The sequence below is a fragment of the Chiloscyllium plagiosum genome, unplaced genomic scaffold (genome assembly GCF_037043375.1).
Source record: "Chiloscyllium plagiosum isolate Xiang-an unplaced genomic scaffold, Cpla_swu_hap1 HiC_scaffold_10, whole genome shotgun sequence".
Classification (NCBI taxonomy): domain Eukaryota; kingdom Metazoa; phylum Chordata; class Chondrichthyes; order Orectolobiformes; family Hemiscylliidae; genus Chiloscyllium; species Chiloscyllium plagiosum.
Window position 1 is genome coordinate 54,595,230 of NW_028270148.1, and position 72,089 is coordinate 54,667,318.

General features: G+C 41.4%; 1 protein-coding gene across 1 annotated transcript; it reads right to left on the minus strand.

The window, feature by feature from the left end:
* Positions 1-4,921: 4,921 nt before the first annotated feature.
* On the minus strand, positions 4,922-40,893 carry dusp10 (dual specificity phosphatase 10). The gene is made up of 4 exons (XM_043695903.2): positions 40,737-40,893; positions 39,446-40,405; positions 9,085-9,453; positions 4,922-5,892 (listed from the first exon to the last, which is right to left on the minus strand). Exons 2-4 carry the CDS (start codon positions 40,356-40,358, stop codon positions 5,627-5,629), a joined length of 1,548 nt encoding a protein of 515 aa, XP_043551838.2. The 5' UTR covers positions 40,359-40,405; positions 40,737-40,893; the 3' UTR covers positions 4,922-5,626.
* Between the last annotated feature and the right edge of the window lie 31,196 nt (positions 40,894-72,089).

Below are 72,089 nucleotides of genomic sequence, written 5' to 3' on the forward strand. Positions count from 1 at the left end.
AATTTTATACAGCTACCATTTTGAAGCTAATTCAATAAAAATATCGCTGGGATCATGACTAAAGGTGAATATGTTGTAAGGGATATATGAGGCTGGAAGCTGTATACCTTCAAGTCAGTTCGAGTGACTGTATAGTAAGAACCATATTATCATTTGACAGAAACAAGGCTTACAAATAGCAAAGCTGTGGAGGTGCCGATGTTGTGACTAGGGTGGACAAAGTCAGAAGTCACACAATACCAGGATACAGTCCAATAGGTTTATTTGAAACCACAAGCTTTCGGAGCACTGATGAAGGAGCAGCGCTCCGAAAGCTTGTGATTTCAAATAAACCTGTTGGATTATAATCTGGTGTCATGTGACTTCTGAGTTTTAACAAATAGCAATGCTCTGCCCCTCATTAGAGTCCGCCCACATGGTTATATTTTGGACAAAATGTTCAACTAGAAAGAGCACAGGCAGTGCAACCCTTATTACCAAATTATAGTTCCTCGCCCAAGCCCTCTGTTACATTTTCATTCTTTAAATATCTGAAGTTGCTCCTCGCCACTACTTCTCAAAATCCTTGTTAAATCCACTCTGATTTACAAAGATATCTTCCTTCCTTTCATGCTTCATGTTCTGTTTTGCAATGTTCATTCCAGATCCCCTTGTCCTCCTTCCTTGAATTCACTGAACTCCTGCTTTTTCTAAAGGTCCCCCGTAGCGAATACTCCCAACCATATTAGTGGATGTACCCCCAACTGCCCTATCTTCAGATCAGGCTGACCTTGACAGTGAACTAAATTTATAACAAGAATCTGAAAAAGAGTATTAAACAATATAAAGTGGTTATAATGCAGCAGGTGCAAGAATAAATGCCTTTCGTAATCACAATTGTGAAGACATCTTAAATCAATTCACATTCAATTAATAATCCTTTCACTATTGCAAAGTAGGTGAAGCAAACCATATACAGCATCAGACTCTTAGATATTATTGCTATAAGATTACCTTGGCTCATAACTGGTACAATGGGATAATGTCAACTAGGAGAAAGTGAGGACTGCAGATGCTGGAGATAAGAGTGGAGTGTGGTGCTGGAAAAGTACAGCAGTTCAGACAACATCTGAGGAGCAGGAGAATCAACATTTCAGGCATAAGCCCTTCATCAGGATTCCAGCACCATACTCTCGACCAAGTGATAATGGCTGTACTCAGTGGACACAAATGATCTCAGCACCAGGTTATCACTGTAAGAGATCCACAGAGCAATATCCAATAATTTATTATCTGCAGTTGCTTCAGTATTAACCTTTCTTTTAAGATAAGGTCCAAAGCTGAGCTGTTCACTAGTGATTGCGGTGTTCAGTTGCATTCCCAACTCCCACATACAGCACGACATACACACCATCCAGACTTGGGCTGACAGGTGGTAACAGTCAATCCACACCAGTGTCAGGCAATGACCATTTTCATCAAGACAGCCTAGTTATATTATGCAAGATATGGATTACTTTTATTGGATCATTATTGACCTGAAATTCAAAAGGAGTAGCCAAATAAGTACTGCAACTGCTACAGGAGGTCAAATGCTGTGTATTTTGCTTTATTTTTGACATCCCAAAGCTACCTGACCATGGAAATTAAAGCCAGATAGGTTGCAAAACAGGCTTCCAATTTGCTTGTGCTGAATTTCCACCACCACCCAAGACAAATTTCATCTCTCAAGAGATTGGTCAATGTTCCAATTTAAGGTAGAGCAAAGCAGATCACTGACTGATGGATCAGAAATCAATGAAGAAAGATGATCACAAACATATTAAATAGAATCACAGCACAACAACATTAGACAGATTAGGGGCGGCACGGTGGCACAGTGGTTAGCACTGCTGCCTCACAGCGCCAGAGACCCGGGTTCAATTCCCGCCTCAGGCGACTGACTGTGTGGAGTTTGCACATTCTCCCCATGTCTGCGTGGGTTTCCTCCGGGTGCTCCGGTTTCCTCCCACAGTCACAAAGATGTGCCGGTCAGGTGAATTGGCCAAGCTAAATTGTCCGTAGTGTTAGGTTAAAGGGGTAAATGTAGGGGTATGGGTGGGTTGCGCTTCGGCGGGTCGGTGTGGACTTGTTGGGCCGAAGGGCCTGTTTCCACACTGTAAGTAATCTAATCTAATCAATTAAAAGAAAACCTTCAACCTCTTAAAGCTCACAAACCCATTTTACAGAATGAGGTGGATATCTTTCAACCACATTGTTTTATGAGTTTCATTCTGTGCACAACTTACAGGTTGGATTCATGAGGATGTCATCAAAACTGTAAAGCCAGAATTGTGAAACAACTTGAAATGTTAGTGCTTTTTTTTTTCCTGAAAACAGGGTGAAAGCTTATTTGGTAAATTGCTTGAGACCTTAAAAGATTCTAAATGGCCATGTGAGGATAAACACTAAGATCATTTCTCTTGATAGTTGATAATGAGGGGCTGTAAGGAAAGAAGGCAAAAGATGGTGTTTAAAGTAATTCAAAAAATATTTAAAGTTTCTTTTTCCTTCAAAATGGATTTGAGAATGAATTATCTGTAGTGTATGCTCAAATAAAAAGTGAATTCACAACTGGGAAGATGAAAAAGACAAAACAAACAGTCAGTTTGTAGTCAATTAGATTTGACAGATGCTTAAAGATAGATCTGTTTTTTAGATTACATTACAGTGTGGAAACAGGCCCTTCGGCCCAACAACACCGACCCGCAACGCACCCATACCCCTACATTTACCCCTTACCTAACACTACGGGCAATTTAGCATGGCCAATTCACCTGACCTGCACATCTTTGGACTATGGGAGGAAACCGGAGCATCCGGAGGAAACCCACACAGTGCAAACTCCACACAGTCTGAGGTCGCCTGAGGTGGGAATTGAACCCGGGTCTCTGGCGCTGTGAGGCAGCAGTGCTAACCACTGTGCCACCGTGCTGCCCATGCAGAAAAGGTGATCTCTAATCATCTAAATCACCCACAACCAAAGATGATCTGAAGGGAAAACGAAGTGACCTCTCCCTAGAAAAGGGACATTAGAGAACCTGCTGCCTCTGATTCTGCTAGCTGTTTACATAGCCATTCCATAGGTCAGTAATGTTGATAATAAAAGAAAATCAAACAGGCCTTCATTTCACACAACAAAGTAATGAATGGAAGGTCAATTCCTCTCCCTGCAGAAGTTGCTGGAATGAAAAACCCAGTTCAGGAGGAGGATGAAGTCAGGCCAGCACTTTATACCTCATAGCTTCAGACATCAGTCAAAGCTACAGCAACTGCAGCTGTTGGACATGATTAGTTTAATATACACATGGAAGCGTTGGTAAATTTGAGTACTCTCTAGCTATAGGAAAAAAGCCACTGGAAGCAAATGTTTGTCAGTTCCACATTTGACTATCCAGGGCTCTTTTGGCAACTCTCCATGCTTTGTGAACTTCAGTTCATCCATAATTTTGTTGCCTCTCTGATTCTATTCCCTTTCCACCAAAATTCTTCCTGAAGATTCAGAGGGCCCATTGCTATTGCCAGAAATGGCCAAGAAGAGATTATCTCCCAGCAGCTGACCAGGAACAAATGCTACTGACGCTCTGAAAGATATTCACCCTGTCCTGGCAAGAAAGGACAAAGAACAAAACAACACAGGAACAGGCCCTTCAGCCCTTCAAGCCTTCACCAGCACATTTTGTCCCTCCCTATTAAAACTGTCTTCACTTACAAAGCTTCTACAACTATGGCTGCAGGACACACCTTGAATGGGCTTTCCTCTGCTAAAGTGGTCTGACAGTTATGGCCATTGATATTCCCCAATTGTTTTGAGAGGCCATTGCATCCTATTGATATCAGGAGCTGGCCAACCTTCCTTAATTGGACAGTTAGTGCATTCTTTGGTAATCCAAAAAAAAAGTGAATTGAACAGATAATGCCTACACCATACAGCCACCCTGAAAATGATCCTGATGTCTGTGGCTCTCCTACATCACTAAAGAGTTGCCCCTTCACCATTTTAAAAGTCATTTTGGATGGATAAAATTCCTTTATTGGGCAAAATGCAGATTCAAATCACAGAGATTGTTAACAATAAAATTAATTGCTGTACATTTGGATATTGCAATTTAAGCAGTGTCTCTTTGATTGACTAGTATGTATTAATATTAAGCTGGTGATCACAAAGTGCAAAGTGAATCCAGTCTTTATTTTGTAAACTTGCATCTCTGTACTCATTAAAATTATTTTTTTCTGATCAGAATTCTGATTGAATTTAGCATTTAATTTTAAATGCTCCCCAAACAAATCCATTCCTCACCAGTATAGCTTGCACTTCTACCTACAAGTTTAACCATCAATAAAACAACACTACAGCTGAATACAACCATCTGTAAGCTTTGTTCAAGTCAAATAAATTAATCCAAACACTTGCTATATTGGACCAGTTTAGAAAGAGTTCATCTATCACCTCAGCCATTTGAACAACTGCAGCCGGTGGCAGGGGAAGAGTCTAAAAGCAGAGACAAATATTTAAACTTCACAAAGTGCATCTGGAAAACCAAGTACTCACTCACCTTGCTATCCAGTCTAGTTATGCTATTTGGAAGAACTTAAAACTGGCAAATCTGATCTGATAAAGATAAATCGATTTTACATGAATTATAAGTATAAAATTGGATTTTGCAGGGGCTAAGGCGTGTTCATAAGTGTTGCATAATCCTGTTACTAAACATTTACTCTCAGAGGGTGGCTCATGTATGATTAACTGCTTTCACACTATTTGACAGGAATTAGCTTGATAGTGTGCAATTCAGATGGGTGTCCTTGTTGCTATGACAAATGTTGTTTTATATTAGTTTTACCAATCATACAATAGTCCACAGTTTTTCTTTTATAAAAAAATACACAGCCAATAATCAGATTGTGAAAAATATTAAATAACATTTTACTTTAACATTCTGATCCAACATATTTCAAAGAAGTTGCATCAGTACATATGGTACTCTGACCAGAATCTGAACAAAAATTGCTTTTCATTGTTTTAATTCTCCCCCTAAGTTCGGAGTAGGTGCATGTTACTGTCTATTTACATGAAGGAATAGGCACCCAGTTCCATCCATTTGGTATTTCACACGCAAATCAATTATTGCACAATAAGCCTCAAAAGGGCATGTAATTAATGAGACCATTTTTAATTTAACTCCCAATATTCGCTTTAACCCTCATAGAAAAATATAACCGTCAACAGAACCTGAACATACAAAATCAGGTTTCACATTACATCTTTCTTCATTAGCTTAAATTGAGATTAGGAGCAGCCACGTGTGTTGGGTTTTGTCACTGCAACCAATCTGCTTTGGCAACCTTTGGATAGTTAAAAGGAGATTCCTTGAGTAGTCTCCAGACCATATCATCATCATCAACACTTTCTTCCCTTCACTTCACTTCACTTCCAGTTGTTTGCTGCTGTCTATGAACCTGCACAGACCATCAACTGTATAACTCCACAAGTAATGACTGTGCAGTCAGTCAGTCTTAGGTTCTCAGTTCCAGCATTCTATAAGACACTGCAAAGCAGCGAGGGGATCATTTTAAAAATAAACTACAAAAAGGCAGCCAGGTCATGTTAGACAACAGTTTCCACCCCGACCAGCTTTGGTGTGAGAATACGAGGAGTGACACCATTGTTCAGGTCTTCTTCAAACTCCAGCAATTGTCCCATGAAATTGAGGTTCGGGGAAATAATTGGTCTTTTTCCTTTCACAAATTTGTAGGCATCGGTCATGGTCATCCGTGTGTGCTTCATCAGGTAGGCGATAACTACAGTAGCAGAACGAGAAACACCAGCTTGACAGTGAATGAGAAGCCCCTTGCCGCACTGGTGTGCTTCCTCTGAAAGCAAAGGAAAACAAAACATGTTAAATGCTATGTCAGAATATAAAGTTAACCACTTCCAATATGTTTTGATGATACAGAAAATAATTAACATTGAATGCGCATCTGAAGACAGATTCATAAAAAAGTTTAACTGATGAAAATAAGAATGAGAAAGGATGGTGCAACATATGAACTCCATAATTGTTACCTTGTTTGTTAATTATTTGAAACTGCATATCTTTACCTTTCAGTCTTTGCCTTTCTATTTCCATTTATCTAATTGTATGTGTACAGGATTTTGAAAATGGCTGAAATTACTGCAACTTTATTTTTAGGTCATCAGCAAATCGGTGTTATCTTGGCCATTTATCAATATTAAACAAGATAATATTTGAACACTGGTCCTTTTGGGACTCTACACAGGACATTGTAGAGTGGCATTATCCATACCAACTGCCCATTTCCAAATTCTAATCAGTTTCTACTATGAATTGACGGGTTAATAGACAATATCTTTTCCCTGAAGTGGGGGAGTCCAAAACTAGAGAGCATAGGTTTAGGGTGAAAGGGGAAACAAATTTAAAAAAAAAGGGACCTAAGAGACAACTTTCATGCAGAGGTTAATGTGCAATGGAATGAGCAAGTGGTGGAGGCTGGTACAATTACAACATTTAAATTACAACATTATCTGGATGGGTATATGAATAGGAAGTGTTTAGAGGGATATGGGCCAAGTGCTGGCAAATGGGACTAGATTAGGTTAGATATCTGGTCAGCATGGACGAGTCGGACTGAAGAGTCTGTTTCCATTCTGTACATCCATGACAAAATTCATATACCTTTTTGTTTAAGTAAAAGTTTATCATGTAGAAATTTGTCCAAGCTTTCTGAAAAAATGAAAGTTGAGCAGCAATATGGGCAAAATAGATTTTTGAGCCAACAAAAAGTAAAGAATATCTGCAGTAAATGACTGGCTTCATATAAAATGCCTCAAACTACAAAAAAAAAGAAACTTTCATTTGAATTTAGCAACACATTCACCTGAAACATAATGGTTGGCATTTGACAAGGTCTTCAAAAATACAATTTGTTCTTAATTTTTCAGAATTCAAAACATGGGCCTTGCTCTCCGTACCATTTATAACTAACCACCACGCAATTAGAAATGCCAACTTTACATATGGACTTAGAACAAATTTGAAAAGGAATTTCTGGTCTCGGAGATACAATACAGAGAGGTCTGGAACCAGTAGGGAAGCATTTATTTCCTGATCAAAGAAACATCTTTGCACTTGTCAAAATAACAACTAAACCCACTCAACTCTAAAGCTCAACAACATTCCAGGTTTTCTGATCACTTCTGCCAAGCAAAATCTTAATGCACAATACTATCACTGATTATCAAGAGGTTCATAAGGGCAGTGCAGAATAAGTCTAACACATTTGGTAGGCTCAGTGAATGACATATCAAACAAACAGTCTACTCGAGCATAATAAATACAATCAATCCTGAATTTTAGATGCTGTAGCAATTGAGCAGCTGCAATAATCGTACGTGCTCACAGATAAAAGCAACAAAAACACAAACACTATGAAGAAGAAATCTCCAGCACCAGTGACTTAGGGTACATAAAGCAGCTTTACAGAATATGAACTTAGAAATTTTGATTGACCTTGCAATTATTTGGTGCACTTACCACTGCAATTTATGGCAGGCTTTAATGTATATTGCTTCCTCTTAAAATAATAAAATGAACAATAAGACCTGCAGATGATGTTCCCTAGTCGATCAACAGTTTTAAAAACCTTTCATTTCAATGCTACTGTTTAAATACATGCAGCAGCCTAATTGATAGCATTTTCCAATACACCGAATGGCAAGCCCTGCAAAGCAGCACTAGCAAACCACAAAGAGGAACTGATCTGAAATCTTCAGCCACATAGAAAATGCCGGACGGTGCAATGACATCTTGCTTGAGCCAAGCAAAACGACTTGCTAGCACGGAGAAGCATTCCGTATATAACCAGATAATCTAAAAAATGCCACACCAGCAATTTTCATCAGCAAGGGTCAAGTGGACAAAGTTGGGAGCTGCTGTCTCAACATTGCTGGCACCATTGCAGAGCCGCAATTTCATCTAGTCTGGAAGGAGTCATGAGGGACATTAGCACACACTCATGGTTTGTAGGTGGGAACGATGACAATTGGCAAGTGGTCAAAGGGAAGAACAGCTTTGAGAAAGTATAAAGTGCTTAGATATATCTAAAGTGTTATTCTTCATTGTAGAATTGCAGTTTCTGACCTGATGTGTGTAAGACTGAAATATCATCATGGCTTTGATATGTTCTTCCCCTTTGATGCTCAGCTCAGTCAGTTGTTCAGCTGTTTTAAAACCATAGCAGATAGCAGAGTTTTTAGCTGCATTCAAATAATTTAACAGATTCTGCTGAAAGAAGTTTGTTGACAGCTGTTCAGTGGAATCTATTAAGAATGCGTGGCTGACTTCCCACCCATTAATGGATTCTGCTCATCAGGGGTTGTTGAAACAGCGGACAAGGGGAAGGGAAATGTGTACATTTTGATTGATTTAGGAGCTAAGAGAATAAATGTTGTGTAAGTAGATACTACAGAATGCTGGTTTACTTTGAAAGAAAGTTATGAGCTTCTCAAAGACTTCCCAATATTATAGGGCTTGTGAATTCGGTTTATAGTGAATGTCAACTGAGAGATATTAGAGAGGTTAAAGATGGTATGGAATGGGGATGAAAGGCTGAGATTAGAGGTTCTCTGGGCTATCTTACTGAACAAATGCAGACCTTTCAATCTGGCCACTTTTGAACTAGCCCACTTTCAGTAGCAGACCTGAATCCAAACTGACCCAGCTTCAAATTGATAAAATAGCACCGATGGGCACTCCCGATTGGGAGGTGGGATCGCAACACTGGGAAATCTCCCTGACTACACATCCCATCTGAAAGAAGAAAATCCAGCTCAGGGTACCAATTTCAACATTTGCAACTACTGCCTTCAAGCACAACTTGTTTTCGGAGCAAAGTGCACTGAAGTGTAATTTTAAAGCATTGCAAACTTTCCTAATCCCGCCTTTTGAACTGCACATTGTATTAAGGGGTTTTTGTCAACAGACACTTTGAATGTACCTTTGTTTCAAGAATATGAGAAAGAGTACACAGTAAAAAGAAAATTACCAATGAATTCAAAGGCCTCTTCGAAGTATTGCCTGAGATTCTGCTTGTTGCTATCAGTGGCAGGTAGCCGTTTGTAACGGAAGATACCTTTCTCGTAATGGTAAAGAGGCAGATGGGTAGTTACATTGATAATGTAGCCAACATTCATCCGCTGCATTTTTTCAATATCCTGAGCATCCTGCTCATTTCCAAGAAACAGGAAGGGTAGGATGGGGGTCAGCTCTGCATTTTCAATGTCAGGGGTAGTGGGGATGGACTGAGGTAGTTGAGTTGGAATTGCTGAGGCTGCCCCTGCATCTGGGCACTCCTGAAGTTGCAGAGAATGATCACAGAGATTCTCGTGGTGTTGCTTGAAACTGCTATGTCCACCTTTGGAAAGAAAGAAAATAGAAGTTAGCCACTTGTAGAATTCCACGGCATTCCTCGTCCAGCAACTGTACTGTGCAATACTGCACAACTATCACTGCTCTCAAATAGGACATTTTGGCATTTTAGAAAAAAAATGTAAAAAACCCTACTAGTTCTTCTATTGCAGCACCACACCCTGGCCATAAAAAGTACGTAACATAGAAGGAGACGATTCAATACAATATTTCAGTCTGCTACAGCAATCCAGAATTTATCCCACTTTCATCCTGCTTTCTTCCCACAACCTTCATCTCCATCCACTTCAGTTATTTATCAAACCTCAACCACGTGTTTCATTACCGCCATGCTTTGCAAATGGACTTTTGTGCTCTTTTATACAAATACTGCAAATAAATTGGTCTGTGTGCCTTTTATCAAGTAACCCCCAATAACAAAATTAGCTACAGTGCCTTTTTTAAATACAGTGACAGATTAGTGTTAACAAGGATATGTAGGTCCAAACAGTGATCGATCAGATTACTCACTACCCTGTTTATACCGGAACATTCTGGCCACTGCTGTCGGAGGGTCTTTAGATCGGCAACTGGAGACCCTTCCTTGCTTCAGTTTGCCGACCATTTTTGACGTGTAACTGAGTTCTATGGCATATTATGCCCCTTTTACCTTTGAGATACAACTGAGCATGAAGTAAGTTCTGTCCAATTATGCAGCATTAACTGGCCTAATTTTAAAGTGGGCCACAGGGGTTTTGATTTTTTTAAAAAAAAAGGAGCAAAAGCCCAATTCAATCTTTTGTTTTCACTCCTGATTCCACACAAACATTCTGATGTCCAGAGATTTTTGCGGGACCGTGACCTTGGGTTCACTTCCCGACTCCAATTGCCAGTGTACTCCATATAGGACCCAGCTGGTCCTTTAGTGGAATGTATTACTATGGCAGTCACAATGGATAAAGAGAAACAACTCCTAGTGGGTCACATACCATTCTGAACACTGCAACATGGGAAAGTTCCTGCTGGAATAATGTACAATGAAATAGTCTGTCTTGTAAATCTATAAATGATATGTTGCTACAGTATATCAGGCAGGGAATAAAAGCCAAGACCTTGAGTCTTCTGGTAATGGGCCTCACTTTCAGACCTTGTGGCTATCAATGTTCAGATCCACAATTATGCCATTACAGTATGACACAGGTTTCCTAGGTTTGAATTCCGCACAAGATCCTCAAATATTAAACCAGCTGATCAGGGTCCCACAGGAACACAGACTTTAGCAGCAGAGTGTAGCGTTTCACAAGATGAAATCCTGCACAATGATACCACCATTGAGATTCTCTATCAACATTCCACCTGGAATAATAAGTTTAACTCCCAAACATACTGTACAACACATAGGTTAGACTGTAGCTGTTAAAAATCACTGTACTAGTGCAAGACTGCATTTGAAAATGGTCTATATGGAAGAATACCCATGAGAAGAAAACAGATTCTTGATATTACTCCAATATCTTGTACAACACGGGCAGTGCTTTGGACACAGGACTGCTTTCAGAACAGAAACTCAGTCGGTCCTGTGGCTTTAGGTTTCTTGGATATTTTCAATGAAAGCCTTTAACAACCTGAATTTTAATGTGTGACTGTTTTCTGTGGAATGCATTTGCAAAACGAAGATCATTCCTGTGGCTGTCAATTTATACTTAATTTCAGATAAATTGCTGCCTGTGTTTTTCGAACACGTTTCTAGCCCAGTTTTCACACACTGCTGAACATTTTTACAGAATATCTAATATAGAATGAATGGATATGAAAACAAGTGAAGAACTCTAGTTCTTACCATATTGGCTAGTAGTTGTCAATCAAATGAAAAGGAATTGTGGCCCTTGTATATTTATAATAATGGGCCATAATTTGTTGACAAAATAACAATGAGACGCATTAACACCAAAGAGTGCAGCATTTTTAGGGGTGGGGCACATGCCTGATTAAACTGAAGTGTCCAAGAAGGACTTCCAACATTAGCTTCACATAAAACATCTTGCCAACTACCTCACAGTTAACATGCATTGTATAATAAGACCTTACTTTATCTGTGCAAAGATCTGATAGCTTTGATATGCCCACATCAGTCCAACAGTCCCTTTAACAATGCAATCACTAATCAACCTCACTCACACAGAACATTAATTAGTACAAGTATCGAATCGCATCTCTCATGTTTAAGAGGCATCAACAATAACCAAATTTCAAATCCTTTCTTTAAGGCCATAAGAAATAGGATCAGGAGTAGACCATTGTGCTCGTCAAGCTTGCTCCGTCATTCATTAGACTTATGGTTGACCCAACATTCCTCATGGGCACTTTCCTGTGTTTCCCCATAACCCTCAACTCCCCTACTGATCAAGAATCTATCCCAGTCTTAAAATATACACAAGAACTCTGGAACTCTTGCCACAGAGTTATGGGGAGCAAAGATTGTCAAGCTTCAGAGGAGAAATTCCTCACCTCCGTCTTAAACTGGCACCCCTTCATTCCTGAGATGATGCCCTCTGGTCATGGAGATTCTTTCCACTGAAAATTTCCAATGTGCAGTTCCACTATGCCTGAAATCCTCCAAAAGACTTATTTCATCTGAATTATTTGATTTTTAAATGAAATGAAATTGTCACTCAGAAAAAAAAGTTACGATTACATATGTAATCTAAATTCTGAACAGCTATTAAAAGATAGACTCCATACTTGTTTCACACTCCGAGCACTGGGACCTGAAGGCCGGTCTCCAAACCCAACCCATATCCACTACCCTTCTCCATCCCCTTGAGATGCAATTGACACTGTCCTCTTCCCACACCCTGCAGACCAGACAGCAGCTGTAAAAGTGGCTGACGGCACTTCAATTTCAGAATATGGCAGCTGACCACTGTAGGCTTTTTAAAAAATGGAGTGTGGTCTGCTTTCTTCTGACAGGTTTACACTACGAACATTTGAGGGATCCAGAGTGAAATCTCCTCAGAAATGTGGAGATCACTTCTTCTGTAAAAAGACTGGAGTGGTAATGTGTGAGAAGCTACCACTCTGTGGAAAATGCACCCACAAAGTTCTTTCAAGTTTACAAGTTCTGTAACCATGTTTGGTTGATAATCACCTACACAAATGAATCCTCATGTCTATTTGAACTAATCTGGCTTAATTTCCAATGGCAAGAACCACAGCTACAGTTATCGCAGCGATTACCAGTCTGAAAATACAAAGCATATAGTTTCTTCACATATTCTATTTCTGAAGACAGATAAAATGCCTGAAACTACAAAATGAAGCAGGTTAACCACAAGTCATAAAGAGATGAGCATGCCATTTTACTCTTTACCGAGTTGTTGAAGTCCATTATGATTCTCCTTGACAAGATTTTGGACATTACAAGCTACACAAATGAGGTTTGTGTCAAATTCCTGTTTCCAGAAGGCAGTTTAAAAATATAGCTGATTTTACATTTACGGAAATGCTACTGTGTGATGACAATGTTATTCTGAATGAACAGAAAAAATTCTTCAAAGCGAAGTTCCAAGCAGGCCAGAAAAGTAAGAGAAAAACAAATGCATAACAAAACAAAGCAGCCATGCCCCCAGGCTCAAGACATCTGAAGTGTCAGTAAAATGGTGGGGGAGGGGGAGGGGAGAGGACTAGAGAGAAGAGAGGGGAGAGGCGAAGAGGAGAGGAGGGGAGAGAAAATCAGGCTCCAGTGCCTACCCTGTAGGTTTCTCTACCTCATACTTATTCAGTTTTCCACTAAAAGCTGTAATGATCTCAGCCTCGCACTTCTGCCAAAAAACATTCAACATGCTTCAACAGCGCATGTAAAATAAAATCGTAAAATCAAATCTCCAACTGCAAGATGTTTGAACATAACTACCGCTCCCACAAATTCCTCAAATCATGATTTTCCTTATCCTCCAAAGAGCATTAGCCAAAGTAAAGAATGACACTTGCTGGCTGTAATAACTGTACACTATTCATTTTTAAAAATCTTTTTGTTTTTAAACAGTCATTAAGCCACACCGTTGTCCTCCACATTATACAGCTTCTGTGTTGCTGGAAAAGCGCAGCAGGTCAGGCAGCATCCAGGGAACAGGAGAATCAACGTTTCGGGCATAAGCCCTTCTTCAGCCCTGAAGAAGGGCTTATGCCCGAAACGTCGATTCTCCTGTTCCCTGGATGCTGCCTGACCTGCTGCGCTTTTCCAGCAACACATTTTCAGCTCTGATCTCCAGCATCTGCAGACCTCACTTTCTCCTCAAAGATTATACAGCTTCATTTGACTTGGTCCACAACATCTCAAGCTCAGGGTCTCACGTCTCTCGTCATGACTCCAATATTTCATGTTGGCATTATGCTGATAAATTTACACCAGGTGTCCTCCCAATGGCTTTAACATTAACTCTTCATTCTGGGGCACTGGGCTGTGCACCAATGATTTGCACAATGTTGTTAGCACTTCTTTATTAGGATTTCTAAAATATCATTGAATTTTTCCATGGTTTTATGTATTTTCACTCTCAGGAAATTATGTATCCAAAAACAGTGATCAGTCTTTTCTTCATTTATAGTTCCAAGAGTATTAAACCAATAATGAAACACATTTTAAGAGACATCTAATAAAATAACAATTCAAGTATCAAAGTATTCTGTATAGTGCCATAAGTAGAGATCAGTTGATGTTATTATCCATAAGCAGTCAAGGCTGCTCTAACCATGTGTCTGGATTCAACAATAACCTTCCAGAAATTTCTTCAAAATCAATGTCAGCCAGACCATCAACACCCAAATACATCCTAATGGGTGTGGGATGATATAATCAGCTACAAGAAAAAACTCACATCAGAATTGCAAATCCCATAAGATGATGATGTGTTAAATGATTTTCTACATAGCCAACATGATCGATTCCAGAGCTCATTTGAAATTTATCTCGATGGCAACTGCTTTATCTTCTAAAGGAGACCTGGTCATGTGACTCAGTATTTAACCCAACTGCCTGAAGTAGTACGCAATTTTTAAAAAAGTATCAGAGTTTAGCGGTCAGTTCTGCTTCATATTATATGTACTGACCAAAAGATCCTTAATTCCAGGCAACAAAAAGCAAAGCTCAGGGCCTGTTAAAAGCAACCATGAATCTGTTTTTTGTGCATTCTGCAAGTAAGTAAAGTAGAAGTCACATTGACAAAAAAAAAAGGTTCTCTCAAAAGATCTGAAGAAATTTACAAAGAAACTCTACAATTCAAATGCTGGCTAGCCAATTCACGAAGCCCCAAATGAGATTTCAGACCAACTACAACAACTTTGGACTTTTTGACTTCATTGCAAAAGCAAAGACATCAATAAACTGTTTGCATTTAAGCTGACACTAATTACATACTCCCCTTTGATTTTGTACATTTGCAGATGTTCATGTGTTGAAAGACACTGGCTGGGGAGGAGAGGAGTTCAAGTGTATGAAATAAATCCCAGTTCTGGTTTAACTCTACCAGAGTGGTTTTATGGTCCTTACAAAAGTCTTAGGCCATAAGTAGATGAAGTTAGTAGGGTGCAGAAGAAAGAAGCATGAGAAGACAAAAATAAAATACAGTTGTTAAGAAAAAATAAAATTACCTGCTTACAAACAGGTGGAGAGAATAGGGAGGGAGATTTGCTTTGACACATTTCTACTCTGGACAAATATCATGACCCTAATTACAAACTGCTTTTAAAAAATGAGTTTGAAGTCCAGTTAACATCCAACTAGATAACTGTTTAATACATTCTATCTTTCAGTCTCACATGTACTTGCAATAACCTCTCATTGAAACATTTCCTGGTTTACTTTCTGAATTTGCCGGTGATGAGCTATTTGTTTTACCTTTTTTGTTTCATTGTGATTTTCATTTTTAATTAATAGAATATCAGAAAGCTAACAAGAGGAACTGATAGCTCAAATAATTATAACAGGAATATGGTGGAATTAATGCATGTTAATCATACAAAAGAGAAGTGAGTCATTACACTCCTCAACATGAACCTAAATCTCTTTGGACTTTTGTTTTTAGATTTTCACCATTCAACAGAACTGGGATCTACAAATTTAAAGCAAAACGAATGCCCCACGGTTAACTAGTGAAATGAATCCATTACAGTTTCATTTATGCACTTCATTCTTCTTGCAATTTTCTGTTCCAACTATGTTACACACTACAAATAAAACAGTCAAGATTAGAGTGTGCTGGAAAAGCACAGCAGGTTAGGCAGCCTCCGAGGAGCAGGAAAAAAAAAACAAAAAACAAACAAAAAAATAATTAGGCGTTTCGGGCAAAATGATTTTCCTGCTCCTTGGATGCTGCCTGACCTGCTGTGCTTTTCCAGCACCACTTTAATCTTGACTCTAATCTCCAGCATCTGCAGTTCTCACTTTTGCCACAAAATAAAAACAGTGTCATTGGCAAACTTAGATATACCATGACGTTCTCTGGGTCATTATTAAATATGGTGACTAGTTGACACCCTTGTACAGATTCTAATTATTTCCTTCCAAGTAGGACTTACTTACGAAAGGTTCTGCAAAATGTCAGGGAAAAAAAAAGTGTTAAAAAAGGTAGGGAAACCAACAATCTGCTGAAATGCATCAAGTAGTGTTTTCCTGTAGCATGTCTTGCAATAACACAAATTGATCTATTTTCTCCTGTAATGACACCAATTCTTCCATACTAACTAGCTTCAAGGCAATAATTTACTGTTTCTAACATTGCACAATAAAAGTAAACAAAGGGTACTATCTACTGAACTTAACGTGAAAAATAGTGTTACTGTAGCATTTTCAAACCACCAGTGCACCTAACTAATGGACAATGTGACTATACCAAGAATAAACCACTGGTCACTTGAACATGCTTCATTCTGTGGTGAGCCATTACATCTCCTGTAAATAGTAATTCTGGTTCCTTTAACATTTATCTTCTATTCCCCCATTTAAACATTCCAATTGAACTTGCATCTAGTGAGTTCCATCTCCAGATTCAAATATTAACCTTTACCTTTCTTACAGTGCTCCCTCGGCACAACTAAATGAACTTCAGATTAAAAAAAAATAACTCTGGTTCTATAACATGCAGTAAAATATCAACAGGGTTACAAATCAGTCTTGGCCCATTTGCATCTAGGACTTCATACACTCAAAGTAAGAGACTGGAGGACTTGATATTTTCTAATCAACTTGTTCAGGGATGTTGTTACACCCCTCCAGAACAGGTGAAACTTGAACTCAGGGATGCTACCATGGTACCAAGAGCCCCATCCAGACTGGATGACCAATGGAAACTGGTTAATAGGTTTCAGGTCATTAGGCCCTTGACTTCATATTCACAAAAGGGTCTAATGGAAATTTGAAACCTTGGCCTTTGAAATAGCAAATTAAAACTAATTTGAGAATACAGTGTGAAAGATGGCTCCATTTTGGGAGCTGCACCCACATAATTTTCCACCCCAAGCCATTGATTTCTCTCAGTGTGTTGCACAAAGATGCCTGTTACAAAGTCACCTCAGTACTTCTTCCTGAATGTCCACATGAATCATCACTCATGTCTTTAAAAAAAGGTAGGCAAAAGGCAAACAACCACCTTTTTGGAGTCAAATCCAGATTGGACTTCACTTTAAAATGGAATAAATGAAAAAACAAAACAAGTCAGGTATAAAAGGCAAGTCAAATTTGCCAAATTGAGAGAGAGTCATAAACCAGTGACACAGAAGTGCACAGGGAAAAAACAATTGGAATGGAGGAAGACTATTTATGAGGTTTAATTGTTACGATGTTCATATGGACATTATTTGATTGGGGACCTTTGGGATAGGTTCCTTTTTGTCTCCTTTCCTTTGATTTTCAGTCACAAGCTACCATCTGTAGGAATGCATTCTCCCTTCCCCTAACCTATGACTATGAAAAGGACGAGGAACTCACCACATGTTGTTCTCCCATTCAGTTATTTTCTTCACCCAACGATAGGGTAATGCAACACCCCTTTTCCTTAATATGGCTCAGCTTTGGAGCACACCTCCATTTTAAAATGTTAACACATCACCATAATTTCTTCCATATCAATCTGACCGGAACTTAACCTTTAGTTGTTCTGTTTGCTTAAGTATTTCACTATCAAAGAAAACACTATTTTGGTCCTAACCACTCACCCTGCTATTTGAGAAAAATTACTATAAATAAACATATTTTCCTAAGCTCATGAGAAAGTGAAGGATATATTTTAGCAAATGTGGAGTGAAATAATTTAAGAATGGTTCTTTCAGTTAATAAAATAAGCTATTCAGTAACAATGTAAATACTATCGACCAAAACCATTAAGTTTTGACCCTGTCAAAATAACCTGTGTGACAGCTTTTCTCTTGGAGGTCTTTCAAATGCTCAGGGGTTATAAACAACTGGGTTAGCTTGTGTTAATATTGAAAATTTTAAATGAAGTCCTGATACAGTGGCTGTAAATTTAAAATTTAACCAAAGATTGTTACCCCAGGTTCACATAGCTAGGACCTTGTATCATATACACACTAGCATTTAGACGTCAAAATGCAGACCTGCCTTTTGCAGAATTAAAAAAAACATATTTTGGTCTACTAAAAGATCCATTAAGTAGATCATTTCAGACATAATCATACTGACACGAAATTCCTAGCCTAAACCAATAACAACAATGCATGATACTCCTCCATGATAATAACCTCTTCCTTACCCCCAAATGAGCTTTTAACATTTGATAGAATTAAAAAGGTAACAATAACTGCCTATAATGGGACACCTACAAAGTCCAGTTCCACCTGATGTTGAATGATGGAAGTCAGAAGTGTATATTTCCTAACACAAAAAAGTTCTCACTTTCAAGGGAGTTTGCTATTTTAACACACAGTCTGTAAGACAGTATGTTGGAAGAAGTTAAACTGCAGTGGTCTGACTTCTGCCTGTCATAGTTTTAGCTATAGTTTCTTTTTTGACAGTATTTGTGCTGACAAACTCTAACCATTTCGGTTTGGTTTTGGGAATTTTTTTTTTTAAAAAAGAACTTACTTCCCTCTCATTCATAAATGCTTCTTCCTTATCTAGGGATAGATCTGGTTGAGAGTCCTCCTATATCTAGTTGGCAGTGGATACAAACAATGACCTGAAACAGTTGGTTCTTCACCTCAAAAAAATGCTTTAAGATAAGGCCTCCCAGACCCATAACTGGAAGAAAAATGGTACAAGAATTGGAACCTCGTCCAGGCCATTGGAGTTTAGTCTGACAGCAGCTACTGGCACCATGATCTTCGCCCCACCTGAACAGCAATATTAATAAAATACTATCCCATTACACATCACCTGGTCCTACATCACTGAATACATGCCATCATTGGAGTTCCAATATTTTGAGCCAACGTGCGACTACTTTGTGGGATCATTCTTAATGACATGGACTGTAATGTCTCAAAAAGGCAGCCCAACACCACTTCCTCAGAACAGCTCGGGAATGGAAACAAATATCAGTTTTACCTTCTACAGTCCCAGAATAAAATCTTCCCTTAATTAATGTGGGGAAATATCTTGCTCCTCCTGATTAACTGCATAAGTGCTCAACTGAAATTAAGAACTCATTAACTAGGGAACCAGACTGCTAATGAAATGTAGCAATACACTTGGAGCTTGCAATACTATAAAGACAATGGATACAGAAACAGGTCATTGAGCATATAAAGCTTAACATGCCATTCATATGGCTGAGCTGATAACCTTCAGCTCTACCTTCCTGCTTTTCTCTCCATTATGCTCGATTCTCTTATTGATTAAAAACCTGGTCTCTCACAGCCTTGAATATTCTTAATTCGGCACTCTTGACTGCGCTGTAGAGAATTTCACAGATTCACTCTAAAGAAATGCCTCATCTGTTTTAAAATGGGCGATCCCTTATTCCAAGATTACATCTTCTGAACCTAGACACTCCCACAGAAGGGTAAAACAACCTTTCCATGCCTACTCTGTAAAGTCTCTTAAGAACTCTGTATATTTCAACAAGGGCACCTTTCATTCTAAATTCCAATGACTATAGGCCCAAACTACTTAACCTCTCTTCAATAATAGTCCCTCCATACCCTGAATCAACATGGTGAAGCTTCTCCGGACTGCCTTCGAAATCAGTATATCTGGAAAGTGGGATTAGAATAGTTGGGTGGTTGTTTTTATCCAATACAGAATCAATAGGCTGATGGAACTTTTTCCTATGCTGTAGAGCTTTAGGACTCTTTCCTTAGATAAATGGCCCGAAGTTGTTCACTGTATTTCATTTGTGGTCTGGCTTGTGCCTTGCAGTTTTAGTAAGACTTCCCCATTTTTATTGTCCATTCCCTTTGAAAAAGGCCAATATTCCATTTGACTTGCCAGTACCTGCTGAACCTGTATGCTAGCTTTTTGAAACGTATGTGTAAGAACTTGCAAATCCCCATGCTGTAATTTTCTGCAGTTTTTCTCCATTTAAATAATAACCAGCTCCTCTATTCTTCCTGCCAATGTACATACATCATATTTTATTCCAATTATCAAGTTTTTGCTCTTTCACTTAACCTATTCATTCATCAGAGATATTTCACTACTATTAATGGAATAAGCATTACATCTATTCTGCTTCCTGTACTTCTTGCTCTTTTCATTAACATTAAAAGTCGGCCTCAAAATTGGACAGGGCCTGAAAACAATTATGAGCATCTGTGTAATTAAGCTGCACCAGTGGTTTCCCATACAGGTAACGTACAAACTTCACGCTATCTACTTAATTACAGCCACCTTTAAATATGTTGGTTAATGGCTGCAAATCTCTTGCCCGCCCCTCCAAGCTTATAGACCGCTAACATCACTTGAATCAAGCTCACTATTTAAAACCACTTTCTGACTGGAGCAATTGCTGGAACTGGTTGCCGAAGACAGCACAATCAAGCAGAAAGCTGGACAACAGAGGAGGGAAGAGAGAACATGCTCCAAGCTTGTCTAATATAGAATGGGGGAGAACACCACAAGGATTGAAGAAGTGGTTCTCCAGCCGTAGGGATCCAGATAGACTGTGGGCATAAGCAAAAGGAAACAGACAGTTGTGGCAGTGAATGACAGATACTGCTCCAAGCAACTGGATGCAGCGTCACAAGAAATTCAAATCGGAATGGTTAAGATTAGTGAACCTCCATTTGAGTTCACATCAACTGCTGTGTCTCACTGCTGTATTACCCACCTACCAATGGTACATCAGTCACGAGCCCCCACCTCTCATTCATTGCTTCATCACACCCTCTCTTTTCTGCTGCAGGCAACACACCCTCTCCAGCCAGTTCTACCCCACCCTCAATCTCTCACCTCAGTTTGTAAATAGTGCCAACTATTCTTAAGAAACAAAATATGCTATCTACATCACCCTCACTGACATCTGAACTTACAGGGCCAAGTGTTGGATAACAAGCAGCTTTATTTAAAGTTTAAAATTCACAAATCAACATGGCCACCTTCATTGAAGCATCCCCAGCCTAGGCCCTAGCAAATATGACAAAGCTAAAAAAAAAAACAAAAGTTAGCATCTATATACCTAATTCTCCTCCGCACAATTGCTTCCCCAAACCATTTTCATCCCCTCAGCAAAAGTCTCTCTGTGCCTCCCACCTTTTAGAAGTCAGAGAATGCAAGCAGGCCAGACAGTGCTGCAAGAGCGAGAAAAACCAAGAAGATAGGAGAGGTCCTTCTTTCTGACACTCTCAGCCTTTAATTGTATTTAACTCCATTAGCATACTTGCAGACCCAATCAAGATGCAGTCTCCAATGTCCAATGTGAGCTTCAAGAGCAGCACAAACAGAAACCACTCAATGTCCAGGTGCTGAGCTTGTTGCTTGGTGAAATCAGACTAGTACCCTAATGGCTACAGATACTGGAGTTCAAAAAGGTGTGTGCAGTGTCAGAGCTGTTTGCCTCCAACAGGCTGTGGAATTAGAGTGGTTCTTTGGAGCGCCTCAGTTTAAAGATGACTGAGGTGGGGATACATTCTGCAACACAGCCTACTTCACCAATTTTAGGGTCAAGTGGTTTGTGCAGAATCCTTTATGTCAAGGATCACCCAGTAAACTTCAGATACTTTTAACTCTGGAAACCACAAAACTCTGTCTTTGCATCAAGAGCCAGTACAGAATTCAGTAAAGTGACCTGAAAAGTTTGACATCCACTACAATTGCTGTGGTGGTGGGAGTCTTCCTTATTACTAAGTACATGTTTGTCTGTGCAAGATTAAGGGAGTATAGTCTGGATCACTAGACTGAAAACAACTGACAGCTTGTATCAATTCAGGATTACCCACTGATCAATCTGCTGACTCTGCAGATTTATGGTGAAGTAGTTCTATGCACACACAGCGATGCCCTCAAAATGCCATGCACTATAGGATGTACACTATGGAGGCAAATCATACTCAGTGCTAAAAAGGAATAAACAAAATTAGGGCCATGGAGCCCAATTTCACTCTTTTTATCCAATTTAGGCTGTAATTACTTAGAGATCTCCCAATGGGAGTTCACGCTCACTTAAAAAAAAGTGTTCATTGTCCTTCACAAAACAGTACAAACATTCGTTAACTGCATTTTGAACTATAAAATTTGACATCTCCAGGCCAAGGATCATATCGTTAAAATCTTCAATATATGGTAATTTGGACTCATTTTCTAACTGGTTTCACCAATATATTTTGACACCTGAACAATATTTAAATGAGATATTAAAAACTCTTGACAGACTGTTTAATAGTGAAAGACATAATTAAATCCTGAATGCTCTCTTTAATAGGAATCTATTCAAGACACCCAATCCACTGATATCACACACGGTTAGTTCATTCAGAAAAAGGTAGCAGTACAGTCCTTCATTAAAGTACCAAATGAGACTATATTTTTGAATTTCAAGAGAATTAGCTGTACCATTAGCCAAGTTATGATATCAGCATTCACTAATAGTGTGGAAAACTGCTCTGTTATGTGCTGTACATGAAAAGCAGGTCAAATCCAACCTAGTCATTTGCTGCCCTATTAATCTATTCCTCTCAAAGTGATGGAAGGGGTCACTGCCAATCCTATTAAGCAACACTTGCAAAGGAACAACCTGCTCAGTGATGCACAGCTTGAATTCAGGCAGAGTCTATTGGCTCCTGGAACTCAAAAAGAAGCCTTGATACAAACGTGGACAAAAATATGTACCTCTCGAGGCGAGATCAAAATGACAGCCCTCCAATGGTGGGCGGCACGGTGGCACAGTGGTTAGCACTGCTGCCTCACAGCGCCAGAGACCCGGGTTCAATTCCCGACTCAGGCGACTGACTGTGTGGAGTTTGCACGTTCTCCCAGTGTCTGCGTGGGTTTCCTCCGGGTGCTCCGGTTTCCTCCCACAATCCAAAAATGTGCGGGTCAGGTGAATTGGCCATGCTAAATTGCCCGTAGTGTTAGGTTAAAGGGGTAAATGTAGGGGTATGGGTGGGTTGCGCTTCGGCGGGTCGGTGTGGACTTGTTGGGCCGAAGGGCCTGTTTCCACACTGTAAGTAATCTAATCTAATCAATGAACTTCTCTCCATCATGAGGGCCAAAGTGATAATGTTTGTGAATAATTCCAAAAAGGTCAGCTCCATTTGCAACTTCACATTTTGCATACGGGCATTAGCTGTTAAATGTTACAGGTTAGAGTGGTGCTGGAAAAGCACAGCAGTTCAGACAGCATCCAAGGAGCAGGGGAAAAAAAAATAAAAATCAATGTTTCGGGCAAAAGCCGTTGATCAGGGATACCCTGATGAAGGGCTTTTGCCGAAACGTCGATTTTCCTGCTCCTCGGATGCTGTCTGAATTGCTGCACTTCTCCAGCACCACTACTCCAGAATCTGGTTTCCAGCATCTGCAGACACTGTTTTTACCAAGTTAAATGTTACATACCACTTAGCAGCCAGGCAGTGATCACCACTAATAAAGCGAGAATCTAACCATCACCCAGTGATGTCCAATGGTATTACTGAATAGGAGAAAGGTGAGGACTGCAGATGCTGGAGATCAGAGTTGAAGAATGTGGGGCTGGAAAAGCACAGCTGATCAGGCAGCATTCAAAGAGCAGGAGAATCGATGTTTCGGGCACAAGCCCTTCATCACGGAATACCCATCAATGCCCTGGAGGTGATTAATGACCAGAAACTGAACTAGACCAGCCACATATTGCGCTGTGGCTATAAGTGCCAGTCAGGAACAAGGAATTCTGAGTTGAGTAATGCACCTCTTGTCTCCCTATTCCAAATCAGGAGTGGATGTATGACCTTCCTTGTCTGGCTAACTGCAGCTTCAACACCAAACAAGCATGGCACCTTCCAAAACAAAGTACCCTGCTTGTTGGCACCCTGTTCATCACTTTTCACATTCATTCCCTTCACCAATGGCAACAGTGTGTACCACCTACAATTTGCATGCAGTAAGTTAGCATGGCTCCTCAAACAGAAACATCCAAACCCACAACTTCTACCACCTAGAAAGACAAGAGTAGCAGATGCATAAATACACCATAACTCACAGGTTCTTTCCAAGTAACACTCTATCTTGAACTGGAACTGTAATTGCTATCCCTTCACCTGTTGCCAAGCCAAATTTTGGAACTTCCTAACAGTGCTTTGATGTTCCTGCCTCAAGGACCGCAGCAATTCAAGAAATTAGCTCATCCCTTTTTCCACTGTATTAGAGACAGGCAATAAGTGCCTGCCTAACCAGTGATACCCACGTTCCACTGAACAAATAAATGCAAGGAACAAACAGGTTCATGGCCAGTTTTCACTTACACCTGATGGCAACTGGTATGAGTAGGAGAGTTTGATGGTCAAAATAATTTGTACCCTCAGTTTCCATTGTCCTTTTAAAAGGATAAGCACCTTTTGACTGGCTTAATTGTTTAAAGCTGAAAATGTGTTGCTGGAACAGCGCAGCAGGTCAGGCAGCATCCAGGGAATAGGAGAATCGACGTTTCGGGCATAAGCCCTTCTTCATTCCTGAAGAAGGGCTTATGCCCGAAACATTGATTCTCCTGTTTCCTGGATGCTGCCTGACCTGCTGCGCTGTTCCAGCAACACATTTTCAGCTCTGATCTCCAGCATCTGCAGACCTCACTTTCTCCCTTAAATTGTTTAAACCAAAACAAAAAGTAGCACTGAACAGACCCACTTGGTCTAGGCGTTGAGTCCTAGAGGAGTGTTCTGGAAGTCATTAAATAGAAGTTCTAAAAAAGTTAAGGAGAATTGTTGGGCAGGAGCGGCAAAGTGTGAATGCCTGTTTGTCAATGTATTCACTTCTGGCTGCACAGACCATTCTGAAGGCCGTTCCCTCCAAGGCAATGGATGGAGATTGAAGTTTTTTTGTCATCAATTGTATTTGGTACTGATGAACTGTATTTAATGTTTCTCTGATTATGCACCTACTAAGTTTCTGGTACTCACTATATTCCTTAGTATCTCCAAAACAACAATAGTTGTGTTACATCCATTAGCGCAGAATGAAAAACAAACAAGCAAACAGTCACAAGCTTGGGAGTGTGCAGTTGATTTTTGTTTAGTTTTGACAGAGCTGTAAAAGGGCTGTTATACATAAAACACAAATAAATTAGAAGCAGGAGTAGGCTTTTGGGCCCCTCGAGCTTGGTCTGCCAGTCAAAACGATCATAGCTGATTCGATTGTTCCTTCCTTTAGTAGTCAAAGCAATGTAAATTGAGGAGGTACACTACCTCATTTGATGTATAGGACCATCAGTCTTTTGGGGGGGGACATTGACTGCAAACCATTCCCCACTTCCCGTTTTGTACCTCAAGAGAACAAGGTCTGACGCAATCTCCCTGATGTTTGTTACATTTCTAGCCATCATCCTTTTCGTGCAGATGGTCACTTCTTCCAGTACCTTTCTTTTTTTTGTTTTAAAAAAAATGACAAAAGGGAGATTTTATAACTACAAGGCTTTCATTGTATGATTTTACTGTCTGCGTATTCAGCAGTCTGACAGCCATATGAAATATTCTTTCCTCTGTTGAAGTTTTCTGCCCCACATTACACCCACCACCTCCCAATTTCTCACCCAAGTTCAATTGCTTAAACTGCAGCGATATTTCAAATATATTTAAATTTAAATTTGAAATTTATGGCAGTGTCTACTCCAAGACATCTTAAAAAATGCATGTCTTAAGTTTGTATTCCCAAACAAATTTTCGATAAACTAAAAAAAGTACACTGTTTTAAAACAAAATATATGATATACAGAGGAGCTGAGTTAATTGATCCTGGTGAGCTCCAAGGAATGAGGAATATAAATTCAGAACATATCATTGATTGATAATATATATGTGTAGTTAACCCAACATCTTTAACCACATAAAGATAGGTCCCTGAAGCACTCAAACATGTGACCAAATGAAAGTGGTTTTACAAATATTAAAGTTGAGAGTTCAGGCTTGTATTATAATTAATTTCGAAGCCCAGAAATAAGAATATTTCATCAACTTTGGGTTAAGCAGTCACCAATTTTTGTATACAAATAGTCAAGCTGACTCTTGGTCAGACAAAAGATATGGCATTTTCCAAAATATGCATATAATTTGCATAGGATAATTATGCTAAATTCTGTTTTTTTTTGAAAAGCAAGTTAGACATGTGCCTAGCACCACCTGTTAGGATTACATCATTTACCACCACTTGTGGCCCTGCCTAAACAAAGTATGATCATTTGTATTGTTAGTTTTCAAGAGGTTGATATCATGCCAACTGATGTCATTGTTATTATCTAGCTCCACAGCATTTCCATAGTAACAAGACAGGTGGAGGGCTTCAAGTCAATGTCAGAAAGAAAAAGGAGCAAAATTACTTTGAAAGACCAAGCCCATATGTTCAGGGAACCACTCTCCTGTAAATAAAATTTAAGATTCACAAAAGGGGATGACAATGTCCCATTGTTTCCTTTACTGGCACTTGCAAGCCAAAGTGGGCAGTTTAATCATGCCCATCATGATTCATTACACATACTGGATTTAGTCTTCCCTTATTCGTAAATCAGCCTTAAACTGCATAACAGCTCTAAAAGACAGAATATTTCATTCTCGACCCAAATACTTTCAGTATTTTTCCAAATATACTAATTCCATGTTACATAGAATACTTGATAAGGTAATATTTCAGTCTTCACTTGGCAGAGCTGTTACTTAAATGGCATATACTTAAGATATACAGTACAAGAAACAGCAACATCAAAAACTTGGATTTTTAAAAATGTATTCATTCACATGACAAGGGTGTCACTGGCTAGACTAGCATTTATTGCCTATCCCTAATTGCCCAGAGGGCAATTTAAGAGTCAACCACATTGCAGTTGATCTGAAGTCACATGTAGGCCAGACCAGGTAAGGATCCACATGGGTGTTTCCAACAGTCGCAATGGATTCACGATTATCATTAGGTTTTTAGTTATAGATTTTTGTATTGAATTCAAATTCTACCATCTGCCACAGTGGCAGTTGAAACTAGCTCCCCAGAACGTTCCAGGTCTCTGGATTAACAGTCCAGTGATAATACCACTAGACCATTGCCTTCTTGCAATGGCCTGTTTGACAGGACAACAAATTTCTCAGTTTCTCTTTCTACCATTGGGACCTCTGGAGCCCCCTGTGTGACTCAACATTGACAAATATATTGTGGACTGGGAGTACGTGCAATGCAAGTAGATGGACCTAGATCTTCTAATACATCATTCAAGTTGAAGTGAAAGTGTGTGTAAGCAAAATTACAAAAAACAACCCATTTAGAATCCCTACAGTATAGAAACAGGCCCTATGAGTCCACACAGACTCAGACCCATTTGCTTGCCTTATTACTCTACATTTACCCATAACTAATGCACCTACCCAACAGATCCCTAAACATTATGGGCAATTTTAGCATGGCCAATTCACTTAACTTGCACATCTTGGAATGTGGGAGGAAACCCATGCAGACATGGGGAGAATGTGTAAACTCCACACAGACACAGTCGCCCAAGGCTGGAATTGAACCTGGGTGGCTGGCACTATGAGGCAGGAGTGCTAACCACTGAGCCACTGTGCTGCCCTAAATTTGTCTTGTTCATATTGTTTTCTAACCATAGAGATGATCTGAGTGACAAGGGCCATCATTTTAAAATTATAAACAAAGGAATGAAGAACAGCTAAGAGAAAACAGCTCCTCATGTAAAGAGTTATTACAGCTTGGAGCTCTTCTTGAAGGTGTATGCAGTCTCTTTTAAGAGATGGATACATATTGATCCAAAAAGAAAATATCTATGAGGAATTAGTCGCAAGATTGGTCAAGTAAAGAGACAGTGCATGGAAGATATGCCAAATTTCCTCTCTATTGTAAAATAGCATGGTTTTACTGTAAACATTTGGGTCCATAGACTGAAAGTCAAAAATTCGACCATCTGATAGACTGAGCTCTGATGTCCAATTCAGGAAACTCTGAACACTTTAGGGGAATGTTTGCAGAGATCAAATTATTGCAAAAGACTGCAAAACAAAAAGTGTATCATGCTCAGAAAGCCACTGGTACATTTTCGCTGCAGTAGAACTTTTAAAAATCAATGTTGGTTTTATAAACGCAGTGGGTACTTGGTGATCTATAACATAAGGCTAAAAAGGCAAAAATTGTGTCAGCTAGCACTCCTTTACCAATGTAGAATATATACCAATGCGTCAAATAGTTAAGGTAGTTCATGATCCAACTACTGAGCTCAGACTAAATACAGCAAATGGTGCCATACAAGGAGTCCACAAAAAGCCAAATGTTCCAACAGTGCTTTATAAATTAATTTCAGAAATGTTTGTGCTGCATTAGCTGTCAGAGTTAGTGTGTAATATATCATTAAGCAAAATGTTCATGATATCACTTTCTCAGAGCATGCCAACATGGGGGCATTAAGATCCCACTCCATCTTAACTGGATTACATCAGGAGCTGTAATAAATATCTGTTGAATCTTTCAGTACCATGTTACCCACATTTATTCTTAAGTTACAGCAGCTAACATAAGCATTGACACATCAGTCACAAATAGCCTGGGAGGCAAAACCCTACACATCACAGATCAGTAGTGAACACTGGTTTTTCATTGACTTGGAGGATTTTTCTCACCGTGGAGCTGATGACCTTAAGTTCTGGCAGATTTGAAAAAAAAAAAGAGGGTTAAAATCACACATTACCTTAACTGGAAAAGTCACATCTTTTATAAAGAGACAAACTTTTCCTCAGTTGTACACAAGAACCATGCAAAACACTTGCCAAATATTCTCAGCACCCAGCAGTCCCTTAAAAACACACAACTTCGTCAAGAACAGGTTGGTTAACCTTGGATGATTTAACTAGATTTCAAGAAGCATTACAAACTTAAAGTAAACTACTGCAACTTTTTGATGAACCTAATTACATTAGTCATAAGTTATTACTTAACGACCTTACCAAGCAATATCTTTTGCATTGCTCAGTTAAGCCAGAGAATCTGCTGTTTTATGAAAGACAAGACATCAGTATCATGCAGTCTGATTCTAATGTGGAAGACTGCACACCATCAAGGTTACAACAGCATTAATTCAAGAGATCAGATTATCTTTGTCATTAAATTTAAGTCCAGCATAAAAATTAACAAATAATGCAGCTCTTGAGTATGATGCCCATATATCATGGTCAGTACATTCAAGCTGCAGTAAGTCAGCATGCTTTTAAGAGAAATGCTCATGAAAAGCCCTAGCATAGCAGGTCACTCAACAGTATTAGTGATTATATACTCCATCTTTACTTCAATCACTGGAAGTATGACATGCTGCGAAAATGCTGCTCTATAATCTAGTAATGTACAGCAGACACATGTCCTCGTGAATGTAATATACAATAGGTTATTGCAATAAATTCTACTGGGTTCTTTATTTACATATTCATATCCGGTTGTGAGGTATTATGTAGACATGGGTGCAGCAGGTAAAATATCCTGCTGCACTCTATAGGCCAGAATTTAATGGAGTGGAGGACCTAGCAGAAAATAGGTTACCCTTCATTGAGAAGGATGGTGGTGGTAGTGGCGATGAGACAGACAGAGACAATGATCACAGAATCTAGGAGAGATTTTTCAACACAAGTATTAAGAGATTTTTTCCGTGGAGCACAGGAAACAATGTACTTTTCCAGGCAAAGAAATAATTGCTATTTGAGTTTCTAAATGCTTATTTTCAATAAATTTCCCATATGAGGCAGTGGAAGCTTCACAAAATAAAACACCTTAAATTTGTGAATTGCTTATCTTAACCATCAATATAAATAAAATCAACACCATATACTTGGATTTGCAGTTTACTGAACTTAGTGGGAAAGCAAGTGGCAAGGATGACAGTCTGCAGAGGGATATAGAGAGGTTAAGCAAGTGAACAAAAACTTGGCAAATGGGATAGAAATACGGGAAAATATGAGGTTATGCACTCGGGCAAGAAGAGGTGCTGAATATTATTTAAAATGAAGAAAGATCGCAGAAAGCTACAACACAGGAGCTGTCCTCATGCATAAATCACAAAATGCTAGCAAAACATTCAGCAGGTAATAGGGAAGGCAAATGTAACGTCTGGAATAAGTGCAAAGGAAATAGAATGTAAAAAATACAGAGGTCTTTCTAAAATTATAAGGCATTAGTCAGACCACAGCTGGAATACTGAACAATTTGATCTTTTATGGAGGGAAGCAGAGGCACTGGGGAGTCATTGGAGTTTAGAAGAATGATAATTAAAACATACAAGAGTCATGGGGGCTACAATAATATAAATAAAAACAAGGATGTGCAAATGCTGGAAATGTGAAACAAGAGAAAAAAAAAATTGCTGGAGAAAAGCAGTAATCTGGCAGCATCTGTGGAGAGTTTCACATTCAGTGAACCTTCATCAGAATAGATTCTGAAGGAGCATGACAGAATAGATGTTGAAAGGTTGCTTCCTTTGAGAAAGCCTCAGATCAGACGCATAAATCTCAGTATTTTAAGACAGTATTCCTCTCAAATATCAATGAATTTGTAGAATGAGTACCACAGATTATTTCACAGGCTGAGGTGTTCAGTATATTCACAGCAGAGGTAGATGAGGCATTGAATCAGCAAGAGAATCGAGGGTTAGAAGGTAAGAAGGCACAAAAGTGGAGTTGAGGATAATCAGATCAGCCATGACCTCATTGAATGGTGTAGCAGACTTGATGGGCTGATTAGCCTACTTTTGCTCCTGTGTTTTATGGTTTTATGAATGGAGTTTCCGGAGCTAGCAGTGGCATGCCTGAGAAACTTTAAGAAATCCAAGCTCAGGCTTTTCCAAATAGGTAAAGGCCTCCTGAAACAAACCATTGTTCTGTCGTTATAGGTAACTTCAATCGTTTCTTGTAAATATTGCACTTTTGTCTATTTCACTCAAGCCAATTTCCCGCAGAAAGTACTCAGTTTAATGAAAAACCCAGTTGGCAGCAAAAATAAAGTCAATAGTTTAATAGAAGTCATTGGGTTTCTTCAGCCTCTTCTTTTTTTAAACGTATTGTTGAAGAGCCATTTTGATGGATTTTTCTCATTCTCATCATTGTCTCCCGATTTTTTTGCGTGCTTATGAAGGTCAAATTTGATTTTTGCGTGCTTATGAAGGTCAAATTTGATTTTTGCGTGCTTATGAAGGTCAAATTTGAATTTAAAAAAAATAACAGCTAAAAAGTGTACACTCAAAGAGTCCAAAGAGTTGTAAAAGAAGTGCAGCAGACAAAATGGACAGAGGCTTCAAAAAGGCGCACAGTGATGCAAATAGATTTAAGGCCACAACTTCAAAAGATGCATTGCAGATTGGTGTCTTTTAAAATATTAGCAGCATTTACAGAAAAGGTTGGTATTTATATCTATAACAGCATATGGAGAGAGTATAATATGCTCAGTGGAAAAAAAATAATATTAAATTGGAATTTTCACAGTTTAAGGGAATCACTGGGTGTAACAATGTGTCCAATAACCATTCCATAATTGGCACTATCGGTGCCACAAACTAAAAATAAAAGTAATTGTCATGGCACATTTAAAGTACAAATAGTCCCGAAGGTACAAAGTTAATTTCCTGTTATCTCCTATTGTTCTGTATCACCATCGTCATTTTTGCATTCAAACTAAGAATCTTTTTTTAAAGTTTTACATCAAGTTAAATTTATTATAAAAAAGGAGTACAATTGCTGAATTGCAACATGAATAAAAGATTGCCTGAGGAAACTGTTTTACTGATCTGTAATAATTTAAGAAACTTTTGCTCATTGCAACAGTATTTAAAAAGTAAATTATACAGATCTTAGACTAAAGGGGAGAACTGAAGAGTGGAGGTTCAGCTCTGTCACATTCTTAATTTGCATTCAATAAAATACATCAGAAGACACTGGACATATTGTTAAATAATTGAAGTTATGGAATTAAACAACATTTTCTGCATGCAACAATCAGGAATGACCTACAAAAAGTCAAATGCATACACAAATCAGATACAAGCAAATCCTTTGTAAAATCCTAATACAAGCAAACGGTCAGGAGGCCTTCCTGACTCAGTAGGTTATATGCAAATTTGGTGAAACTCAGCCTTTTTCTCTCATCACTGACCTAAACTGTTTATTTCCAGTTAAAGAACTTTGCCCAATCGGAATTGGTATAAGCACCCTTCCTTCAGTACCCTTTCTTCCTGGACAATTAACTTAAACAGTAATCTAATCCCTCAAACAACTGTGACCTCTTGATCAATTTATATCCAGATACCTCTGCAACAGTAATAGCCCTAACAGGCAATACCAAACTTGGAGTGGACAGCATCCAGTCTCCAGACTCTAGACTTAGATAGGCCATCACCAAGCAACAGTGTTTACAAACAGACGGAGATTGGATACTTGGCAGACATTTAGATTATAAATACACAATGATCGTTTGAAGAGCAAGGCTGACAAAAATGCCATACTGAATCACAGCACCAGTATTTTCCCCAATGTATCAATTTAAACAAAACTCTATTTAATTCTAATGTTGTAGAATTCTGTAGTTCACTAGCACTTTAAAAATTTTAAAGTCCCATTTGACTTTTCCTTATATAGGATGAACCATGAAAATATAGTCCTCTGACCTGGCAAGTTTTCAATTTCTTCAAAATTTGTTTACCACTTGTGATCTGGTATTTATATTAAATGACGAAAACAGATCTATTTGTAGGCTATGCTGACAATAATCAGACAAATGGCAAGTGTTCGAGCAAATCCATGGGTACCTGTTCAGTCATTATGCTTTTGTATTAAAGTATCATTGGGGCAGACTGCAGAAAGGAGAAGTCTGTGAGGAATGGTCCAAGGGGGCTTTAAAATTGTGAAAGGTTTCACTAGAGATGTCACACAGAGCATTTTCACTTGTGAGCAAGTCCAAAACTAGGACCATATATAAAAATAGATTGTCACTAATAAATCCAAGAAATAATTCACAAGAAACAAATACAAATAAAATCGAATAGTTCAAAACTTCCTATCACTGAATGGAAGTAGTGAATGGGCAATTGCTGTTTTTAAGAGAAATATAGGCAAGCATGAGAGAAAGACATGTAAAATGAGTGACTTAAAATGTGAATCTTGCATTGTGATATATATATATATATATATATATATATATATTTTAATATGATTCTCATGTGTTCAGTTAATGATCCCAAGTTAAGGTTACCAGCCAGGGAAAAAAAAGGGAAAAGTGATTATGGTTCAGATTGCCACCTGGTTAAACTCAGGGACAGGAGTAAGTTATTCTAATCACATCATGATCAAGCTTTATTTCCCATAGTCCCATATCCCTTGATAACACCACGTTTAAAAAAAATTAACACTTCTTTGAAGTTCCAATTATTCTAGCAACCTTTAGGAGGAAAGAAAACAGCAGATTTCTAGTAGCAGTTATAAAGGGTGCACTCAGATTTCTCCAAATACCCATATTTTAAGACAACATCCCCTGACTGTTGATTATCCAGTCAAATGAAATAGTTTAGCTTTAATTTTAAATAAAATCAGCTCATCCCTCAACGCTGAAACTCAAAAAAGGTATATAACAACTTTACCATTTGTCCTCCTAGCTTTATAGAATCAAAGCCTGACAGGGCAGAAAGAGGCCATTCAGCCCATCAAGTCAGCACCAACCCTTTAAACAGCATCCCACCCAGTCCCCACAATATCCCATAACTCCACATTTCCCATGGCTAACCTGAGAACGGGTTAGCCTGTTAGCTGCAGGTTAGCCTGCACATCCCTGGACACCAGGGTCAACTTAGCATAGCCAATCCACCTAACATGAACAGCTTTGGAGAGAGGGGAAACTGAAACACTTGGAGGTAACCCATGCAAACACAGGGAGAATGTCGGTGTGGAGTTTGCACATTCGCTCAATCGGCCAGATGCCTGGTTCTGTGAGACAGTATTGCTAAGCGCTGAGCAACCGTGCTGGCCCTTAAGTTAATTCTTGAAGCTTTGGTATCATTCTGGAAAAGTTCCAAAGAACCTCCATCATGGTCAATATATACCTTTATTGCTGGAACAGCACAGCAGGTCAGGCAGCATCCAGGGAACAGGAGATTCGACGTTTCGGGCACAGGCCCTTCTTCAGGAATTCAGGATTCCTGAAGAAGGGCCTGTGCCCGAAACGTCGAATCTCCTGTTCCCTGGATGCTGCCTGACCTGCTGTGCTGTTCCAGCAATAAAGTTTCAACTTTGATCTCCAGCATCTGCAGACCTCACTTTCTCCTCAATATATACCTTCCCTGAAGTGGTAGCCCATAGCTGAACACGGTACACCAGATATGATCTACAGCACTCTACAACTGAAGCATATCTTTTAAAAAGTAATTTCTATGCATATTTCAGCTCGCTTTCAAATAAGGTCAATATTCCATCAACATTCAGGTCCGCACCCTCACACTTGGACATGTTAAACTTCATTGGCTATTATTTTGCCTATTTGCTTGTTTATGATCCTTTGTAACTTCTTGTTCAAATCACCATAATTTGTTTCCATTTCCATGAACATAATGTTCTAATCCTTTATTCTACATAAAAAATATCTGGGGACCATCACCAGCCACATCCCTCTAATTGGAGGAACTGCCTCTTCCCCAAATAATCTGACACCTACCCTATTTTCCTGCTCCTTGGATGCTGCCTGAACTGCTGTGCTTTTCCAGCACCACTCTAATCCAGAACCTACCTACCAATAACTATCCAGTCATGTCACATTCAATGTGGTCTTGACTTTGCCAACCTCTTGTGGAGTCTTGTTAATAATAGTGTAGAATGACCCTAATTTTGAGACCAGACAGAGACTCCATTGTCTATTTAACATGTTAGAACCACCTCAAAGAACAAGTTAGATTAATCAGACATGGTTTACCCGTCACACATTTAAATTTTACTCTGACCTACTGCAAATTATTTGGATGTTTGGTCACTGCTTGTCAGGACACATTCAAATAACACCCCAAATTCATGCTAAACTGATGGATCTGAAGTTGCCCATTTTCTCCCACCTTTTCTAATGGAGTGACATTTTCCAAATAGAATTCTGAAGTCTAAGATTTAGAAAAATGACTTGTGGACCTGAAATTTTCAGACCTGTTTTCTTTAACATCCTGAAGTGGAACTCACCAGCTTTGAGAGATTTGTCTATCTTCAGTCACACTATTTTCTCCATTACCATTTTTCAGAAAAATTAGGCAAACTGAGCTCTAGTCCCTTACCATAGTGGAAACACCAGCAGTACAAGAGGTTCAAAATACCAACTGAATACCCACCATTCTGGATTTTATCATCATCTTCAATGAAACCCTATTTCACACTTACTGTCCTTTTATCGAGTTAACATATAAAAACACATTTTTACTAATAGATTTTGTGTTCTTTACAAGCATTTTGCTGCATTTGATACCATTCTAGTCAGTTAATTTCCACTTGATTTGCATTGTGTAAACCTGGTCTTTAAGGACGACACTGCCTCATATCACTTGAACAGCAGAGTTGCTTAAAATACAATAAAAAGAGCTTTGAATAAACATCTTCCCCCGCCCTATAGTTTTTCTTATTTAAGAGAATTGTGAATGTTGGCCATTTGAAACTCAACGGGTCTGACAGCATCTGTAAAGACAGAAGCAGAGTTAACACTTCAAGTCCAGTGAACCTTAATCAGAACTAAAAGTAGCTGGGGAAGGGTGGCAGTTATGCTGATGACAGTGGAGGTGGGAATGGAATGTATGCAGAAGATGAAGGAGTGAGAAATCATATGCAAACAGAGTTTGCTCATAAGCCTAGAGAGTTGGGAGGGTGCTAACGTGAAGTGCAAATGATTGAGAATGCGTTGGTACAATGATAGTGTCTTGACTTTTGAGCAAAGAGGCCTGGATTCCGGAATAGAGTGGCGCTGGAAAAGCACAGCAGTTCAGGCAGCATCCGAGGAGCAGGATTCAAGTCCAAACTGCTTCAGAGGGATGTAATAACATCACTGAACATGTCGATTAGAAAAATTCTGAACTCCCTGTAAGCAGACAGACATTGAATCTGTGCCTAGGACCTTATGATACAGTGGTATTGTCTCTACCTCTAGGCCAGGAGATTTGAATTCAAGTCCCACCTGTCCCAAAGATTTTAAATACCTGAACAGGTTGATTGAAAAAAAAAAGTTTTTAATACTATGGTTATTTTGGTTTTGCACATGTGTAGCCTAACAGATGAATATGCAGTACTCTGAGCAGCCCATACATAAACCCCTATGGGTTTGGGGGAAGGTAATGAGTGAAGAAGAGAGTGTGTTCATGGTTCTGAAACTGTTAAACTCAAGTCCCGAGGCGATAAAATGTACCTCATAGTGGGTGCAAGATGAGATGCTATTCTTCCAGCTTACATTGAGCTTCACTGGAATACTGCAGCAGACCCGAGACAGAAATGCTGGTCTGAGAATACAGTGGTGTCTTGAAGTGGAAGGCAACTGAAACTAGAGGTCATTTTAAAGGATAGAGTGGAAGTAGTCTGTAAAGCAATCACGTAGTCAGCATTTCATCTCCCTATTGTGAAGGGAGATTACATTCTGTCCATAAATATGACGCTGAACTTCCAGCTGACCACCACTGCAACACCCCATTGTATTCCCAGGTCAACTTTTCTCAGAGCTGCTGCAGTTATCATGGGGAAAGAAAGCATTACCTTCCACCTAGTTACCATATAGCCTTCAGGGCTCAAACATGGAGTGTAACAATTTCAGAAAATGCACACACTCCTCAGTTTTCACTACCTTCCCCCAAACCCTCCAGCGTCCTGTTAGGTTTGGGCTGCTCGAGCACAGCCAACCCATTTATAACCATTTATATTTTACACTGGCACCTTTCTAAGAATTATCTCAGTCTCAGATTATCCTCAGTAATCTCTATTTGCTAATCCTTTTCTTCTCTCTGTCTAGGCACGGTGTATTCTAAATTTCCACTCGACACCTTGTCACCAGCATAAATACAATCCTTCCTCAGCTATTTTCAGTTCTGATGAAGGATCACTGGTCTTGAAACATTAACTCTGTTTCTCTCTCTTCAGATGCTGCCACACCTACTGTGTTTCTCCAGCACTTTATTTGTGGCTCCCTTCTCTCCTTGTAATTCAAACTCAAATCACAGGCATCATTTCATCATTTATATAAATGATTTGGATGTGAATATAGGAGGTATGATTAGTAAGTTTGCAGGTGACAACAAAATTGAAGGTGCAGTGGACAGCAAAGGTGACCTCAGAGTACAATGGGACCTTGACCAGATGGGCCAATGGGTCAAGGAGTGTCAGATGTAGTTTAATTTAGATAAATGTGAGGTGCTGCATTTTGCAAAATTAAATCAAAGCAGGACGTATACAATTAAATGGCAAGGTCCTGGAGAGCGTTGCTGAACAAAGACCTTGGAGTGCAGATTCATAGTTCCTTGAAAGTGGAGTCACAGATAGACAGAATACTCAAGGTGTGCGGTATGCTTGTCTTTATTGGTCACTGCACTGAGTGTAGGATTTGGGAGTCATGTTGCTGCTGTACAGGGCATTGGTTAGGCTGCAATTCGAGTGGTGCATGCAATTCTGGTCTCCCTGATATAGGAAGGATGTTATGAAACTTGAGAGTTCAGAAAAGATTTACAAGGATGTTGTCAGGGTTGGAGGGTTTGAGCTGTAGGGAGAGGCTGAATAGACAGAATACTTTCCCCGAGAGCATCAGAAGATGAGGGGTCATCTATTAGAGGTTTATGAAATCATGAGGGGCATAGATAGGGTAAAGACAAGGATTTTTCCTTTATGGGGGGGGGGGGGGGGGGCATGGGGGAATCCAACACTCAAGGGCATAGGTTTAAGGAGAGAGGGGAAAGATTTAAACAGGGGACCCAGGGGGCAACTTTTTCATATAGAAGGTGTTGTGTATATCGAATGAGCTGCCAAAGGAAGTGGCGGAGGCTGGTAATATTATAAAACATTTAAAAAGGCATCTGAATGGGTATGTTAACAGGAAGAGTTTAGAGGGACATTGGCCAAATGCGACTAGAGATTTATTTTGGATGTCTGGCCGGCATGGACAAGTTGGACCGAACGGTCTGTTTCTGTGCTGTATATCTCGATGACTAAATATCTTGTCATCTTTGCAAAATCTTTGTGCTTCCAAAAGCAGGACATTCGGAATAGGCCACACTTTGTCTGACCTATCACCGAACCAATGGCTTCTGGATTTACTGTGACCAATTATCTTTCCATTTGAGTTGGTCTTTTATCATTTACAAAGTATTCCCCAATGTTCCTGCTTTGATAAGTGTTGTACCACACTCATCATGTAGTTTATAATGTCTTTGCACATTTTCCAAAATGAGGCCTCTTTCTTGACGGTGGTAGTCTGTCAAATTTTTCAGATCATGCTCTGCAGCTAACCAACAGGAGGAAGCATGCTGTAGTGAGACCAGACAGGCATATTATCACTTTTCCATTGTCCTTGAAACAAACAGCACTGGCAAAAGTGCTCCACCTAGCAGCCTGGCTAAAACTGGCAGATTTTAAATCCCAACTGTTGCAGGCAGATTGGAGTGACAAACCACTTTAGGACTCAAACCCACATCAATTTGTGGGGAAGGTCAATGCTGCAACTGCTGAGCTGCTTTGCCTTTGCTACTGTAAATGCCATCAATACTGCTCACTCCTTACGTGATAAATCTACGAAATTGAAAAATACATATACTGCACTGCATTCGAACGAAACAAGGTCAATATCATTAAGCCAATGTCTCTAATTATGCTGCATTGGAGATTATGTTTGCCATGTAATCAGGACCTTTCAGAAGAAGTTGTTCATATCTGCAGACCATGCATGAATCATCACTAATGGTCTCTTTCCCCCCTCAATTTCTGTGCTAGTAAAGCAGTCATGCACACTAGCCGGGGTGACGTGCTACACATACTGTATTCGTTTGCAGGATGTTGCCCTGCGCTCCTGCAATGTGACATTTCAAAACAGGCATTTTCATTCAATAAACAGAATTGAAAAACAACACCGTTTTCACGTCAAAGTCAATCGCTTTATGCATTCCACGTGCAGGCTATGCAACTAAAAATGCTTAAAATGGATCGAGCCTTGAAACGAACCGATTTAGTTCCGCAGGCTGCGCCGTTCACAAATTACCACCAACTCCTGGCGACTTTTGCTTTTCGAAGCAAAACTGTGAAGGCAGCGAATCTCTCTGTGCCTGCTTTATACTTGACCCTAACAACAACTCTGGAAACCTCCGATCGTTAAAAAAAAAATAACTTCCTTATTTTAGAAAAAAAAATGAAAGGTCTACCTTTTAAAACCAGCGGATCCTTGCCTTCTCGTTTCAACGATTCCAGCACTATGTGGAGTGGCTGAGAGGGCAGCACCCGGTTGGGCTCAATAGTGTTCTCATCATAAACTATTATCTCCTTGGAGAATATCCTTTTATAGGAGTCCTTGCCTTCCCTGCAGGAGATGAGATCCAAGACGGTGATCTTGCCCTGCTGCAGCCTCCTCCTGCTGATCTTGTCCGAGCAGTTGATGTGGACGGCTCCCTGGATGTGGCTCTTGTTGTATTCCATGAAGGGGCGACAGTCGATGATGACCGGACCCTGGCTCTGAGACGGGGGGCCCTTGATGCCGCCGCTTTTGGTCAGTTTCTTGGCCAGCTCGGCCGGGGGGATGGTGCGGACGGCCGCAGCGGCCGGAGGGGACGGGCTCCCTCCGACTCCGGGAGCCGGGGGGCTGGCAGAGCCGCCGTTCTCATTGCCGCTCACCATCGGGCTGCCGGCGCACGAAGGGCAGCCGGGTTTGGTGGCGGAGGCAGCAGCAGCAGCCGCCGCCGCTGGGGCTGGTAGAGGGTGGCTGCCGCCCACCACCGAGCCCGGGCTCGGGTCGCCCTTGTTGGGGGGGTAGGTGCTCACCGTGCAGCAACTAGCGCCGCTGCATCCGCAGGACAGGGAGCGCACCGAGCCGTTAGATGATGGCATATACGGAAAGTTGCCGCTTCGGGACGGGAGCGGAGCCGCCGCCTCCGCCAGGCTCTGAGCTTTCGGATGGCCAGCTGCCGGACTCACCGCTCCGGGACGAGAAGGAGGAGGAGGAGGAGGTGGTGAAGCCGCCACGTAGGTGTGATCCAAACGGAGATGGAGCTCCTGCGGTCTGACCGGCCTCGGCAATGCCACCACCCCAACAATCCGTTCGTCTAGAGGGGATGGAGGCATCAGGATGATGTTGATGAGCCCTGCTGGCGATCCGTGGAGGAAATGGACTGAAACGGGATCAAATGTACTGTCAGCATCAGAGCGGAGGGAGGGGAGGGGAGAGCAATAAATTCAGAGGCACGCATTGGTTATTTCTGCCGCAAATAGAAGGGGATCGCAACTAAAAATAAACTCGAGGCACGGGCGCCTTCATTGGGCAACCTGGCGGACCGACTTTATTTTTAAAAAAAGAGAAAATATAAATCAACAAACTGCTCGCTTATTCTCTGGGTGAGGTGCTTGCAATTTAAAGTCCAAGTTGAGCAGCAACTTTGTGCGGAACTGGGGTTTCACTCCGCATCCGCTGCAAGAGGCCATTGAGAAAAGAAATGTACTCACATCACAAAGTGCAGCTCCTCCCGTTCTCTTGGCACTTACTGTCTAATCGTTATTGATCTATTCCCAGAGAAACTTCCCAACACTTGTAGTGTTTTTGTTTCTTTCTCTCTCTTTTGCTACATTCATTCAGCTGGTCCCCCGCCACTGCCGCTTTAATTCAGCTACACTTTTTTATAACAACGCGATTCGCCTTCACCTGACAGGGGCGGGACCCGCTCTCCGATGGACAGGGCGCCCAACCAATGCGACCCCAGAATCCCAGGGGTTTGACACGCCCTCATACCCCACCCACTGCCTGGTTGACCAATCACCGGTGGGAGGGGACGGACACCGCACCTTCATTGGTCGGGACGCGGCCGACGTTTTCATCATTATGACATCATTGGCAGCCAATGGGCGGGCCGGCAGCGAGGCCGCTCCCGGAATTGATGGGCTGCTCGCTCTTTCCAGTCCAGGGCTGGTGCAGTCGATACCAGTTTAAACTGACCGTGCAATCAGAGCCAATGCAGCCGGGACCAGGTCAGCCAGTACCATCCGAGTGAGTGTGAACAGGGACAGTACCAATAGAGTGAGTGTGAACAGGGTCATAAACCTAGAGTCAGTGTGAACAGGGACAGTACCAATAGAGTGAGTGTGAACAGGGTCAGTACACCTGGAGTCAGTGTGATCAGGGACAGTACGATCAGAGTGAGTGTGAACAGGGTCAGTACTCCTAGAGTAAGTGTAAACATGGCTAGTACACCCAGAATCAATGTGAACATGGCCAGTATCATCAGAGTGAGTGAACAGGGTCAATACACTTTTGCCCGAAACGTCGATTTTGCTGCTCGTCGGATGCTGCCTGAATCGCTGTGCTCTTCCAGCACCACTGATCCAGAATCTGGTTTCCAGCATCTGCAGTCATTGTTTTTACCTCAATACACCCAGAGTCAGTGTGAATAGAGTCAGGAGAAAGTGAGGACTGCAGATGCTGGAGATCAAAGTTGACGGTGTCGTGCTGGAAAAGGTCAGGCAGCATCCGATGAGGATGATAAACAATGATTTGGGCCTCAGCTCTTGATCAGGAATGAGCAGGGCCAGTACAACCAGAGTCAGTGTGAACAGGACCAGTACACCCAGAGTCAGTGAACAGGGTCAGTAACCCAGAGTCAGTGAACAGGGTCAGTACACCCAGAGTCAGTGTGAACAGAGCCAGTACACCCAGAGTCAGTGTGAACAGAGCCAGTACACCCAGAGCCAGTGTTAACAGAGCCAGTATACCCACAATCAGTGTGAACAGGGCCAGTACAACCAGAGTGAAAGCAGCGAGAGTCAATGTGAACAGCGTCAGTGGACGTGCAAGCAAAGCCAGTGAAACAAGGGCCAGTGCTGCCGGGACAGTTTTAATGAAAAGGAACAGCCAAGTCATCTCAACCTGTTTTCCCCTTCGCACCCATTTGGTTACTCATTAAGAAATTGCACTCCTGTTTCGAAAACAGGAAGAAATCATTCAATACAGTTCCAAATGTGCAATATTCCGCAACACTTACTAGTTGGAATTTTGAAGATAAACCAGACAGCAAAACAAAAACAAGGCAACCGGGTATTCCTCCCCAGCCTGTATTAAGTAACACCTCGAAGTTGTGCTGCCCTCAGCAGCATACGGCACAGCATATGGTGTTTGCAAGCAATTAAAAAAAAGCCCGCCAATGTTGCACTGGGAACTTTGAATTGGACTTGACACGAATTCACTAGCAAAACCTGTAAAGTACAGCAAAAACAAAACGATGTGTCGAGCTGGAAATGATACTTTCTAAAACTTTTTTTGTTGTTTGAATTTGGTGGCAAATCTTATGGAATATGTTAAAAGAATCTGTGAATGGTTGGGTTAACGACGATGGGAACGAACACATGGCACGATGTCATTATTTAAATCAAAGATTAAGCATGTCGTCGGAGATCATTTAACTTTTGCATGAAATCGTTTCGACATAGTTTATTCTTCCCACTACGAAAACATTTCACTAAACTGTATGAAGTATGTATGCACTAGGAGGCAGGATTTGCTACTACTGCATATTATATGGGTACAATGCATGTTAGTTGCTTGTGAGCAGTCCCGGCAAGCATACCTGAAATAGGAGTAATCAATTGAGAGGAGTACAACATAGATTTCTAAGATGCCTGGACTTCAAGGGTTAAATAAGTTGGAGGAATGCAAAAATCGGGTTGTTGTCACTGGCATTTAGAAGTTTAAGGATGATTTGATCAGTTGCAAAATAAAAATAATTGATATAAAAATAATAATTGAGGTAAATTATTTCTGTTGGGAGTCTCGAACTAGGGATCATATTCTGAACATTGGAGCCAGCCAGACCTATCAGGAGTCAATTTTGGAAAGACTTTTACGTTTTAAAAAATGGCTAAAATTTGGAAGTCTCTTTCACAAATAACAGATGTTAGATAGATCTTAAATTTAAAACTGAGATTGATAGAATTTTGTTCTTTGAAGATTTGAAGGGATATTGAATGATGATTCAGACTTGAAGGGCTAAATGACCAATTCTTGTTCCTCAGGGTGGGAGATTACATACCAGCAGTAAGGGCAGCTCTTCACTGTACATTTTTTTTTTGGAAAGGCAGGTTTCTTTTTCCTGTGAAAAATATTCCTGTGCAGGTTGCTAATGGTTCAAGTCCAACTCTAGCACCTTCAGCACATAATATAGGCTGCAATGTAAGAGCAATATTGAAGGAATGGTGCGGATCTGTTATATTTCAGATGAGACTTTAAGTAGATCCCCTGTAAGAGAATCTGTGGCATTGTTTGTCAAGAGTAAGGGAATTCTTCCTGATCGTGAACCAATATTCAAACCTCATTCAAATAATTAAAACAGCTTATCTGTTCATTACCATACTGCTATTTTCACAACTTGCTGTATGCAAATTGGTTGCATTGTTTCCTTCATTGCCCCATTGACCACATGTTGAAAGTATTTTATTTACTGAAAAAAGCTTTGCAAAGTTTCATTGAAAGTCTTCCTTTAGTTTGTTTAAAAATGTAAATAATGTTACTTGAACTGATGTAATCATCAAGCATCTTTCACAACAAAAGTACTGCCAGCATTTAAGTAGGGGGAAATTCTAATTGGTAATTCCCTCAAAGCTGCTCCCACTCCATTGACATAATTGTGAAGGAAATCTGGCATAAACCCTGTTTATGTTGCTTTTCTGGTAAAATTATACCAGTGGAATGGAATAGGTTGGAGGAAACTCCCAGCCTATGTGTTCAAATTTAGACTTTTAAGAAAAATTCCACGCCACACGAAGCTTTTTGTGATAAAGCTTTGTAATGTTCGTGAGCTCTTTATTTATGTTTTCCTCAAATAGCACTGTCTTATTCATCTACAATACACTGCTCCAGGCTAACTTAATACTTATGACTTATTGATTTTTGAGACGATTTGTAGCTCAGGTTGAGATTTTGGATGTAGGTTTGCTCACTGAGCTGAAAGGTTCATTTCCAGACGTTTTATTACCTTACTAGGTAACATCTTCGGTAGATCTCACACGAAGTAATACTGAAAATTCCTGCTCTCTATTTATATGTTTGGGTTTCTTTGGGTTGGTGATCGCATGAGGTTCACTGAAGATGTTACCTAGTAAGGTTATGACTTATATTTTTTAAGTTTAATCAAGAGACATATCCCAATAAAACATATAATCAAGAAAGAGCCCACTCTACACACGACTGCAGACTTACTGTAAGGCCACACTTAAAAGTAGCACTTATCTGTATCTATGCTGTGGCCTCTCCCAAACAGGTTCCTCCGAGATCTGTTGTGAATTTCACTGTTTGTTAGTTTTCCCAGATGCAGTCCGATGTCCAGCGATACATTAATTCAAAAAGCAAAGGCAGTAACTGCACAGGTTCACTGCTGTGTCAGGGAGCAGTATGAGTTTCTCTCTCTCTCTCTCTCTCTCTCTCTCTCTCTCTCCTGCACTGCCTGACCATTGCTGCCTTTGTCTGGTCCTCTCCCTTTTAAAGAGCTTCTGTTTTGACTTTTTTTTTCCTCCAAAGTTCCAAAACAATGCAACAGCATATAAAACAGTAATTGCTGCTCCTGGAATTCGAGGAAATCGCCTCCAACAACTAAAATACCTCAAAAAAGGAGCAACCTGTTGCAGCCAGAAATTTTTCCCATCCTCCATCTTGGATTACCAATTAGGGGTGATGGATTCTCAGGGGAATATAGCACCAACAGCCAAGTTCCTGGTATCAAGACTAGCTCTAATGCAACGAGAGGTACATTGGGTTCCAAGAGATCAATTGTGTTAGGGGACTCTCCAGTCCGAGGAACAGAAAGACAATTCTGTGGCAGCTGCAAAAAATCAGAATGGTGTGTTGCCTCCCTGGTACCAGGATCAAGGATGGCTCAGTGAGGGTGCAGAATGTTCTCAAGGGGGAGAGGGGCCAGCAGGAGGTCATTGTCCACATTGAAACCAATGACATAGGAAGCAAAAAGGATGAGATTCTTAAGGGAGATTATAGGGAGTTAGGCAGGAATTTAAAAAGGAGGTCCTCGAGAGGAGTAATATCTGGATTACTCCTGGTGCTACAAAACAGTGAAGGCAGGAATAGGAGGATGGAGAAGATGAATGCATGGCTGAGGAGCTGGTATGGAAGAAGGATTCACTTTTTGGATCATTGGAATCTCTTCTGGGGTAAAAGTGAACTGGCACGAGAAGGACGGATTGCACCTAAATTGGAAGGGGACTAATATACGGCAGGGAGATTTGACAGAGCTGCTCGGGAGGACTTAACAAGTAAGGTGTGTGTGTGTGTGTGTGTTGGGGGGGGGGAGGGTGTGGGCAGGAAGATAGTGAGGAAAGAGATCAATCTAAGACTGGTACAGTTGAGAAAAGAAGTGAGTCAAACAGTCAGAGCAGGCAGGGACAAAGCAGAGAATAAGATAGGACTGATAAATTACACTGCATTTATTTCAATGCAACAGGGAAGGCAGATGAACTCAGCGCATGGTTAGGAACAGGGACTGGGAATAGCAAATACAGAAACATGGCTCAGGGATGGAAAAGACTGGCAGCTTAATGTTTCAGGATACAAATGCAACAGGAAGGACAGAAAGGGAAGCAAGAGAAGAGGGGGAGTGGTGTTTTTGATATGGGATAGTATTTCAACTGTACTGAGGGAGGATATTCACGGAAATACATCCAGAGAAGTTACTTGGATTGAACTGAGAAATAAGAAAGGGATGATCACCTTATTGGGATTGTGTTTTATAGACCCTCTCATAGTTAGCAGGAAATTGAGAAGCAAATTTGTAAGGAGATCTCAGTTATCTGTAAGAATAATAGGGTGGTTATGGTAGGGGATTTTAACTTGAAGAAAGTGAGGACTGCAGATGCTGGAGATCAGAGCTGAAAAATGTGTTGCTGGAAAAGCGCAGCAGGTCAGGCAGCATCCAAGGAGCAGGAGAATCGACGTTTCGGGCATAAGCCCTTCTTCAGGGGATTTTAACTTTCCAAACATAGACTGAGACTGCATAGTGTTAAGGGTTAAATGGAGAGGAATTTATTAAGTGTGTACAAGAAAATTTTCTGATTCAGTATGTGGATGTACCTACTAGAGAAGGTGCAAATCTTGACCTACTCTTGGGAAATAAGGCCGGGCAGGTGACTGGGGTGTCATTGGAGGAACTCTTAGGAGCCAGCAACCGTAATTCGATTAGTTCTAAAATAGTGAAGGAAAAGGTAGACCAGGTCTAAAAATTCAAGTTTGAAATTGGAGCAAGGCTAATTTTGACAGCATAAGGCTAGAACTTTCAAAAGCTGATTGGGGGGCAGATGTTCGCAGGTAAAGGGACGGCTGGAAAATGGGAAGCATTCAGAATTGAGATAACGAGAGCCCAGAGACAGTATATTCCTGTTAGGGTGAAAGGAAAGGCTGGTAGGTGTAGGGAATGCTGGATGACTGATGAAATTGAGAGTTTGGTGAAGAAAATGTCAGGTGCAAACAGCAGAGATCAAGTGAATCCTTAGAAGAGTACAAAGGCGGTAGGAATACATTTAAGAGGGAAATCAGGAGGGCAAAAAGGGGACATGAGATAGCTTTGGCAAATAGAATTAAGGAGAATCCAAAGGGTTTTTACAAATACATTAAGGACATAAGGGTAACTAGGGAGAGAATAGGGCCCCTCAAAGATCAGCAAGGCGGCCTTTATGTGGAGCCACAGGAGATGGGGGAGATACTAAATGAGTATTTTGCATCAGTATTTACTGTGGAAAAGGAGATGAAAGGTGTAGAATGTAGGGAAATAGTTGGTGACATCTTGAAAAATGCCCATATTACAGAGAAGGAAGTGCTGGATGTCTTGGAACCTATAAAGGTGGATAAGTGCCCATGAGTTGATCAGGTGTACCCTGGAACTCTGTGGAAAGCTAGAGAAGTGATTGCTGGGCCCCTTGCTGAGATATTTGTATCATCGATAGTCACAGGTGAGGTGCTGGAAGACTGGAGGTTGGCTAACATGGTGCCACTGTTTAAGAAGGGTGGTAAGAACAAGCCAGGGAACTATAGATCAGTGAGCCTGACGTCAGTGGTGGGCAAGTTGTTGCAGGGAATCCTGAGGGACAGGATGTACATGTATTTGGAAAGGCAAGGACTGATTCGGGATAGTCAACATGGCTTTATGCATGGGAAATCATGTCTCATAAATTTGATTGAGTTTTTTGAAGAAGTAACAAAGAGAATTGATGAGGGCAGAGTGGTGGATGAGATCTATGTGGACTTCAGTAAGGCGTTCGACAACTGGTTGGCTGGGAGGCTGGTTGGCAAGGTTAGATCTCTTGCAATACAAGGACAACTAGTCATTTGGATACAGAACTGGCTCAAAGGTAGAAGACAGGGGATGGTGGTGGAGGGTTGTTTTTAGACTGGAGGCCTATGACCAGTGGAGTGCCACATGGATTGTTGCTGTGTCCACTACTTTTCATCATTTATATAAATTATTTGGAAATGTGCATAAGATGTACAGTTAGTAAGTTTGCAGATGACACCAAAATTAGAGGTGTGGTGGACAACGAAGAAGGTTACCTTGGATTACAATGGGATCTTGATCAGATGGGCCAATGGGCTGAGGAGTGGCAGATGAGGTTTAATTGAGATAAATGCAAGGGGCTACATTTTGGGAAAGCAAATCTTAGCAGGGCTTATGCACTTAATGGTAAGGTCCTAGGGAGTGTTGCTGAACAAAGAGACTTTGGAGTGCAGGTTCATAGCTCCTTGAAAGTAGAATTGCAGGTAGATCGGGTAGTGAAGAAGGCATTTGGTATGCTTTCCTTTATTAGTCAGAGTATTGAGTACAGGAGTTGGGAGGTCATGTTGCGGCTGTACAGGATATTGATTTGGCCACTTTTGGAATATTGCATGCGATTCTGGTCTCCTTCCTGTCAGAAGGGTGTTGTGAAACTTGAAAGGGTTCAGAAAAGATTTACAAGGATGTTACCAGGGTTGGGGGATTTGAGCTTTAGGGAGAGGTTCAATAGGCTGGGGCTGTTTTCCCTGGAGCTTCAGAGGCTGAGGAGTGACCTTATAGAGGTTTATAAAATCATGAGGGGCATGGATAGGGTAAATAGACAAAGTCTTTTCCTTGAAGTGGAGGAGTCCAGAACTAGAGGTCATAGGTTTAGGGTGAGAGGGGAAAGATATAAAAGGGACCTAAGAGGCAACATTTTTGCGCAGAGGGTTTTTATTTTATTAGATTCCCTACAGTGTGGAAACAGGCACTTTGGCCCAACAAATCCACACCGACCCTCCGAAGAGTAACCCACCCAGACCCATTTCCCTCTGACTAATGCACCTAACACTATGGGCAATTTATCATGGCCAATTCACCTGACCTGCACATCTTTGGACTGTGGGAGGAAATGGGAGCACCCGGAGGAACCCACGCAGACACAGGGAGAATGTGCAAACTCCACACAGACAGTTACCCAAGGCTGGAATCGAACCTGAGACCCTGGTGCTGTGAGGCAACAGTGCTAACCACTGAGCCACCGTGCCACCCTTACGTGTTATGTGTATGGAATGAGCTGCCATAGGAAGTGTTGGAGGCTAATACAATTGCAACATTTAAAAGGCATCTGGATGGGTATATGAATAGGAAGGGTTTGGAGGGATATGGGCCGGGTGCTGACAGGTGGGACTAGATTGGGTTGGGATATCTGGTCGGTATGGATGAGTTGGACCAAAGGGCCTGTTTCTGTGCTGTACATCTCTATGACTCTGACTCTAACTAAATAGATTACATGAACTTACAGGATGGGAACTGGTTGAATGGCCCCACAAGCCTGTCATGTTCTGTAGTTCGTACAGTTGTGATTCATTCTCTGTGCAATAAAATTGTAACTTATGGCTAAATCTTACATTGTTTGGCAGAATATCAGTCATGCACGTTCTTGGAGGGATTTTTTTGCTGTGATGTCTAGCCAGATCTCTAACTATGTCTTATCAAAATCACCTCATTCCCAACTTTCCCTGCCCCTTGGTATTCCTCTTGCTGGATTCTAACCCCGTCTCAACACTTGCTGTTTCTGAAACAACTCACCAATCACTGGATATTGGCTGAAAAACCGGCATATCTGGCATTTTAAAAAGGCTGCTGTGCACCCGGGCAAACTTTAGCAACCTGGTGTTACCCCTCACTGGCAATGTAATAACACAGCAGCCACAAAGCCACACTGCTCGGGACTCATAAAGTCACAGAATTGCTACAGCATGGAAGGTGGCCATTTGGCCTATCATGCCTGCATTTGCTTTTCACACAAGCATCCCTGTTTAGTGCCAATCTCCGATGTTTTTGTCATACCCTTGCACACCATTTCTATCCAATTAATCATCCAATACCCTTTTGAAATCCTCAATTGAACATGCCTCCATCACATTTCCAGGCAGTGCATTCCGTACTTTAAATACTACTGTGTGGAAATGTTTTTTCTCACATCCATCTTCCTTCTTTGCACATCACTTTAAATCAATGCCTTTACATTCTTGTTCCTTCTACAAACTGGAACAGCTTCTCCCAATCTATTCTGTTCAACCTGCTTTTGATTTTGAAACTCTGTATCAAATCTCTTCACAGCCTTCTCCTCTCAAAGGAGAACAGTCCCAACTTCTTCACTCTATCCTCACAGCTGATGTTTCTTAGTACTGGAACCAAAGTCATTGTTTAACCAAAGGCTAGTTTACCTGTCCTTAACAACATCTTCTCTAAATGCCTTCTCTAGGTCACCATTTTTCCTCCCCACTGACATTTGTCATTGCCCAATAGAAGAACATCACTTCCAAGCGAGTAATCAGACAATTCCAAAGATGAGCTTCAATTTGAATTCAGGAAATGCAAATGCATATAAAGTGAATAGAGGATGCAGTTCACCTCATCAATGCAAACTAAATGCTGATGACCAGCAACTATTTAACATTCCATGATGATCTGCTGCACCCAGCTCTCATCTGCTGGAACAAGGTAACAATTAAATCCCGTTTTACTTGTAACACAGAAAACAGCTAAGTTCTGACATGCACAAGGAAAGTTTCCTCCTCCCCATTGTCCTCATTCTCCTCTCAGTTCCTTCACATCCATCCCATCGCTTTGTCACTTGCTTCAATTGTGCAGAGCACAGCAATCCAGGGTGGTGCAGCACATCCTGTGCGGTCTATACTGACCCCTATCCTATCCCAAGCAGCTGAGTCTTATCTTCAGCATTTCTATCATCTGCTCCACTGTGGCACTGGTCAAAGTATTTAACAGTTGTTCAATGTGTCATCAATCACGGTTGCAATGGATCACCCTTATCCCTAAGAACCAACCTTGCAAGGGACCTGGACCCTCAAACAAACCAGATTCATGAGAGTGCTTCAGGGTGTAGAAGTCATGTCAGCTGTTTGGCAACTGGCAAGCATGTCCAGGAAATGGTAATAGTGGTCACAGATCACCTGAACATCAATCAAATGGAACTACTTCCTGTTGATGAATTTAGCAATGTTGTGATATGGCACTGTCACTGAGTCCATTATTTATAATGTTAGTGAGGTCTTTTTTCACATTTTCCTTATTAATTCTGTAGTTAAATAGACAGAGGAACTTACTATACAGAAACAGATCAAATGGCCCAACAAATCTGTAACTTAGGGCTGAATCTTAGTCATATTAAGGATGAGATTATGGAGTACTTCGATGTACTTGGTAAAATAAGGCTGAATCAGCATTGTTTCATTAAGGGGTGGTCGTACCTGACAGATTTGTTTGAAATCGTTGAGGTGGTAATGAGCAAGTTAGACAAAGGAGAGTCTGTGGATGTGATCTATTTGGATTTCCAGAAGGCCTTTGACAAAGTGATGCACAGGAGACTGCTAAACAAGATAAGAACCCGTGGTGTTAGGGACTAGCATGGATAGAGGATTGGCTGATTGGCAGAAGGCAGAGAGAGAGAAGATAAATGAAATTGTTTTCATACTAGTGGAGTTCTGCAGGGATGAGTGTTGGGATGACAGCGATTCACGTTTTACATTAATGATCTGGATGTTGGAACTGAGAGCATTGTTACTAAGTTTGCAGATGACACAAGGATAGGTACAGGGACGGGTAGTGTTGAGGAAGTGGGGAGGTCGCAGAAGGTCCTGGACAGGCTAAGAAAGTAGGAAAAGAAGTAGCATATGGAATACAATATGAGAAATTGTGAAAAATGCACCTTGGTGAGAAGAATAGAAGCACAGACTGAGGAAAGACTTCAAACATAGAAAGCACAAGTCCTGTTTCAGGATTCTCATAAAGTTAACATGCAGGTTCAGTTGGCAGTTAGGAAGCAAATGCAATGTTAGCTTTCATTTCAGGAGGGCTAGAATACAAGAACAGAGATGTACTGCCAAGGTTGTATAAGGCTCTGGTCAGACCACATTTGGAATATTGTGAGCAGTTTTGCGTCCCATATCTGAGGAAGGATATGCTGGTATTGGACGGGGCTCAGAGAAGTTTATAAGAATGATTGTGGGATGAATGCCTTGTCACATGATGAGCGGTTGAAGACACTGTGTCTGTAGTTGATGAAGTTTAAACGGATGCAGGGAAGATTAGATTCCCTACAGGGTGGAAATAGGCCCTTCGGCCCAACAAGTCCACACTTACTGTCCGAAGTGTAACCCATCCAGACCCATTTCCCTCTGACTAATGAACCTAACACTATGGATAATTTAGCATAGCAAATACACCTGACCTGCACATCTTTGTGACTGTGGGAGGAAACCCACACAGACACAGGGAGAATGTGCAAATTCCACACAGACAGTTACCCAAGGCTGGGATCGAACCTGGGACCCTGGGACCCCCATCACCTTGAACCTGTGACCACTAGTAATTGACCCCTTCACTCTTGGAAAAAGCCTCATTCTTTCCAATTTATCCATGCCACTCACAATTTTATAAACTTCTATCAGGCTGCCCCTCAACCTCCTGCATTTCAGTGAAAACAAAACCAGTCTATGCAACATCCTGGTAAACTGTTTCTGTACCCACTCCAAAGCATCCACATCCTTCTGGTAGATGATGACCAGAACTATATGCAATATTCCATGTGTGACCTCACTAAAGTTCTATAAAGCTGCAGCATAACGTGTCTACCCTTATACTCAATGTCCCTTCCAATAAAGGCAAGCATGCCATAAGCATTTTTTACTATCTTATCAACTTTCAGTAATCTTGGACCTGCACACCCAGATCCTTCTGCATATCAATGCTCCTAACGGTTTCTGCCATCCACTGTATAATGTTCACCTGTACTTGACCTTCCAAAATGCATCACCTCACATTTGTTTGGATTAAATCCATTGATCAATTTTCTGCCCATGTCTCCAACTGATCTATACCCTGCTGTATCCTCTGACAATCCTCCTCACTACCTGTAACACCAACAATCTTTGTATTGTCTGCAAACTTACAAACTAGACCAGCTACATTTTCCTCCAAATCATTTATGTAGGCCATGAATAGCAGACGTCCCAGCACCAATCCCTGTGGAACATCACTCATCACAACCCTTCATTCCAAAAAGCATTTTTCCACCGCTACCGTCGGTCTCCAATGACTAAGCCAGTTCTGTATCCATCTTGCCAGCTTGTCCCTGATACCATGTGACTTAACATTTTGTACCAGTCTGCAATGAGGGACCTTGTCCATGTAGACAACATAAAGCACTTTTCCCTCATCAATCATCTTCGTCACCACCTCAAAAAACTCCAACACTTTAGTGAGGCACGACCTCCCCTGCACACTTATCACCAATAAGTCCATTTGCTTCTAAATCTGTATAGACCTTGTACGTGAGAATTAGATTAGATTAGATTACATTACATTACAGTGTGGAAACAGGCCCTTCGGCCCAACAAGTCCACACCGACCCGCCGAAGCGCAACCCACCCATACCCCTACATTTACCCCTTACCTAACACTACGGGCAATTTAGCACTGCCAATTCACCTGACCTGCACATCTTTGGACTGTGGGAGGAAACCGGAGCACCCGGAGGAAACCCACGCAGACACGGGGAGGACATGCAAACTCCACACAGTCAGTCGCCTGAGGCGGGAATTGAACCCGGGTCTCAGGCGCTGTGAGATAATTTTCCTACCACTAACGTGAGGGTCACAGACCTGTAATTTCATGGATTACCCGTGTTACCCTTCTTAAACAATGGAACAGCATTGGTTATTCACCAGTTCTCTGAGATCTCACCTGTGGCCAAAGAGGATATGAAGATGCTTTGTCAATGCTCCAACAATTTGTTCTCTTGCATCCCTGAATCCTCTCGGTGAGATCCCATGAGGATGCAGGGACTTATCTACTTTAACACTTCCTAAGAAGTTTTTCTTGACACAGTATGTAAATAGTCCAACCAGAGAAAGGGTTATACTGGACCTAGTTTTGGGAAATGAGCCTGGCCAGTGAGTGAAGTTTCAGCAGAGGAGCATTTCAGGAGTAATGACCATAATACCGTGATTTTTAAGATACTCATGGATAGGAATACCAGTAGTTCTCGGACGAAGGTGTTAAATTGGGCAAAGTAAACTACAACAGTATTAGGCAGGAACTGGAGAATGTTGATTAGAGGTGTCTGTTTGAGGGTAAATCCACATTAGACATGTGGGAGTTTTTCAAATGGCAGTTGATAAGAGTGCAGGAGTGGCATATCTTTACCTGTGGAACTCATTGCCACAGAATGCTATGGAGGCCAAGTCATTGCATGTATTTAAGACAGAGTTGGGTAAGTTTTTGATTATTAAGAGGATCAGGAGTTACGGGGAGAAGGCAGGAGAATGGGTTTGAGAACTATGTTAGCCATGATCTAATGGCGTTGCAGACCCAATGTGCTGGACGGCCTATATCTTCTGGTCTCTGTACCATGTGTGTTAAATCAATGGAAATGTGTACTTGGGGGAGCTCGGCTATGTTTCTAAATCCTGTTGCCTGGGCTGCAGTCCAGGTCTTGTCATTGAGAAATACCATGAATTGCTCACTGTCCTGGTGTGTTTGTTGGTACATGACTGAGAGATCCCACACAGGCCACATGTGGCTCCCTGAAAGACAGTAACATAGAAGTTCAGAGTGTCTGTCACCTTTGCAATCATTAGAATAGGTTGCCTGCCATTCGTCCAGTCTTTAGGCCCTGCTGTCATTTTGGCATAGTTCTTTCGCAGTGTCCCGGTACATACCGAACCTGCATCGACACTGCATCCTGATCATCCCAAGGAAATGGAGACAGAAGTGAAAATCTCTGGTCTTCCTTTGAACCTCATGCCTCTGCACACTCTGCTTGAGCTGGGTGCTTCTTGACCTTGGCAGCAGCCTGTTGCTGCTGCTCCTAAACTTGCTGGCAGCCTCTGTCCCTCTACATCTGCTTTTACCTTCTTAGCAAGGGAGCTGCAGCAGCCAACATCTCATTCATGGTTGTGTACTTGGCTCTTGCTGGAAAATGACCAATGTTAGGAACATAAGAAATAAAACAAAAGCTCCAACCCCTGTCCACCCCAGACCCACAAGCATGAAACTCATCTATTTTGTTTAGTAGAGTCTGTCCTAATGTCTTTGGAAACATCCCAGGTTATGCATCACTCTTGGCCAGGATTTCCCTCTTTTTGAGCCATTGCCATTAACATTTGCATCACTGAGATGCCAGTTTTCAATTTGCAAAATAACAGTAGTATCATGCAAATCACCATTGACCAATATTTGAATATTAAGCGCATTCACTCTGCATGCTTTGCAAATGGATGATGAAATGATTGAAATTAATTGTAGCTGGAGTTTGCAAATTCTTGTTTCATGTATTTGCCCCTTCCAATGTTCTAGTGTCCATCCAACTGATACTGACTGTGCCCACCCCACCCTGACCATTGTCCCAGTCATTTTCCAGTTGAAGTTACCATCCAGTGAATGGCAAGTGATGGCAGAGCCAGTAGCACCAGTTTCTGCCTGGTCACAAGATTACCTCCAGGAGTCTCCGTGTCCCCTTTACCTCACACTATTCTGACAGCACACTACTGCCCATTCTCCTCATGTGGAGACCCAACACATTGAACTTTGTGTCCAACTGTTCTCCCTGCCTCCTTATAATTTGACGATTCCCACCCTGTTCCACAGCACTTTCACCTGAGGAGACCACAGTGGTGGTCGCTGCCAATACCATCCACTCCTGTAACTTACCATGGTCTCTAATGCGCTGACAGCAGTCCTCCCTTTACTGGACTGAGGACTAGCCCACTCCCATTTCTGACATGGCTATTTGGCTGAATAAGTATGCAGTGTGTTTGCTGTGCAGACAGCTAACGTATGCTATAAGCATTATGTTGATGTCTTGGTGTGCCATACAGAAATAGTCCCCAACACAGACAGATCACAACTGAGAAGCATGATGTGCAGCTAAATGTACCTGTGCAAAGGAGCAGCAGTATGACAATGCTGATAGCATTTAGGCTCTGACTGAACTGCCACTGCGCTAACAGGCATGGCATTACTTGGCAAGGCAAGAGGTGGGGTGGGGGGGGGGGGGGAGTGGAGGGGGGGAGCAGGGGAGGGATCCAGGGAGATAGTGAGGAAAGAGATCGATCTGAGACTAGTACAGTTGAGAACAGAAGTGAGTCAAACAGTCAGGGCAGGCAGGGACAAGGTAGGACTAATAAATTAAACTGCATTTATTTCAATGCAAGAACCGAACAGGGAAGGCAGATGAACTCAGGGCATGGTTAGGAACATGGGACTGGGATATCATAGCAATTACGGAAACATGGCTCAGGGATGGGCAGGACTGGCAGCTTAATGTTCCAGGATACAAATGCTACAGGAAGGATAGAAAGGGAGGCAAGAGAGGAGGGGGAGTGGCATTTTTGATAAGGGATAGCATTACAGCAGTGCTGAGGGAGGATATTCCCGGAAATACATCCAGGGAAGTTATTTGGGTGCAACTGAGAAATAAGAAAGGGATGATCACCTTATTGGGATTGTATTATAGACCCCCTAATAGTCAGAGGGAAATTGAGAAACAAACTTGTAAGGAGATCTCAGCTATCTGTAAGAGTAATAGGGTAGTTATGGTAGGGGATTTTAACTTTCCAAATATCGACTGCGACTGCCATAGTGTTAAACGTTTAGATGGAGAGGAATTTGTTAACTGAGTACAAAAAAAAGCTCTGATTCAGTATGTGGACGTACCTACTAGAGAAGGTGCAAAACTTGACCTACTCTTGGGAAATAAGGCAGGGCAGGTGACTGAGGTGTCAGTAGGGGAGCACTTTGGGGCCAGCGACCGCAATTCTATTTGTTTTAAAATAGTGATGGAAAAGGATAGACCAGATCTAAAAGTTGAAGTTCTAAATTGGAGAAAGACCAATTTTGACGGTATTAGGCAAGAACTTTCGAAAGCTGATTGGAGGCAGATGTTCGCAGATAAAGGGACGGCTGGAAAATGGAAAGCCTTCAGAAATGAGATAACGAGAATCCAGAGAAAGTATATTCCCGTTAGGGTGAAAGGAAAGGCTGGTAGGTATACGGAATGCTGGATGACTAAAGAAATTGAGGGTTTGGTTAAGAAAAAGAAGGAAGCATATGTCAGCTATAGTCAGGATAGATCAAGTGAATTCTGAGAAGAGCACAAAGGAAGTAGGAGTATACTTAAGAGGGAAATCAGGAGGGCAAAAAGGAGTCATGAGGTAGCTTTGGCAAATAGAATTAAGGAGAATCCAAAGGGTTTTTACAAATATATTAAGGACAAAAGGGTAACTATGGAGAGAATAGGGCCCCTCAAAGATCAGCTTTGTGTGGAGCCACAGAAAATGGGGGAGATACTAAATGAATATTTTGCATCAGTATTTACTGTGGAAAAGGATATGGAAGATATAGACTGTAGGGAAATAGATAGTGACATCTTGCAAAATGTCCGTATTACAGAGGAGGAAGTGCTGGATGTTTTGAAACGTTTAAAGGTGGATAAATCCCCAGGACCTGATTAGGTGCACCCAAGAACTCTGTGGGAAGCTAGAGAAGTGATTGCTGGGCGTCTTGTATCATTGATAGTCACAGATGAGGTGCCGGAAGACTGGAGGTTGCCAAACGTGGTGCCACTGTTTAAGAAGGGCAGTAAAGACAAGCCAGGGAACTATAGACCGGGGAGCCTGACCTCAGTGGTGGGCAAGTTGTTGGAGGGAATCCTGAGGATGTACATGTATTTGGAAAGGCAAGAGCTGATTGGGATAGTCAACATGGCTTTGTGCATGGGAAATCATGTCTCACAAACTTGATTGAATTTTTTGAAGAAGTAACAAAGAAGATTGACGAAGGTAGAGCAGTAGATGTGGTCTATATGGACTTCAGTAAGGCGTTCGATAAGGTTCCCTATGGGAGACTGATTAGCAAGGTTAAAACTTGCGGAATACAGGGAGAACTAGTCATTTGGATACAGAACTGGCTCAAAGGTAGAGGACAGAGGGTGGTGGTGGAGGGTTGTTTTTCAGACTGGAAGCCTGTGACCAGTGGAGTGCCACAGGGATCGGTGCTGGGTACTCTACTTTTTGTCATTTACATAAGAGATATGGTTAGTAAGTCTGCAGATGACACCAAAATTGGAGTGAAGAGGGTTACATCAGATTACAACAGGATCTGGATCAGATGGGCCAATGGGCTGAGAAGTGGCAGATAGAGTTTAATTCAGATAAATGCGAGGTGCTGCATTTTGGGTAAGCAAATCTTAGCAGGACTTGTACACTGAATGGTAAGGTCCTAGGGAGTGTTGCTGAACAAAGAGACCTTGGAGTGCAGGTTCATAGCTCCTTGAAAGTGGAGTTGCAAGTAGATAGGATAGTGAAGAAGGTGTTTGGTATGCTTTCTTTTATTGGTCAGAGTACTGAGTACAAGAGTTGGGAGGTCATGTTGCGGCTGTACAGTACATTGGTTAGGCCACTGTTGGAATATTGCATGCAATTCTGGTCTCCTTCCTATCGGAAAGATGTTGTGAAACTTGAAAGTGTTCAGAAAAGATTTACGAGGATGTTGCCAGGGTTGGAGGATTTGAGCTATAGGGAGAGGTGGAACAGGCTGGGGCTGTTTTCCCTGGAGCGTCGGAGGCTGAGGGGTGACCTTATAAAGTTTACAAAATTATGAGGGGCATGGATAGGATAAATAGACAAAGTCTTTTCCCTGGGGTCGGGGAGTCCAGAACTAGAGGGCATAGATTTAGGGTGAGAGGGGAAAGATATGAAAGAGACCTAAGGGGCAAATATTTCATGCAGAGAATGGTATGTGTATGAAATGAGCTGCCAGAGGATGTGGTGGAGGCTGGTACAATTGCAACATTTAAGAGGCATTTGGATGGGTGTATGAATAGGAAGGATTTGGAGGTATATGGGCCGGGTGCTGGCAGGTGGGACTAGATTGGGTTGGGATATCTGGCCGGCATGGACAGGTTGGACTGAAGGGTCTGTTTCCATGTTATACATCTCTATGACTTTATGATGTAGATGCTGCAAGCGTGCAGGTAGGCACTAAGTGACCAAGCAATTGAGCAGGTGATCCAATCCCTGTGCTGGGTGTCTGTCCCTACAAGAAAAGCGTTTTTTAATGCTAATTATTGATACATACTGTAACACAGGTTGGTCCTTCCTAAGCAACCTGCAAGTGGATCAGAGCAGTGCTATGGAGTTCCTGAGGGTTTGGTAAATATTGGATGTGAGGAGTGTGTGCGGCTGGTGCCCATGGATCTTGCCCATGGATGCTGTGCTCAGTATCAAGGAGGATCTTTGCAGTAAGTGGAGAGCTGGAGTCACCTGATATGGCGAATTCTTGGTGTAAAGCTTGCTCGTGGCAGATGATAGGAGAGGAACTAAGATCGTAACTAAGAAATAATCCTCTTTAATAGGCAATTTCACTGCTCCCTAGCAAGAATCTTATCTCAATACCTGGAACTTAGTTAAAAGTAGCAGTGAGTTGTGTTCGATGACAAGATAGGCCTCATCAGATTTCTTACATGATTCTGCCAGAAACCTTGCCATAGCCCAAACTGTTCAGTATACATTTGTAATATTATGCAATATTTAAATGGTGCATTTTGATTTGTTTCAGATGCCAGCTAAAATATTTATTTTCAATTTATCTACCAATTTGTGGAGGCTTCCATATAGTCATTAATATTTAGATGACAAATATGATAAATTGAAATTTTAGTCTAGGCATGCAGCTGCTAACTAATTCTGCAATTATCCTTTCAAATGGAATCTACTACTTGGATTTAACATTATTTGAAAAGTCTGTATCAACGGGCTTTTTTGTTTTGTCAATGTGTAGTTAAATATAAACATCATGCCTTCCTTCACAGCCACCTCATGCTTATTTTGGGGCATTAATTTGGTCTATTTCAGGCAGTTCCAAATATTGCCTATTCATTATCAGGTGCCTGGTGGGATAAGAGCCAGCTTTTAAAACCTCATTGAAAAACAAGAGTTTTTCTGTTTCAAGTCCCAAATTAATTTCAAACTAGTACACCTTCCCTGGCATTGCTCCAATACATTTTTAAGATGTCTTTCTTAGTCTAACCATTCTTCTGTTCTCTCTGTGTGTTTTATATCTTCTAGTTGTATTTCTGTAAAATCTCTACGTTCATTGTAAGTGAAGCACATAAATTATCTTTTCCAACTTATAAGTCCATTCCTAAAAAAAGTGCAAAAAAACATGGAAAGTCCTAAACTTTGACATTGTATCAATGAGACTGAAACTTGATCATTTCTGCAATTTATTACACATCTTAAAAATAGCTCCTTTTTATATTTTTTGTCGTACTCTAATCAATCTTTATTCTGTTTTATTTAACTTTATTGAATATCCGAGGGACAGTAACAATAATAGCTCTGAAAGCAAACCAGTCAGGGCAATAGAAATCTGCTCCATTAAGAACCAGCCTATTTTATGGAAAAAGAATTGACCTTAATGTGGGTCTGAATGCTTGTGAGAAGGAGTTCTGCACATGTGGGGCCATCCAGTTGACAAATGGGAAACATTCTGACGCACAGGTTGAAGTCAAGAAGGTTATCTGGGATTTGCTGACAGCAACTAGAGCTTGGGTTAAAGGGGAGGGCAGCAAAGGTGAAGAGAAGAGATGCTGAGGCTATGTGAAATGGTGAAGTACTGACAAAAATCTCAAATCTGGCTCATGTAATGAGGGAAAAGCTGCAAACAGGGCTTATGAGCTATTTAGAGCCAATTGTTGGATATTAATTTGGGCATTTAATTAATATCTAGAACTGTCCCAACAAAACCTTTCCATCATTTGCTGACTCTATGAATCCAATTATCACCATTTGAGCATTAGTGTGTGGAGTGGCCAATCTGTCTTTCATTTGGACCTGAGCTAAGATTTGGGAAAAGCTGTGGAGAACCCAAGGTATGCACCAGACCACAATTATGCTGAAGCAATAGAACAACGCTACTAAGGAATGTTTTAATAGAAAACATGACCAGGCTGGAGAAGATAGCAAGTTGGAAGCAAGGAGGGAGGAATTATTAGCATGAACATTCCTTTTGTCAGCTGCGTAACCTTATCTCAGTCATGAGGTCAGAAGGATGTTCACTGATCATTACACAATGCTGAGCACCATTTGTAACATCTCAAACACTGAAGCAACCCATGTCCAAATGCAACAAGACCTGGACAATTAGTCAGTGACATTCATTCCACACAAGTGCCAACACTTCCTGACTCCCCAAACTCTGTCAATCATCTACAAGTCACAAGTTCAGAACATGATGGAATAGTCCCCACTTGCTTGGACGGGTGCTGCTCCAACAACACTCATGAAGCTTGACACTGTCCAAGACAAAGTAACTAGCTTGATAGGCACTGCATCCAAAAATACTCCCTCCCTCCAGCATTGATGCATAGTAGCAAAAGTCTGTACCATTATAAGATGCTTTGCTGAAATTTACCCAGTCTCCTTAGATAGCATATCTTGAACATATAAGTACTATTATCTAGAAGGACAAGGACAGAAAATACATGGGAAAAACCATCACCTGCAAATACCTCTCCAAATCAATCACCATTTTGACTTGGAAAATACCACTGTTCCTTCAATGTTGCTGCGTCAAAATCCTGGAACTCCCTCTTGAATAGCATTCTGTGACTACCTAAATAAATGGACTAAGCAGCTCGCTAGCACTTTTCCAAGGACAACTAAGGATGGGCAAAGCACTGTCAACATTCCACGAACAAAATAAACAAAACATTTTTTTGTTGTCTTAAGATTCTGTACAGACTTCTCAACGTGAGCTTGGAGATATGTGATGTTTAGCATGAAAGGATGTTCCTGAGATATCTGAGACAGTGAACTAAAGCTGCAAATAAAATCAGATAAAGATGCAATTAAAGCTCCTAAAAAGAGATAACTATCTTGTGTGTTGGAGGAAGATAGCGGTGTGAAATTGGATAGACTGGGAAATTTACAGGTATGATTCTGATTTTGTTGCAAAATGAATTATTAATTTTATGCATTAATATAGTGTCTACTTTTACAAATATATAGTACAATGTGTGATAAATTGTCATGGTTGCTATATACTCCGGACTTTGTTGTACATCATGATTGTTGCTTGCTTGACTAAATTAAACATTAAGTTTGTTGCATTAGATTGATTGGATTGATGGGGCATAGCTCCTTCTTCTACAAACTGATTGTTGAATGAGAGGATTCCACAACAAACAGCAACATATTTGCAAGCTTCAAGGTATGTTGTCCTTGCTGGGTGCCCCATCACACAGATTGTGTGAAATGCACTAGACTGTTCAGAGGAATTGTATGTGAGAATTCTGCCGTGGACCATTTACCAGGTACTTGCACATGTTAAGTTTAAGACAACCTGAGGAAGAGCAGCACGTAGAAGGCCCACAGCACTTCAATGAGAGGAGGTAATACTGAGAAGACAGTACTGGACTCTTTGCTCGCCTTTGTCTGCCTTTGGGCTTTCTGAAGACTCAGCAATCTACTGAGATCCTGACCCAATCTCTACCAGCTACCATTCTGCGGCAGCACCCCACACTCTAATAAGAAGACTAGTGCACAATGAGAAATTGTGAATGACTTCTCCCTGATCTTTGCTACTGTGACTACACTTAAATAAGATATGCCATTTGCTGGAAGATCATAAGGACATAAAAAGTGCTTCATAATTGCGATCTTTATTTTATCTAATTTTTCTTCTAGTCATCACTGAAGCACATACATCCATTTTTCCTGTACAACATACTTGAGAACTAAATTTTAGATGTTCTGTTGTGAATAAGCTAATTCTACAGTAGAAACCCCTGGTTACTGGAAAATAAAGAAAAAAGAAAACATATTATCCTAATCGTATTATATTTTACCAATAATCTGTTGTGGTGATTTGAAGTCTCTGGAACTCTGTAGCTTACTACTGTTTACTGCAAAGTAGTTTCAGGGTATAATTGAGTGCAGGTATACAGTTAGTGAAATAAAATGTATATCAGTAAAAGATGGAAATGTAATTTACGTCAGACAATAGTCAGGAAATTCAATGATTAAGATTCTTAAATTGAAGGCAGGATTCAGAAATTGGTGCAGAGCACTTTTAATTCTGTTATTCTGAAACCAGATATTTTGAATCCTATTGGAATGTAAGCATGTGATACTTGAAGTTCTGAATTTACTTATGTCAAAAGTCGTACAGCACAGAAACAGATCCTTCAGTCCAACTTATCCATGCCGACTTAGTTTCCCAAACTAAACTGGTCCCACTTGCCTGTATCTGGCCCATATCCCTTAAAACTTCCATATTCATGCATCTGTCCAAAAACAGATATCTTCTAAATGTTGTAACTGTACCTGCATCTATCACTTCCTCTGGCAGTTCATATGAACCACCCTCTGTGTGAAAAAAGTTGCCTCTCAGATCCATTTAAATCTTTCTCCTCACACCCTAAAAATATGCCTCGTAGTTTTGGACATCTTGACATGAGGGAAGAGACCTTTGTTATTCACCTTCATGATTTCAGAAACCTCTATACAGTCAGCTGGTTCAGAGATTAGATTAATAAATTCATGACTCATGTTGGGATTCCAGAGTTTCTGAATCTTCGACCAGCATTCTGTCAGTTTGCCTGAGACAAAGTCATGTATAAGAAAAAACTATTAGCACTTCAATGCTTATTCCTATAAAACATTCTGGTATATATTTTCCTTTGTATACTATCTGAACAATGGTGGTAAAGGAGGGAAAGTAGACTCGACAGGATAACATTGGATATGTGCCTGATATATGTCATATGTGGCTTGTGAGCAATTAATTTATGTTTTCTGTTAGTTCTGAAAGTTCTGGTACCCTCTTTCTATGGATAAAACACACAGAAGTTAGTTGTCCTCTGTTCCAACTGAGAGAACCTAATTTGTATTTTTCTGATGCATTGAATGCAAAGAATGACAAGACAAATCCAGAGTCAATTTGCATTTATGGTTAATATTTATTTGTTGATCCATTACTTACCCAAAGCAATACTAGTGTAAAATTAGCACAGTGCTCTGTTTTAAAAAAAAAGTTACAAATCCAATAAAGAAATAATCATTAACATGTACCGTGGGAAAAACATGTTTTTCATGCAAAACCAGTTCAGCAGGTAAGTGCGTCCATCATTCACATGAAAGATCAACATAAAACTGCCAATTGGCCTTTGTACATTCCAGCCTTGATTTCTCAAGGATCCACTAGTGGATGAACAGTTCATCCACTACACTAACACCTTCCACCCCGACCTCAAATTCACCTGGACAGTCTCGGATCCAAACAAAAGGAGTAGCCATGGGCACCCGCATGGGCCCCAGCTATGCCTGCCTCTTCGTAGGGTATGTGGAACAATCCATCTTCCGCAACTACACTGGCCCCACCCCCCATCTTTTCCTCCGCTACATTGATGATTGTATCGGCGCTACCTCGTGCTCCCACGAGGAGGTTGAACAGTTCATCCACTACACTAACACCTTCCACCCCGACCTCAAATTCACCTGGACAGTCTCGGACTCCTCCCTCCCCTTCCTAGACCTTTCTGTTTCTATCTCAGACGACCGAATCAACACGGACATCTACTACAAACCGACCGACTCCCACAGCTACCTGGACTACACCTCCTCCCACCCCGCCCCCTGTAAAAACGCCATCCCATTCTCCCAATTCCTTCGTCTCCGCCGCATCTGCTCCCAGGAGGACCAGTTCAAAATACGCACAACACAGACGGCCTCCTTCTTCAAGGACCGCAATTTCCCCCGCGACGTGATCAACGATGCCCTCCACCGCATCTCCTCCACTTCCCGCTCCTCCGCCCTTGAGCCCCGCCCCTCCAACCGCCACCAGGACAGAACCCCACTGGTCCTCACCTACCACCCCACCAATCTCCATGTACAGCGCATCATCCGCCGTCACTTCCGCCACCTCCAAACGGACCCCACCACCAAGGATATATTTCCCTCCCCTCCTCTATCAGCTTTCCGTAGAGACCACTCCCTCCGCGACTCCCTTGTCAGATCCATACCCCCCACCAACCCAACCTCCACTCCCGGCACCTTCCCTTGCAACCGCAGGAGGTGCAACACTTGCGCCCACACCTCCCCCCTCACTTCTCTCCAAGGCCCCAAAGGAAACTTCCATATCCGCCACAGATTCACCTGCACCTCCACCCACATTATCTACTGCATCCGCTGCAGCCGGTGTGGCCTCCTCTATATTGGGGAGACAGGCCGCCTACTTGCGGAGCGATTCAGAGAGCACCTCTGGGCCACCCGGACGAACCAACCCAATCACCCTGTAGCACAGCATTTCAACTCCCCCTCCCACTCCACCGAGGATATGCAGGTCATTGGACTCATCCACCGCCAAACCACAACAACGCGACGGTCGGAGGAGGAGCGTCTTATCTTCCGACTGGGAACCCTCCAACCACAGGGGATGAACTTGGACTTCACCAGTTTCTTCATCCCCCCTCCCCCCACCTTGTCTCAGCCGAATCCCTCCAGCCCGGCACCGCCTTCCTGACCTGCAGTCTTCTTCTTGACCTCTCCGCCTCCACCCTACTCCGACCTATCACCCTCACCTTGACCTCTTTCCACCTATCACATTTCCAACGCCCCTCCTCCAAGTCCCTCCTCCCTACCTTTTATCTTCTCCTGCTGAACACTCTCTGCTCATTCCTGAAGAAGGGCATGTGCCCGAAACGTCGAATCTTCTGTTCCCTGGATGCTGCCTGACCTGCTGTGCTGTTCCAGCAATAAAGTTTCAGCTTTGATCTCCAGCGTCTGCAGACCTCACTTTCTTCTCAAGGATCCATCCATGCTGTCATGGATTGTTGGTGCTAGTTGGAAAATCCTGACCTGACTGTGCGCAGCCCAATTTATTCCAATTTCGCTGAAAGTAAAATAATTCTTTCTGTAAGCAAGGACAGTCTACATTACTCTGGGTTGAATTTTCTCAACTTTTGGTCAAAATGTTTTTTCCCAGTGAGCTTCATGGTGCTCAGTCTGCCATGCCTCACAGTGACTTTTCTCCCACATTCTTCCTCTCTTCTCGATCATTAATTATGTGCCCGTTATCTACTTTAATTATCTCATGAAATTGTAAAGGAGAAGAGGCAGAAATGCAAGTCTCAGCCAGTACCTTCCAGTATTCATGTTGCTGGCACCATATTTAAAGCCCAGTTGCACGCCACTTCTGGTGCTGTAACATAGCAACTGTCCTCCATGCTGTTGTGCAGGGCAACTATAACTGAGGATATGCCCATACAGGGAAGTAAGCTTCTCACTTCACCCTCAGGGACCTGGAAATGCTGCTGTTATAGGACAGTGGAGAGGCAAACAGTGCTTCATCATGCTGACTGATAATGGAGGCCAGGATAGCCCACCCAGGTAATCTAGACACAGATTGCAGCACTGAGCCATGCTGTCTCCTGGATAATTGCATTGTACTGCAGTGTAAGACGAAGGTTAAAACTCTTCTGCACTCTGCAAGAATAAGTGCCACAATCTCATGTCTGCTCCCTCTCACTAACATCGTGCACACACCTTCACCAAGAATTATGGCCTTCAACTCTCATTATTGCATCCAACATGACCGGATCTCACACACTTCACAATCCCAAGCTACAAACTCTGACCACTCGTGTGAGGATGGCGAGACCTTGATAGAGCCAATAAGCTTCATTGTCATATGCCATACTGATCTCTAATTGGCACTGACGTTAGCAAAGTCCAAATCTGTTCCAACTTTTATTCTTCTTGCACAACTAATTCTACCTCTGCTTTTTATTTGACACCCAGTGAACTTCAACCTCAAAGATGCCAATGCTACAGACTCTCAGCTCTACCTCCACTTCAGAGGAAGAAACCACGCAATGATACACGAGTAAGTAAGGCCTGAACTCTGCACCAGTACGGAAACATACACCTCAGTGGCTTCTTTATTTCAGTTTGACTCATGAGGACAGTCTGGCGAACATTAACACTTATTGGCAACCAGTCGAGGAAGGAATGTCCAGGTTTTCTGCACTCAGAGGTCATAGAGTCATAGAGTCATAGAGATGTACAGCATGGAAACAGACCCTTCGGTCGAACCCATCCATGCCGATCAGATATCCCACCCCAAACTAGTCCCAAGCTGCCAGCACCCGGCCCATATCCCTCCAAACCCTTCCTATTCATATACCCATCCAAATGCCTCTTAAATGTTGCAATTGTACCAGCCTCGACCACATCCTCTGGCAGCTCATTCCATACACGTACCACACTCTGTGTGAAAAGGTTGCCCCTTAGATCCCTTTTATATCTTTCCCCTCTCACCCTAAACCTATGCCCTCTAGTTCTGGACTCCCCGACCCCAGGGAAAAGACTTTATCTATTTATCCTATCCATGCCCCTCATAATTTTGTAAACCTCTGTAAGGTCACCCCTCAGCCTCTGACACTCCAGGGAAAACAGCCCCAGACTGTTCAGCCTCTCCCTATAGCTCAAATCCTCCAACCCTGGCAACATCCTCCTGAATGTTTTATGAACCCTTTCAAGTTTCACAACATCTTTCTGATAGGAAGGAGACCAGAATTGTACCCAATATTCCAACAGTGGCCTAACCAATGTCCTGTACAGCTGCAACACGACCTCCCAACTCCTTTACTCAATACTCTGACCAATAAAAGAAAGCATACCAATTGCCTTCTTCACTATCCTATCTACCTGCGAATCCACTTTCAAGAAGCTCCAAGGTCTCTTTGTTCAGCAACACTCCCTAGGACCTTACCATTAAGTGTATAAGTCCTGCTAAGATTTGCATTCCCCAAATGCAGCACCTCGCATTTATCTGAATTAAACTCTGTCTGCCACTTCTCAGCCCATTGGCCCATCTGGTCCAGATCCTGTTGTAATCTGATGTAACCTCTTCGCTGTCCACTACACCTCCAATTTTGGTGTCATCTGAAAACTTACTACCTCTTATGCTCGCATCCAAATCATTTATGTAAATGACAAAAAGTAGAGGACCCAGCACCCATCCTTGTGGCACTCCACTGCTCACATACCTCCAGTCTGAAAAACAACCCTCCACCACCACCTTTGAGCCACTTCTGTATCCAAATGGCTAGTTCTCCCTGTATTCCCTGAGATCTAACCTTGCTAATCAATCTCCCATGGGGAACCTTGTCAAACGCCTTACTGAAGTCCATATAGATCACATCTACTGCTCTACCCTCATCAATCCTCTTTGTTACTTCTTCAAAAAACTTAATCAAGTTTGTGAGACATGATCCCTAATTAGTCCTTACTTTTCCAAATACATGTCCATCCTGACCCTCAGGGTTCCCGCCAACAACTTGCCCACGACCGAGGTCAGGCTCATCGTCTATAGTTCCTGGCTTGTCCTTACCACCCTTCTTAAACAGTGGCACTACGTTAGCCAACCTCCAGTCTTCTGGCACCTCACTGGTGACAATTGATGATACAAATGTGTCAATAAGAGGCCCAGAAATCACTCCTCTAGCTTCCCACAGAGTTTTCGGGTACACCTGATCAGGTCCTGGGGATTTATCTACCTTTACGTGTTTCAAGAAATCCAGCACTTCCTCCTCTGTAATATGGACATTTTGCAAGGTGTCACCAGCTATTTCCAAACAGTTGAAATCTTCCATATCCTTTTCCACAGTAAATACTGATGCAAAATACTCGTTTTGTATCTCCCACATTTTCTGCGACTCCACACATAGGCTGTCTTGCTGATCTTTGAAGGGCCCTATTCTCTACCTAGTTATCCCTTTGTCCTTAAGTAACTTGTAAAAACCCTTTGGAGTCTCCTTAATTCTATTTGCCAAAGCTTTCTCATGTCTCCTTTTTTCCCTCCTGATTTCCCTCTTAAGTATACTCCTACTGCCTTTATACTCTTCTCAGGATTCACTTGATCTATCCTGTCTATAGCTGACATATGCTTCCTTCTTTTTCTTAACCAAACCCTCAATTTCTTTAGTCATCCAGCATTCCCTATACCTACCAGCCTTCCCTTTCACCCTGACAGGAATATACTTTCTCTGGATTCTCGTTATCTCATTTCTGAAGGATTCCCATTTTCCAGCCATCCCTTTACCTGCGAACATTTGCCTCCAATCAGCTTTTGAAAGTTCTTGCCTAATACCGTCAAAATTGGCCTTTCTCCAATTTAGAGCTTCAACTTTTAGATCTGGTCAATCCTTTTCCATCACTATTTTAAATCTAATAGAATTATGGTCACTGGCCCCAAACTGCTCCCCCACTGACACCTCAGTCACCTGCCCTGCCTTATTTCCCAAGAGTAGGTCAAGTTTTGCACCTTCTCTAGTGGGTACATCCACATACTGAATCAGAAAATTGTCTTGTACTCAGTTAACAAATTCCTCTCCATCTAAACCTTTAACACTATGGCAGTCCCAGTCTATGTTTGGAAAGTTAAAATCCCCTACCATAACCACCATATTATTCTTACAGATAGCTGAGATCTCCTTACAAGTTTGTTTCTCAATGTTCCTCTGACTATGGGGAGGTCTATAATACAATCCCAATAAGGTGATCATCCCTTTCTTATTTCTCAGTTGCACCCAAATAGTTTCCCTGGATGTATTTCCAGGAATATTCTCCCTCAGCACAGCTGTAATGCTATCCCTTATCAAAGATGCCACTCCCCCTCCTCTCTTGCCTCCCTTTCTATCCTTCTTCTAGTATTTGTATCCTGGAACATTAAGCTGCCAGTCCTGCCCATCCCTGAGCCATGTTTCTGTAATTGCTATGATATCCCAGTCCCATGTTCCTAACCATGCCCTGAGTTCATCTGCCTTCCCTGTTTGGCCCCTTGCATTGAAACAAATGCAGTTTAATTTATTAGCCCTACCTTGTCCCTGCATGCCCTGACTGTTTGATTCACTTCTGTTCTCAAATGTACCAGTCTCAAATTGATCTCTTTCCTCACTTTCTCCATCTGTCCCAACCCCCAACCCTATTAGTTTAAATCCTCCCGAGCAGCTCTCGCAAATTCCCCTGCCAATCCCCTTCCAATTTAGGTGCAATCCGTCCTTCTTGTACAGGTCACTTCTACCCCAAAGAGATTCCAATGATCCAAAAATGTGAATCCCTCTCCCATATACCAACTCCTCAGCCATGCATTCATCTGCTCTATCCTCCTTTTCCTGTCCTCACTAGCTCATAGTACTGGGAGTAATCCAGATATTACTACCCTTGAGGACCTCCTTTTTAAATTTCTGCCTAACTCTCTGTAATCTCCCTTCAGAATCTCAACCTTTTCCCTTCCTATCTTGTTGGTTCCAATGTGGACAATGACCTCTTGCTGGCCCCTCTCCCCCTTGAGAACATTCTGCATCCTCTCTGAGACATCCTTGATTCTGGCACCAGAGAAGCAACACACCATTCTGATTTTTCGCTGCTGGCCATAGAAACGTCTGTCTGTACCTCAGACTAGAGAATCCCCTAATACAATTGATCTCTTGGAACCCGATGTACCAATCGTTGCATTAGAGCCAGTCTCAATACCAGAAACTTGGCTGTTTGCGCAACGTTCCCCTGAGAATCCATCACCCCCTACATTTTCCAAAACAGCATACCTGTTTGTAATGTGTATATCCACAAAAGACTCCTGCACTAGCTGCCTAACTCTTTTACCTTTCCCCCTTCCTATAACTGCCATCCATCACATAGTGTTGCTGTTGCAAATTCTTCATTCCTTCTAACCGTCTCTCCAACCGATCCATTTGATCTGTTTGTAACCAGCAGCATTTATGGCAGATATAATCCGCAGTAACCCTTAATCAAGAAGTACATATCACATTACTGAAGGCCATTTTTGCTCCTTCACAATCTCAGACCCAAAAAATAATACCGTCTTATTCCTCTACAAACATTGCCCCAGGTTAAATTAATAGTTCTGATAAAATTTTAAGTTTAATCACATTACTGAAGGCCATTTTTGCTCCTTCACAATCTCAGACCCAAAAAATAATACCGTCTTATTCCTCTACAAACATTGCCCCAGGTTAAATTAATAGTTCTGATAAAATTTTAAGTTTAATCAAGAGACATATCTTCAAAAACATATAATCAAGAAAGAACCCACTCTACTCACTATTGCAGACTTTCTATAGGCCACACTTAAAACAACAATTAACTTATCTGATTCTGTGCCGTGAATTTCGCCCAACAGTTCCTCCAAGATCAGTTGTGAATTTCACTGTTTGTTAATTTTCCCAGATGCACTTCGATGTCCAGCCATACATGAATTCAAACAGCAAAGGTTTCTTTCTTTCTCTCTCTCTCTCCTGCACTGACCTCACCATGTGCTTCCTTTGTCTGTTCTTCTCCCTTTTAAAACTGCTGTTGTTTTGACTTTCCAAAACAATGCAACAGCATATAAAACAGTCATTGCTGCTCCTGGTATTTGAGGAAATCACCTGCAGCACCTAAAATACCTCAAAAAAGGAGTAGCTGTTACAGCCAGAAATTTTTCCCGTCCTCCATCTTGGATTACCCAGAATCCACAGTCTTGTGGTGTAGTGTAATAACATCTCTGAACAGTTAATTTAAAAATAGTTGTAGTTGCTTCACAAACAATTGAAAAATTCAGCACCACATATTATCTCCATTGTAGCCTCAATCAAGCACCTTGCAAGGCAGCGAGAGCAGGCAGGCCAGGGCGGCTGGGGAGAAGGAACAGGCTGCAAGGCAACAAGAGTAGGTAGCCCAGGGCGGCCCGCAAACAGGAACAGGCTGGAAGGCAGCAGGAGCAGGCGACCCAGAGTGGGGTGTGGTCGATCCCTTTTGAGGAGTGTGAGCCCAGCATGGCTACGTACTTATGAACTGTTGTGTTGAACTGTTGACTGTGATTCTTTGTTTTTCTACTTTTTAGTAAGGAATGTAATGTTTAACCTTTTAACATTGCTTTCCTTATTTTTCTGCTTTGTACCTAAGATTCTGTGCCGAAGTACCTTTGTAGCTAAGGTGGTGCCATAGTGGTGACTTGTAAACTTTTCACTGTGCTCATGTGAGTACATGTGACAATAAACTTAATCCAAAAATACAAATGGAAAGGCTGAGGCAGCAGGGAAAATTGTCGAAGGAATCACAAATAAATTGAGCAAAGTCTGCACAGATATGTACAAGACAATCCCTCAATAGAGAAACACACCTACTGAAGGCCTGGAAAGTAGTCCAGTCCAAGGACTAATGCTCTAAAACTATTATTCCAATAGCAA

What these genes read in the sequence shown, in the direction of transcription:
- dusp10 (XM_043695903.2), bottom strand. Translation starts at nt 40,358, where the DNA reads ATGCCTCCATCCCCTCTAGACGAACGGATTGTTGGGGTGGTGGCATTG. An exon ending in GGATCCGCTGGTTTTAAAAG is followed by an intron (nt 9,454 to 39,445) that starts GTAGACCTTTCA and finishes TTCTTTCCAAAG; the next exon opens with GTGGACATAGCAGTTTCAAG. An exon ending in AGAGGCCTTTGAATTCATTG is followed by an intron (nt 5,893 to 9,084) that starts GTAATTTTCTTT and finishes CTTTGCTTTCAG; the next exon opens with AGGAAGCACACCAGTGCGGC.